At 33.3% G+C, this 72,089-nt stretch overlaps 2 protein-coding genes and 2 long non-coding RNA genes across 5 annotated transcripts; 1 reads left to right on the top strand and 3 right to left on the bottom strand.

The window, feature by feature from the left end:
• Window positions 1-3,233: 3,233 nt before the first annotated feature.
• Window positions 3,234-6,114, bottom strand: LOC147383733 (uncharacterized). The gene is made up of 3 exons (XR_015173130.1): window positions 5,943-6,114; window positions 5,768-5,820; window positions 3,234-3,494 (listed from the first exon to the last, which is right to left on the bottom strand). It is a non-coding gene; the product is annotated as an uncharacterized LOC147383733 (long non-coding RNA).
• An 8,694-nt stretch (window positions 6,115-14,808) lies between these two features.
• Window positions 14,809-17,728, bottom strand: LOC147383732 (uncharacterized). 2 transcript variants are annotated; one of them, XR_015172813.1, is made up of 3 exons: window positions 17,607-17,728; window positions 17,433-17,485; window positions 14,809-15,185 (listed from the first exon to the last, which is right to left on the bottom strand). It is a non-coding gene; the product is annotated as an uncharacterized LOC147383732 (long non-coding RNA). The 2 variants fall into 2 exon arrangements; XR_015172814.1 differs by having other exon boundaries at window positions 17,625-17,693.
• A 20,153-nt stretch (window positions 17,729-37,881) lies between these two features.
• LOC147383731 (WUSCHEL-related homeobox 11-like) lies at window positions 37,882-40,390 on the top strand. The gene is made up of 3 exons (XM_086426118.1): window positions 37,882-38,434; window positions 39,437-39,612; window positions 40,116-40,390. Exons 1-3 carry the CDS (start codon window positions 37,897-37,899, stop codon window positions 40,131-40,133), a joined length of 732 nt encoding a protein of 243 aa, XP_086282244.1. The 5' UTR covers window positions 37,882-37,896; the 3' UTR covers window positions 40,134-40,390.
• A 5,082-nt stretch (window positions 40,391-45,472) lies between these two features.
• ALA1 (aminophospholipid ATPase 1) lies at window positions 45,473-52,789 on the bottom strand. The gene is made up of 8 exons (XM_086425365.1): window positions 52,612-52,789; window positions 50,776-52,448; window positions 50,385-50,691; window positions 48,617-49,322; window positions 48,111-48,234; window positions 47,767-47,986; window positions 46,696-47,154; window positions 45,473-45,899 (listed from the first exon to the last, which is right to left on the bottom strand). Exons 2-8 carry the CDS (start codon window positions 52,409-52,411, stop codon window positions 45,674-45,676), a joined length of 3,678 nt encoding a protein of 1,225 aa, XP_086281491.1. The 5' UTR covers window positions 52,412-52,448; window positions 52,612-52,789; the 3' UTR covers window positions 45,473-45,673.
• Between the last annotated feature and the right edge of the window lie 19,300 nt (window positions 52,790-72,089).

Raw genomic sequence — 72,089 nt, 5'->3', positions numbered from 1 at the left:
TCGTTTGTGTTGTTTGCTTGAGTTGTCTTTCCCGATGAGTAATTTCAATTAGATAAATTAAAGTATAGTTTTTTTTTTATTCTTACTATCGATTGTTTTCAGTTACCAATATGATTATTGTTGTAGAGACCTTGAAATGGAATCCTAATTAGGAAAATTTCATACGTCCATTTTCTAGAGGAGATGCTGTCGAAAGTTCGATAGAAATATAAAATTTATAAACTTATTTAAATTAAAATAATTATATTTTATAATATAAATTTATTGTATTTATATATATTTAGTGTAATTATATATTTATTAAGGTATTCTGATAATTTTTTATACATTCTGGGTGCATTATTAATATTATGTGTATTCTGATCATTTTACCAAAATACAGTAGAATCTAATAATTGTATCAAACAATAATTATTAAATTCTGGTAAATAACACACTACTTTTACAAGATTCTATCAAACAAGTTTTCCAGTGTTTTAGCTTTTTACAGTTGTTTCTGATAGTTGCTTCTTACAGTAGAATTTGCAACAAATTTTTACAGTATTAACTTGTTTAAAATTAGGGGTGACTAGTTACACCCACTTTTTTTTGCTTATTTTCTTGTTTCACCCCACTTAAATGTTATTTCTAATAAATAGTGAAATTACTTGTCACAAGCACTCATATTTAAAGGACTAACGAAGGCCATCAGAGATAGAGCTAACCTCTTCCAAAAGATAAGACTTTGGTTTCTACCTTAAAGAGTGCAACCAAGTTGTTGATTTTGTAACATTCCTACCTCTCCTTTTGAGGCATATTAGTTTTGGATCCTATGGACCTTCCTAGTGATCTTAGGAACATTGTATGTAAAGATGCTAGAGGGAATATGTTTGTAATCGTTGCTTTTCTGGTTAGGGGTCTGCCTTCAATATATATATATATCGAAAATTATCATTTTGATTCGATAGGATCCTATTGAATCTACTTGAAAAGACTTAATAGGAACCCATTGAGTCATTTTAGGAAGGTGGACAAATGAAACTTCATTTGATTATTTTTCTCGTTATTGAGATTTTAGATTAGGGTTGAGATTTCCACAGGCATTGCTTACCTATTTTGAAAGCTTTAAGGGTATTGCTTCCTTTATCATGAAATCCTTGTTGAAACATTAGTTGAAACTTACGTAGATGTAAAGAAAAAGAATAATGAGGAAGAGTAGATTGAATGAGATTCGATTGAAATTACTCGTCATACCCACTTAAAACTAGAATTACTCCTTTCACCCACTTTTTGGGTGAATGAAAGCAATAAATGAGTGAGACAAGCAAAATAGTTGGGAGCAAATAGCGTGCCCCTCGAAATTATGGGGTCAATTATTTTTTATTATTATTATAGGGTGGATTAGCAAATGCTTTGCTACAAAACCTTGTTTTATATGGATAACAAAATTTTAGATGATTAAAAATTAGTTATTTTAGATCATAAAACATGTTTAGATGATTTTTAGAAACATGTTATATATATGCCTTGATGAAAGAAGCTCAAATAAATAGAAACTACTTTTAGTTGATTCGACCATGACATTGTAACCATGTCAAGTGTCTGATATGCGTCATGTGATCATGCAAATTGTCTCAATATAGTGGTTGTTGGCTCAAAGACACTGGTTTAGATGTGGGAAGCCCTTGTCATAGCTTGTATATATACATGCATACAATCAGTACTATTTGAAGAATCTCGAGGGGTTGGCTCAGTGGAAATTTTGGACCAATAAGCGGTTAATGCCCATAAGTTGTGAGTTCGATACCCAATATGAGCATTAATTCCTCATGGGCCACCTGGAAGGGCGCACCCTCACTTACCTAGTGCGTGTGATGTGCAAGGGTTGCACGTGCCTCGGGACTAGTCCTTGGACAAGACCATGGTCTATGGACTGGGCAAAGCTCATATGTGGGTCAGATCTGTTGTCTATTGGCATACCGGGTTATCAAAACAAAACAAAAAATCAATACTATTGTAGTATCATGTTGAATAGCAGGTGACCAGGCACATAAAGCGTGCTTTTAATTAGTCGAGCCATGACAAGAGCGCCACACAATCACTCCAAGTCTCAGACAATTGGTATTAAAGCCACCAAATAGTGATATATTCATATGATCCACAACCTAACAATTGGTTGATTGGCTCAAACAGGTTAAAATGTGCACATTTAGTGGCACACACACAGTACTTGCAATTGTCAGGTCCACGTGGTTGGAGAGGCGGTGTTAATAGATGGCATTTTCTAGTGATGGCATGACTATGCCTCTTCAAGCACATGGTTTACGTGCCACCATTATGAAACTTTTAAACTCATCAAAAGTGATTTACTAATTAACGGTCCACAATCCTTCAACTTGTAATTAAATCACTTTTGATGGGGTTAGAAGTTTCAGAATGGACTGACTTTTTTATAAGGATGATCTCCTCTCACTAAATCAGCCCAATCCAAAACTCTTAACCCATGTAGGACAAATTTTGACTCCCACGTTAGATCCCTAACGTTGGTTGCCGAACAGATACATATCACCATAAGCATTTGGTTAATAGGTGTATGTAAGCACACAAACCTTGTGTTAGTTGAGCCGCAATTAGTGCACTACACGTATGACTTATGGTCCCTTCACTATTGAAACTTATACGACCTTGACAATCCAATACCATTAATTCCACACTAATGATTTTCTAACTCGAAAATTTTACTCGGTTGACGTGGATGGAGCACAGAACCATAGATCTTTTTCTTCGGGATACACGAGGAAAAAGATTTACGATTCTGTGCATTTTCCATGTCAACCTAGTAAAAAATTTTGAGTTAGAAAATCACAACACTTAATTCTATTCTTCAAATTTGAGATGGCTCGATGTACAAACCATACTTTAGACTTTAGAGTAGCTTTTAGTATTTTTCCCATGTTTGAAGGGTTTTTTGTGCATCCCAACAAAAGGGGTTAAGGCCTATTATTTTCTTGACTTTATCAACTTTTATCAATTTTTTCCGAAGCTTTCTCTTGATGAATTATTCTCGAACCCTGACTTTGTCCCTTTAACTTGAACCACATATTGAAATCACCACACCAAAAATACTTCAAAAAGAATAATTGAAATCTACACTAGAGGAAATCACTCTTATCAACATTTGGATACAAAACAGCTTTTTTATCCATATTTAAGATGTCATCTTAAATATCAAAATTTTGAATTAATCCAAAATATATACATTAAAATAGAAACCACTATAACAAAATAGTAGATATTAAGATCGCAAACCCTCTTAATTTAGTTGTTAATTTGCGCCCATAGAAATAAATTACAAAGATAAAATTCTAACTTCTTCCAGGGGGGTTAGGGTCATGGTGGTGGTTTGCACCTGTTCCTGGATAGTCATGATCATCAGTTCTTTCAAGCTCAATCCTTCCATGTACAAATTTTTCTTCCTCTAATTGTTTTGCATAGTTTTCTTGTTCCATGAAACCCTGCAAGACTTAATCAAGTTTACTATACAAGTGTGCCAATGTAAATAAGCCAAAAAAAAAAAAGACAAAACAACATTCTAAGTGATTGTCAAAGCAACGTCGTGGTTATTTTGTTCTCATGATCCAAACTAAGCATCTGATATTATCACTCTCCAAAATCCACAGTCACGAAATTCTCCGTTTTTTTTCAAAAATTTGGTAAAATTCTCTAAATGAAGGACTAGATGATTAAATTGACAAATCAATGAAATAATTGACAAGTAATTGATTAATCAGGGAATATGGTCATATTTATATCCTTCATGCACCTTCGAAATTTTATATCAAGAATAAGATAGGGTTTTTTTTTTTTTTTTTTTTTTGAAAATGAGTGATTCTGGTAAGAAACCCAAAAACATAATTTGTATATTCTTTGAAATTTTCAGCAATTTTTTTATGAAATTTTCCTAGAATTTATCCAAATCAACTGAATTGAATCCCCACCGAATAATTACCAAATCCAAACTTTGTTAATATACCAAAATCATAAATTTTCTAAAAATACCCTCATAAAGTAACTCTAACACAGATAGGTATGCTCCTATTTCTTATTTTATTTTTATGACTATTGATCAATTTTTGTTATGATTTCAATCTTTTTTTTTTCCTCTTTAAAAACATTTTTTGTTTGATTTTTTTTTTCTTTTCAATTTGTTTTTGTAACATTCTTTTTTTTTTTTCTTCAAAATGTTTATTAAAAAAAATGTTGCTTGTTTGTGTGTTTTTATTGGAAACCACTAGTGTCAACCCATAGATGAGATTAGTAAAGGTCCAGCTCTATTTTATATATTTTTATTTATTAAATAAATGAATAATTTGTATGAAAAAAAAAAAAACATAATAATTTGCATATCCACATCTTTCATCTTTTTTAGACAGTTTGAAGGAAGGAAATACAACTTTCAAAGAAGAGAAAAGTTGGTTAGTTACATCTTAAAATGGCATAATTTTTATTTATTGATATTCTTAATTTTTTCTTTTTTAAATTCATTCAATAAATTTCAAACGGCAGATTACTAAGCAGTTCAACATCCAAACAACATACTTAAACAAGTTAATTTCTAAATCATATATTCAATCAAGCGAGTTAGTTCAACAACAACAACAACAACTTTCTCTCAACTTCAACAACTTTACACACATTTTCCAAACATACTCGCACAGCATCTCATGATGTCATGAGATGCCCTTTTCATTTTGTTTTTGTTTGGGATAATAATAAAAGTTGACTAAAATACTCACCTTCAACCTTCAGTCAAAAAAACTTAATTTTTCTTTGGGAATTGAATTCAAACTCTTCAAAGTTTAGGGTTATTAATTATTCTTTAACTTATATAACATCGTGTTCAATCTATCATCTTCAACTAGTTTCACTCGTTTTCCCCAAAATATCCTATGCTCTTACTGAGGTTGAAGGAGATAGAATCTTGACATTGAATACAAGGTTAAATATTTGTCTCATCACTGTAGTAAAAAAAAAAAAAAAAATCTCTTTTTGAAATTATTTAAGTGGTGGCTCAATAGCAAGTTCGGATCCAATAAGTGATGAGAGTTTGTAGGTTGTGTGTTCGATATCCAGTATGAGCAATATTTCCTCGGAGCCACCCGCGAGGGTGCTCCCTCACTTACCTGGTGCGTGTGATGTGCGGGTATTGCACGCACCCGGGGGAGGGACCCATATGTTTTGGCTATGGCCTTGGCTCATCCGGTCCTAGCCCGTAGTCGGACGTAAGTCCGAACACCCCGTTATGAAAAAAAAAAAAAGATTATATACTAAGTGCAATCAAATAACTATTTTATGAGAAACTTTATTGTATCTGGCCATTTCTTAGATAATTGATTTTCTTAGGAAAATATTTCTAGTATAATTATACACTCTTACAGCTACAACAACAACAAATTCTTTGAAATAAATGAGTCAGGAAAAATCAAATTTTGTTGCCATGTGGTCACCTTTTAGTCAATTTACCCACCAAGGAATCAGCATGATGGGCGATTTCTAACCGTCGGATTCAAGTATAAGTAAATCATAGAGTTCGTAAGCAGGAATATTTATGAATCGGTGGCCCGATCGGTTTGATTTTTAAAACATTGGTTGAACCTCAAAAGCCTTCTCACCAATCAACGGGCTAACTCGAATCGGACATTTAAAAGTGTGTCACATGGGAAAAAATGTTGTGGAGTTGAGTAATATATGAGAGAGAGAGAGAGAGAGAGAGAGAGAGAGAATTAACCTGATGCACCAACAGTTGGACTGATGGCTCTTCATCAGCTAATCTAAGGCTCCCTGAAACCATGTATCATTCCACACATCTTAGTATCTTTTTATGGAAAAATAACTAAAACATCAATAAAACCCACAAAAACTTCTAGAAAAAAAAAGTGAAACTTAAAGTAATAAAATCTTACTAGATAGAGGAACAGCATCCAAAGACATTAGAACATAAGAGAAACCCAGAAACAGTAGGAGCACTCGAAGCACAACTTTCTGTTCCATGTTAGATCAAATGGATCTCAAATCCCAAGAAAGATCAAAAAACACCTTGATTGGTTATAGTAAGAGAAGGCTGTTGTTGTTGGTGGTGGTGATGGTTATATATAGTGTACCATTATGTATTATTATATAAGTCAACTTTCAATTATTGTTAAATGCGGTGGGTGAGTGCACACTTGCCTAACTTTCTCTCCTTTTGCTGTAGTAACTTGTGAGTCATAAAATTTAAAGAGCTGTCCTCACAAGGATGATGACCACCCTTTGTTAAATCAATCTTTTCTAATATTACTTTTCATGCATGTTTCACGGTTGACATGAACTTTCCTTTTTTTTATTTTTTTTATTGGTACATTCGAGTGGGATCTGGACTTCTCTTGAGGAATTTGAGAATATAAATCAAAATATTTTAACTAGAATTAAAGTCAGTTAATAAATATTTTTCTATGTATACTGTTTGTTATTTTTCTAATAAGTTACATCTACTTTATATGGACGAATTATTGTGATTTGTATCTCGGACACTGTATAACAAGATATTTTCTTTAATAGTTAGTAGGAAAATGCTGAAGTGACATTGAAATTGACATAGATTCACGTATTAGTGACGTGGATGTATGTATGGATCCATAGATGTTTTTCATCGAGATACAAGTGAAAAACATCTTTGGTTCTATGCTCACCTCCATGTCAGCAATGTGTAAATCGATGTTGATTTTAATGTCACTCTAACAAGACTCTAATTTGTAATACCACTATGGATTGATTTATATGAGAAGAGTAACGATTAAATGACTCCCCCACGTGACATACTCAATCGACTCCCTTGACAGGACATGTGCTAGAACCGTAGATCATGTACATGTGAGGGAGTCATCTTATCACGATTCATGTGAGAATGTGCTCCATACGTGGTATGTCCAATTTAATTGTTGTATGGTTGGATTGTCTAACATGATATTCATGTGATCTTCGATGCAAGAATACAGATAAGGAGTACTAAGAATAAAATGACTCAGTTTGATATATAAGACAATAATGTTTACTCGCTTAAATGTATGTAGTTAGTTGTATAGGTCATTACTCTTGCATTATGGGAAAACCACAATCCAATTTTGAATTGGAAACCATTAGATTGCATGACAGTCCTTCATTGTAATCTTAATTAATAAGTTAAGCAATTAATCAACCCATTTAAAAATAACATTAAGTGTTGCACCAAAATAATTTTTAAAACACAGTAATGTTGTTAATTTAGAAATTATATATTTAAAATAAAATATTAATTAAAACTTATTAATTTTTAAAATGTTTCAACACAGATACCCAAATTCAAATCAAGCAACTTTCGAATAACTCGTAGTAATGGAGTCAACTGCCTAAATCATGAGATTTAGTGCTTGAGAAGCTTTATTAGGGATGTTTGCATCTAGACGGGCAGTGCGTGTTGAATTATTGATGATGTGTGAAACTAATGACAGTCCACCCAAATACATTAAAAAATGGTAATTGAAAAGCTTGGGCACATTCAATAGATTAGGGTTTGGATGCAATCCAATTCACAAAATAAGGTGGCTGGAGATGTATCTAATAGAATATAAAAAAGGAGTAATTAAGGTGTGGATGTCTTTATGCTTTTGAGGTGTATCTAATAGGGTTTGGTCTTTTCTTATTTTTTGATGTCGGGGGGTTATGTCTTCTTGGTCTTATTATTCTACTTTCATTTGAAATGATGACTCAAGAAACCATGAACATATAGTTTTAAATGTAGATTCTATACTTCATGTTTAAAAATATGGGTAGTGATACGAACCAAGACAATATAAATAAGTCTATCTTTCGGGATTGTAACCATGTTTCGTAGTTGGCCAACAACGACCTCGAGTCCATGGATGGTGATTTTCATCTTAAGATCCTTATTTTGGGCTCCAAGATAAGTTTTTCTCCGAGATTAATTTTGTGATGAATTTTAATTAATACTCTTCTTTTTGTTTCCCATGTAGTCCTTTCCCTAGGTCGTTCCATGTGAGGTTTGAATCTGAGATGCGGTATTGACTTTGATGTCAAATGATACAAACTCAACTGATACATAAGAGACAATTAGACACTCTTCGATTCCACTGAAATATGAATGTCTAACTTACTGTTTGTTCAATTCATACTCACTTTGAGTTGCTCTCCAGCAATCTTGTCTGAATTAGATTGTGAGTTTTTCTCTAACGACCTTGCCTTTATTATTTATCAGGATGCCTGTTGTATCCTGATTCTTCAGTTGTAACTGGTTTGAGTTTGTCTTAACCGTGTTAACCTTTAAAAAAAAAAATGGTAGGATGCATCTCACAATTAAAAATAATTTTTGGTCGTCAAACACACTTTTGACTTTTAAGATGAGTCGTGATAATCTAACGTTCTTTTTTATACGCTCCGTTCACAGAATCGTAGATCCTTTGCTTCGGGATACATAAGGACAAAGATGTATGATTTTGTAAATTACAGGTCAGAGAGCGTACAAAAAAGAATGCTAGATTATCACAATTCCTTTAATATTTAAGAAAAACTAATGGAATTTATTCAATTTTTTTCGAGGAAAACCAATACCTTTTCAATAAAAAATATTTGATGATTGATCTGATGGGTATTGGGATATTTCAATACAAGATAAGGTGGTGGAAAACATCGTTCATCTTTCTGTCTCAAGTTATCACCTTGTCCCCCACTTGTAACATTAATTAAGTTGGGAAAAAACAAAAGTCTTTTACATGTAAACCCTAGTTTCTTAAGATTAAAGGGTCCTATGATGTGATGGAGTTTGAGGGGTTTGTGCATGTAATACCACGTGTTCAATAACTTTTCAACGATTCATCTGGTTTAATATGTATTCAAAGTGTGAATATAATTGGGTGGGGTTGGTGAGGAATGCAACTATTACGTTTAATGGATGCTTAGTCAGCTAAAGATTCTCTTAACATATAAAAATTATCTTAAAAAGATTAAAAAAATCTTGAAGGGCTTCATCTACCCAATTTTTTTTTCTTATTATTTTTATTATTATCACAAGGTATCCCCTTACCCTTTGCGATGGGACTAGTCTCTATCGTCAACCAAGGCTAATGTTAACCCTAGGGAGTTGGGATAATGACAATTTCGAATCATTACTTGATTCATGTATGTAGGTAATGAGTTTTATACCTAATAGTCAGGGCCACCTCTGAGGGCGCACCCTCACTTGCATGGTGTGTGATGTGTGGGCGTTGCACTTGCCCCTGGACTAGTCCTTGGACAAGACCATGGTCTATGGATTGGGCAAAGCTCCGATACAAGCCATGTCAACTGTCTACAAGATACCCAATTATCAACAACAACAACAACAAAAAACAATAACAAGGGTAATGTTACACATTATATTTATAGGTGGTATTCCAACAATGACACATGGTGATCACAGTCGAACATATATACTACTCTTGACATCAAAATTGCATGCGAAAATTAAAATAACTACTATGACAAAGATTTGGGGTAGGCACAATGAAAATTGTTCTTCCAATCCATTATATCGAAAATTATATAAAGGTTGTATATCCTTACGAGTCATAAGCTAGGCCCTAGGAGTTATAAGTGGGTACCATACATTTAAATTAGGTTCGATGCCTTGAATGGGCCTTCTATGGTTCATACTTAGGTTTTCGAATAAAACCAAGGTCCAAACATGTTCAAGTGATCCATGCCAAACATTGGTCCATACTAAGGTCATCAAATCCATTTTAAAAAATAGATCAATGCAAGAATCAAAGTTTGTCTATAACCCATAAAAAAAATAAAAAATAAAAAAAATAAAAATAAAAATAAAAAATCGAGTGACCCCCACCAAAAATCCTTAAACAATCAAATTTGAATGAGACTGATTTGACATTTAGACCAATCTAAGGAAGGCCCATCAAATTAAAAGGATATTGGGAAAGTTAACCACCATAAGTTATAAATACCAAAGCCATGCAGATTAAGATAGATCTTGGATGATTTTTTTCTCATAAAATATACAAGTTCTCAAGCCCATCTCTAGATCTTGGGTCATTTTTTCTTAGATAAATTAAACTTTGGAATGTCTTAGAGAACTTAGTACCCAACTCTAAAGAAGATCACACTCCCTTTTCCAGATCGTAGATCATTTTTTTTTTTTTTCCTTTCAAGAAGACAGTACTCCAACTTCAAAGGAGATCATATTGCTCACAAGCCATTCTCCAAAGACAGAACATCATTTAGAGTAAATCAAACTTATAAGTCATTTTTAGATAGAAAACAGTAATCTTGACTGATGAACCACAAAATTTGAGTAGAAAAGAAGTTTTACCAAGCCTCCACATAAGATCAAGCACTACACATCCTTTTCCAAAGAAAACAAAGCCTTTCTCTCAATCAATAATGTGAGAAGCAAAAAGAGAAGTAAAATCAGGTACAACCTTGAGAAAAACGTGTAAGTGTTGTAAACTAAACCCTTTTCTAGAGGGCAAATTAACACTTTCCAATAAGTCCCACGAAGACCAAAGAAATTAAGTCACACAAATCCTCTAAAAAAGATCTAGCCTACAAGTCATCGTCTAGAAAGAAAGTCTCTAAGTAGATAAATTGCACAATCCATTCAAAATAAATCGTACACACAATATCTGAGATATGTGTCATCAAGATACACATAAATCTCAACTGTTGGATTTTGTATCTAAATAGTTGGGATCATGTGTTTTATCATGAGTCCCGTTAGGGAGCCAACACTTTGTCCTATATTATCCTCACAAAAAATCAAGCCAATCTAAAACTTCTAACCCCAACAAAAGTGATTTACAAATAGACAGTAAAAATCAATGGTCCACAATTCCTCAACTTGTAAACCACTTTTGATAGGGTTAGAAATGGGCTGATTTTTGTGAGGATGATCTCCTCGCCATAGATATCTTCCTCATAAAAAAAATTGCTCAATTTAAAACTTCTAACTCATATAGGACAAAACGTTGTCTCCCTAAGCATTGACAATTGAACATGGTGACAAAATTCTCAGTTACATTCGTAGAGTAAAACTTTCTTTCCCAATTAAAAATCAATTTATCAAAAAAATAATTATGTTATGTATTGTTTCAATATGGATGCAAGGTTATATGTGTGTGTGTGTGTGTGTGTGTTGCGATCCATTGACTCCTAAGAATGACTCATGAAAAAACACATTATCCCAACCCTTTAAATACAAAATCCAGTCGAGATTTATGAGTATCTTGATAAAACAAATCTCAAAGATACTTATCCTGATGATAAATCTCAATTATTGAATTTTGCATTTAAAGGATCGGGATCATGTGTTTCTTTCATGAGTCATTCTTAAGGGTCAAGGGATCCCGACCCTATATCTATCTATCTATATATATATATATATATATATATATATATATATATATATATATATATATATATATATATATATATATATATATATATATATAGAACAACGTTATTACGACCCCTATTACGACTCACATTGCGACACACCGTTTTGTCTTATATGGGCAAAAATATTTGGAATGGGCTGATTTTTTTGAGGATGATCTTTGTGATGAGGGGATCATCCTGGAAAAAAATCATACCATTCCAAAACTTCTAACCCCATCAAAATTGATTTACAAAAATTGGACGGTCTATAATTTTTCAACAAAAATTGGACGGTCTAGAAGTTTCATAATGAGCTGATTTTTGGCAAAGATGATCTCCTCACCATAGATATCATCCTCACAAAAAATCAGCTCATTCCAAACATTTTTTCCCATATAAGACAAAACGGTGTGTCGCAATGTGAGTCGTAATAGGGGTCGTAAGAATCCGACCCATATATATACCCAAGCTTTTTGTCCTATATGAGTTAGAAGTTATAGAATGGGCTGATTTTAATTTGGTGATGATGATCTCCTTACCATGGTTGTCATCTTTATCAAAAATCAGCCCATTCTGAAATTTTAACCACATCAAATGTGGTTTACAAAGAAATGGATTGTCCACGATTCTTCAACTTGTAAATTGGGGCTAGAAGTTTCTGAAACTTCTAACCACATCAAAAGTGATTTACAAAGAAATGAATTGTTCGCGATTTTTCAATTTGCACACCACCACGTCAAGATGTCCCCCATGTGTCCACTAAACTCACTCCAGCATTAATCCTACTGAAAAGGTATACATGGATGCAAGTTGAAACTAAATGCTACATTGCCTTGAAATAACACCCGAAGTGGTACTAAATGTTTTTTCTCTCGAGATACAAGGGTTATACACTCGAGGAAAATCGATAATTCTCTGCATATTTGACTGCTACTTCAAGCCGTTGTAGCTAGGCTCAAGTTGAAATGACACAAATGGCATGAAATCAAAATGCCTAATTTTTTTTTCTTCAATCAAATGAACCTTTAAATGCGCATTTAAAAAATGTTTAAAATCCATCTTGACATGTGCTCACAGAATACACCTTATGAATGCAAAAATCCACAATCTCCAATTCTAAATATCTAAATTTAAGGGGTCTTTTTCTTCCAATAGGTCCCCTTGCACCATAATCCATAGCCACTCTGATGCTTAGGTCAATTTAGATAGAAAAAAAATGTTAGAGTAAGAGTATGGGGGAAGAATGTTGTGTTCATTTTTTTGGGTGCGGAATGACCTTATTTATAGAGATTAGGGAACTTTGGGTTGAGCTAAGCTAAGACATATTGCAACCTTAAAGAGGCGGGTTGCATTGTAACCGACTTTAAACTCTTTGCGGGACTTAATTGGTCAAGCTCTTTCTATACCAACTAGTAATAGTCGTGTTTAGGTTGAATTTCAAGATTGATTAAGTTGATTATAAAGATGAATTTCAATAGTCTTTGCCACTCTCATGAAGAAGATATTGATCACCTTTTTAGTTAATGTAATTTCATTGTTGTGTAAATGTTATGTATTCTGTTGTGCTACGCAGAACTGCGAGGTTCCCGCTGCTCGGTTAGTGGGTAGGGGTGAAGGGGGCAGCATGCTTCTGCCCCCGTTCCGAATTTTTAAAGGAGTATGAAAATGATAATTGTATAATATTTTCTTAAGGGATTTTCTATTTTTGAGGGTTTCTATTTTGAAGAGTTTTACTTGTTTTGATAATTCTCGATCATATAAATAGAGATCTCTAGGATTGTAAAGTTTAAGAGAGAAAATAGTGATTGTTCTTATTCTGTTCTGTGGACGTAGGCACACTGCCGAGCCACGTAAATCCTTGTGTTTTGTGTAATTGTGTTATCTTTGCTATTACGATTTTTTCACAATTTGGAGTCAAAATCACAACACTTGATTCCATTCTTCAAATTTGAGATGACTCCATGTACAACCATACTTTAGACTTTAGTGTAACTTTTAATATTTTTCCCACGTTTGAAGGGTTATTTTGTGCATCCCTACAAAATCGGTTAAAGCCTATAGGATCATCATTTTTTTTTACTCATAAAAAATATATATATAAATTAATGAAGATTTTATATTTTGAATGAGAAAATCATTTAGGTTATGGCATGTGGTTTTTTAATCAAAATGTTTGCCAATATTTTTATGAATCGAGATAATCTGACTTACCCATGTGACATACTCAATCAACACCCTTGACGTGACAAGCTCGGGAACCATAGATATGCTCTCCTCGGGATATAGAACTACAATTCACCATAAAAGGTGCAGTTGTGTATCCCGAAGAGAGCATAGGAGAGAAAATCTATGGTTTCCAAGCTTGTCATGTCAAGGGTGTCGATTAAGTATGCCATGTGGGTAAGTCAGATTATCACAGCTCTATTTTTATTGCAAGGAAAAATTTCAGGTTTTGACCAAAAACTAATTAATCAGTAAACGTGAGAGAGTCTTCTCATATTTTACTGCCCCAAGGGAATACTCATTTTCCCAAGAGAGGGAAAGAAATTATGTTTATGTGATTGTAAGAATATATATATACAACATATTCGGACATTCTCTTTTTTGGGAAATTGATTTTTCCATATAAGGTTCTTTTGTTTACAAAGAAAATTCATAAAAATATATATATTTTCATGGCAAATGATTTTCACATCAAATCATTGGTCCGGTGTTCAATTGCAAATCAAATTTCGAATTTTACTAAAACGTGATTGGAATTAGAATTTGTGGATGTCACGTGAGACAGTCTATCTCATATTTTATCACCCTAGAGATCGAAAATTCATTTTCCCCAGGGAAGGAGTATATAAGGAATTTAAATAAATTTTTTTGATAAATCAATTCCTCTACAAATAGTTAGCACAACAATTTTGGAGAAATTCTTTTTTTCTTGGAAAAATAATTTTTCCTACTAAAATATTTTTTTTGCTTTACTTGAACCATAGTGACAAAAATCTGAGATTTTTTAAAAAAAAATCACGATTAAATTACAATTTTAATAGTTGTCTATTAAATCATGATTTTTTCAAAAAATCACAATTAATCGTGATTTAATCCTGATTAAAAAAAATAACAGATTATTTTGTTTTTAACATCTTTTCATTTAATATATAATATACATGTTTTTACATTGTTATACTTAAAATAATTATTTTTTACTTTTTAATTTATCTGTTATTTTCTCAACTTTATCAACTTTTTTCAATTTTTTCCAAAGCTTTCTCTTGAAGAATTATTCCCGAACCCGAACTTTGTCCCTTTAACTTGAACCACATATTGAAATCACCACACCAAAAATACTTCAAGAAGAATAATTGAAATCTACACTAGAGGAAACTGGCTATAAATCACTCTTTATCAACATTTAGATACAAAACAACTTTTTTTTTCCATATTTAAGATGTCATCTTAAATATCAAAATTGTAGAATTAATCCAATATATATATATATTTACATTAAAAGAGAAACCACTATAACAAAATAGTAGATATTAAGATCACAAACCCTCTTACTTTGATTGCTAATTTGCATCCATAGAAATAAAGAAGATAAAATTCTAACTTCTTCCAGGGGACTTAGGGTTATGGTGGTCGTTTGCACCTGTTCCTGGGTAGTCACGATCAGGACCTTCAAGATCAATCCTTCCATGTACAAATCTTTCTTCTTCTAATTGTTTTGCATAGTTTTCTTGTTCCATGAAACCCTGAAAGACTTAATCAAGTTTACTATACAAGTGTTCCAATGTAAATAAGCCAAAAAAAAAAAAAAAAAAAAGAAGACAAAACAACTTTCTATGTGATTGTTGAAGCAATGTCGTGGTTATTTTGTTCTCATGATCCAAACTAAGCATCTGATGTTATCACTCTCCAAAATCCATAGTCACGAAATTCTCCAATTTTTTAAAAAATTGGTAAAATTCTTTGAATGAATGACTAGCCGATTAAATTGATGAATCAATGAAATAATTGACAAGTAATTGATTAATCAGGGAATATGGTAATCTTTATATCCTTTATGCACTTTTGGAATTTTATGTCAAGAGTAGGATGGGCGGTTTTTGAAAATGAGTTATTCTGGTAATAAAACCAAAAACATAATTTTTGTATTCTCTGAAATTTTCACCAATTTTTTATGAAACTTTCCTAGAATTTATCCAAATCAACCGAATTGAATCCCCACTGAATAATTACCGAATCCGAACTTTGTTAATATACCAAAATCTTCTCATATAGTTACTCTCCTCCTTTAAAAAAAAAAAATAAAAATAAAAAAAGATAGGTATGCTCCTATTTCTTACTAGGGTTTTTATTTTTATTTTTATGTTTATAACTATTGATTAATTTTTGTTATGCTTTCAATCTTTTTTTTTTCCCCCTTTTAAAACATTTTTTGTTTGATTTTTTTTCTTTCTTTTCAAATTGATTTTTTAACATTTTTTTTTTTTTTCCTTCAAAATGTTTATTAAAAGAAATTTGCTTGTTTGTGTGGTTTTATTGGAAAACATATCAACCCATAGATGAGGTTAGTAAAGGTCCAGCTCTATTTTACATATTCTTTTATTAAATAAATGAATAATTTGCATAAAAAAACATAATGATTCGCATATCCACATCTTTCATCTTGTTTAGACAATTTGAAGGAAAGAAATACGACTTTCAAAGAAGACAAAAGTAGGTTAGATATATGTCAAAATGGTTTAATTTTTATTTATTGATATTCTTAATTTTTTTTTTCAAACTCATTCAATAAATTCCAGATGGCAAATTACCAAACAATTCAACATCCGGACAACATACTTAAATAAGTTAAATACTAAACAATACACTCAATCAAGCGAGTTGGTTCAATATCAACAACAACTTTCTCTCAACTTCAATAACTTTACACCCATTTTCCAAACATACTCGTGCAGTATCCCATGATGTCATGAGATACCCTTTTCATTTTGTTCTTGTTTGGGATAATAATAAAAGTTGACCAAAATACTCACCTTCAACCTTCAATAAAAAACCCTTGATTTTTCTTTGGGAATTGAATTCAAACTCTTCAAACTTTAGAATTATTCTTTAACTTATACAACGTCGTCTTCAATCTATCATCTTCAACTAGTTTCCCTCGTTTTCCCCAATATATTCTATGTTGTTATTGAGGTTGAAGGAGACAGAATCTTGACATTGAATATCAGGTTAAATATTTGTCTCATCACTGTATTCCAAAAAAAAAAACTCTCTTTTTAAGATTATTTAAACGGTGGCTCAATGAAAAGTTCGGAACCAATAAGTGGTGAGAGTCCGTAGGTTGTGTGTTCGATATCCAGTATGAGCAATATTTCCTTGGGGCCACCCACGAGGGCGCTCCCTCACTTACCTGGTGCATGTGATGTGCGGGTGTTGCACGCATCCAAGGGAGGGACCAATATGCCTTGGCTCATGTGGTCCCGGCCCCTAGTCGGACGTGAGTCTGAACACCCCGTTATAAAAAAAAAAGGAAAAAGATTATATACTAAGTGCAATCAAATAACTATTTTTTGAGAAACTTTACTTCGATAATTGATTTTCTTAGGAAAATATTTCTTCTATAATTATACACTCTTACAGTTACAACAACAACAACAACAACAAATTCTTTGAAATAAATGAGTCAGGAAAAATCAAATTTTGTTACCATGTGGTCACCTTTTAGTCAATTTACCCACCAAGGAGTCAGCATGATGGGCGATTTCTAACTGTTGGATTCAAGTATTACTAAATCATAGAGTTCATAAACAGGAATATTTATGAATCGGTGGCCCGATGGGTTTGATTTTTTAAAACATTGGTTGAACTTCAAAAGCCAGGTCACCTATCAACGGGCTAACTAGAATCGGACAGTTAAAAGTGTGCCACATGGCAAAAAAATGATGTGGAGTTGAGTAATATATGAGAGAGAGAGAGATAGAGAGAGAATTAACCTGATGCACCAACAGTTGGACTGATGGCTCTTCATCAGCTAATCTAAGGCTCCCTGAAACCATGTATCATTCTACACATCTTAGTATCTTTATATAGAAAAATAACTAAAACATCAATAAAACCCACAAAAACTTCTACAAAAAAAGTGAAACTTAAAAGTAATAAAATATTACTAGATAGAGGAACAGCACCCAAAGACATTAGAACATAAGAGAAACCCAGAAACAGTAGGAGCACTCGAGTTAATAAAATGGATCTCGAAGCACAACTTTCTGTTCCATGTTAGATCAAATGGATCTCAAATGCCAATAAAGATCAAGAAACACCTTGATTGGTTGTAGTAAGAGAAGGCTGTTGTTGGTGGTCGTGGTGGTTTTGGTTATATATAGTGTACCATTATGTATTATTATGTAAGTCAACTTTCAATTATTATTAAATGTGTGGGGTGAGTGCACACTTGCCTAACTTTCTCTCCTTTTGCTGTAGTAACTTGTGAGTCATAAATTTTAAAGAGCTGTCTCACAAGGATGATTATCACCCTTTGTTAAATCAATCTTTTCTAATATTACTTTTCATGCATGTTTCACAGTTGACATGAACTTTCTTTTTTTTAATTTTTTTTATTGGTACATTTGAGTGGATCTGGACTTCTCTTGAGGAATTTGAGAATATAATTTAAAATATTTTAACTAGAATTAAAGTCAGTTAATAAATATTTTTCTAATGTATACTGTTTGTTATTTTCTCATAGGTTACATCTACTTTATATGGCCCTTAATATGGACGATTATTGTGATTGTTTTGAATCTTGAACACTATACAACAACATATTTTCTCTAATAGTTAGTAGGAAAATGCTCAAGTGACATTGAAATTGACATAGATTCACGTATTACTGACGTGGATGTATCTATGGATCCATAGATGTTTTTCATCGATACAAGTGAAAAACATATTTGGTTCTGTGCTCACCTCCATGTCAGCAATGTGTGAATTGATGTCGATTTTAATGTCACTCTAACAAGATTCTAGTTTGTAATAGCGCTATGGATTGATTTATGCGAGAAGAGTAATGATTAATTGACTCCCTCACGTGGCATACTTAATCGACTGCCTTGACGTAACATGTGCTAGAACCGTAGATCATGTATATGTGGGGGAGTCACCTTATCACAATGCATGTGCGAATGTGCTCCATACATGGTATGTCCAATTTAATTGTTGTATGGTTGGATTGTTTAACATGATATTCATGTGATCTCAGAAGCGGGAATACAGTTGAGGAGTAGTAAGAATAACATGACTCAGTTTGATATATAAGACAATAATGTTCACTCTTTTAAATGTATGTAGTTAGTTTTATAGGTTATTACTCTTGTGCTATGGGAAAACTACAACCCAATTTTGAATTGAAACCATTAGATTGCATGACAGTTCTTTATTATTATCTTAATTAATAAGTTAAACAATTAATCAACTCATTTAAAAATAACATTATGTGTCACACCAAAATAATTTTTAAAACACAGTAATGTTGTTAATTTAGAAATTGCATATTTAAAATAAAACATTAATTAAAACTTATTAATTTTCAAAACATTCTAACACAGATACCCAAATTCAAATCAAGCAACTTTCGAATAACTTGTAGTAATGGAATCAACTGCCTACATCATGAGATTTAGTGCTTGAGAAACTTTAGTAGGGATGTCTGCATCTGGACGGGCAGTGTGTGTTGTATTATTGATGATGTGTGAAACTAATGACAGTCCACCCACCCAAATACATTAAAAAATGGTAATTGAAAAGCTTGGGTACAGTCAATAGATTAGGGTTTGGATCCAATCCAATTCACAAAATAAGGTGGCTGGAGATGTATCTAATAGAATATAAAAAAGGAATAATTAAGGTGTGGATGTCTTTATGCTTTTGAGGTGTATCTAATAGGGTTTGGTCTTTTCTTATTTTTTGATGTCGGGGGTTTATGTCTTCTTGGTCTTATTATTCTACTTTCATTTGAAATGATGACTCAAGAAATCATGAATTTATAGTTTTAAGCATAGATTCCATACTTCAAGATAAAAAATATGGGTAGTGATACGAACCCAAACAATACAAATAAGTCTATCTTTCGGGGTTGTAACCATGTTTCTGTTATCTTGTAGATACTAAGAATCGAACAAAATAAAGTTTTACCAAGATTTGTGTTGAACACAATTTCCTTAAGATAATTTTGTTCTCACAACTTGATGCCCACGGATTTATCTTACACGTGTAGAGGTAGCATTATAATCTATACGTCTAACGAATTAAATGGTAAGTTTGTACTTTTAAATGACTCGTCGCGTGTGCCCACGTGAAGTCAAATTGTCGAAATTTACACTCTCCTTGAGTGCACATCGTGTATCCGCACACGCATTAAGAATTTTTTAGACTAATGGATTAAATCCTTTTTGAGCCCATGGACCCTTGTGCACGTGTGTGGACTTATCCAAGTCTCTCTCTCACATTCATTTAAGTGATATGAGAACTTCTATAAAAGAATTAAACAATTTTCTTATTCCTTTCTGATGTGGGAATAAAGAATTTCACTAATATACTCAATAATTCTACAATCCACATACAACAAACCATGGCTAGTAAAGGTTGTTTGGAGTCGATTTCTTATTCACCAAAAAGTGATTTTTGATAACGAAATACATGATATTATTCTCTTCAATGAGAAGAATAACTTTCCAAATGATCCCGCCTCAAATAAATTGTGGGACCCACTTAAATCGTAGCTCCAATAAATCACTGGGTCACAAAAATAAAAAATAAAAATAGATTTTTTCCAACAATTTTGTAGTTGGACAACGACACCCCCGAGTCCATGTATGGTGATTTTCATCTTAAAATCCTCATTTTGGGCTCTAAGATAAGTCTTTCTCCGAAATTAATTTTGTGATGAATTTTAATTAATACCCTTCTTTTTGTTTCCCATGTAGTCCTTTCCCTAGGTCGTTCCATGTGAGGTTTGAATCTGAGATGTGGTATTGACTTCGATGTCAAATGATACCAATTCAACTGATACATAAAAAATAATAAGGCGTACTCTTCGATTCCACCAAAATATAGATGTCTAGCTTACTATTTGTTCAATTCATACTCATTTTGAGTTGCTCTCTAGCGACCTTGTTTGAATTAGATTGTGAGTTTTTCTCTAACGACCTTGTCTTTGTTGTTTATCAGGATGCCTATGGTGTCCTAATTTTTCGGTTGTAACTGATCTGGGTTTGTCTTAATCCTGTTGACCTTTTAAAAAAAAAAAATTGTTAGGACGTATCTCACAATTAAAAATAATTTTTGGTTGTCAAACACACTTTTGACTTTTAATATGAGAAGTGATAATCTGACGTTCTTTTTTATACGCTCCATTCACAAAATCGTAGATCCTTTGCTTCAGGATACATAAGGACAAAGATGTATGATTCTGTGAATTATAGTTCGGAGAGTGTACAAAAAAGAGTGCTAGATTATCACAATTCCTTTAATATTTAAGAAAAACTAATGGAATTTATTCAAATTTTTTCAAAGAACACCAACACCTTTTCAATAAAACATCTTAGAATATTTGATGATTGATCTGATGGGTATTGGGATATTTCAATACAAGATAAGGTGGAGGAAAACATCATTCATCTTTCTGTCTCAAGTTATCACCTTGTCCCCCACTTGTAACATTAATTAAGTTGGGAAAAAACAAAATTCTTTTACATGAAAGTAAACCCTATTTTCTTAAGATTTAAAGGGTCCTGATGATGTGATGGTGTTTTGGGGGGGTTGTGCATGTAATGCCACGTGTTCAATTCAATAACTTTGTAATGATTCATCTGGTTTAATACGTATTCGAAGTGTGATTATTAGTCGGTCGGTGAGGAATGCAACTATTACTTTAAATGAATGCTTAGTCAGCTGAAGATTATCTTAAAGGGCTTCATCTACCCTATTTTTTTCTTATTATTTTCATTAATATCACAAGGTATCCCCTTACCCTTTGGATGGGATTAGTCACTATCATCAACCAAAGCTAATGTTACCCAAGTGGGTTGGGGTTGGCTCAAAGATAATTTCGGACAGATAAACGATTAATGTCCATAAGTAGCAAGTTTTATACCTAATATGAGCATTAATTCCTCGGGCCCACCCGCAAGGGCACACCCTCACTTACCTGGTGTGTGTGATGTGCGGGCGTTGCACATACCCCTGGATTAGTCCTTGGGCAAGACCATGGTCTATAGATTAAGCAAAGCCCAGATACAAGCCACATAAAAACAAAAAAAAACAAAGGTAATGTTACACATTATATTTATAGGCAGTCTTCCAACAATGACACATGGTCATTGCAGTTGAACTTATATACTACTCTTGACATCAAAATTGCATGCAAAAATTAAAATAACTACTATCACAAAGATTTTGGGGTAGGCACAATGAATATTGTTCCTCCAAGCCATTATATTGAAAATTACATAAAGGTTGTATATCCTTACGAGTCATAAGCAAGGCCCTAGGAGTTGTAAGTGGGTACCATACATTCAAATTGGGTTCGATGCCTTGAATGGGCCTTCTATGGTCCAGACTTAGGTTTTCGAATAAAATCAAGGTCCAAACATGTTCAAGTGATCCATATCATATCAAACATTGGTCCATACTAAGGTCATCAAATCCATTTTTAAAAATGGATCAATGCAAGAATCAAAGTTTGTCTATAACCAAAAAAAATTGAGTGAGCCCCATCAAAAATCCCTAAACAATCAAATTTGAATGAGACTGATTCGACATTTAGACCGATCTAAGAAAGGCCCATCAAATTAGTAGGATATTGGGAAAGTAAACTCCACCATAAGTTATAAATACCAAAGCCAAGCAGATTAAGATAGATCTTGGATGATCTTTTTCTCATAAAATATACAAGTTCTCAAGCCCATCTCTAGATCTTGGATCATTTTTCTTAGATAAATTAAACTTAGGAATCTCTTAGAGAACTTAGTCTCCAACTCCGAAGATGATCACACTACCTTTTCCACATTGTAGATCATTTTTTTTCTTTCAAGAAGGTAGTACTCATATTTCAAAGGAGATCATATTGCTCACACGCCATTCTCCAAAGACAAAACATCATTTAGAGTAAATCAAACTTATAAGCCATTTTTAGATAGAAAACAATAATCTTGATTGATGAACCACAAAATTTGAGTAGAAAAGAAGTTTTACCAAGCCTCCACATAAGATCAAGCACTACTCGTCCTTTTCCAAAGAAAGCTAAGCCTTTCTCTCAATTGATAATGTGAGAAGCAAAAAGATTAGTAAAATCATGTACAACCTTGAGAAAAACATCTAAGTGATGTAAACTAAATCCTTTTCTAGAAGGCAAATTAACACTTTCCAATAAGTCACTTGAAGCCCAGAGAAATTAAGTCACACAAAGCCTCTAGAGAAGATCTAGCCTACAAGTCATTGTCTAGAAAGAAAGCCTCTAAGTAGATAAATTGCAAAATCCATTTAAAATAAATCATACACACAATATTTGAGATATGTGTCATCAAGATGCACATGTCTCAACTGTTAGATTTTGTATTTAACTGGTTGGGATCATGTGTTTTATCACTAGTCCCGTTAGGGAGCCAACACTTTGTCCTATATCGTCCTCACAAAAAATTGATAGTCCACAATTCCTCAACTTATAAACAACTTTTGATGGGGTTAGAAATGGGCTGATTTTTGTGAGGATGATCTCCTCGCAATAGATATCTTCCTCACAAAAAATTTGTTCAATTTAAAACTTCTAACCCATATAGGACAAAACATTGTCTCCCTAAGCATTGACAACCGAACTTGGTGACACTATTCTTAGTTATATTTGCTTAGTAAAACTTTCTTCTCCAATTTAAAATCAATTTATCAAAAAACATAATTATGTTATGTGTTGTTTCAATATGGATGCAAGGGGGTGTGTGTGTGTTGCGATCCATTGACTCCTAAGAATGACTCGTGAAAAAACACATGATCCCAACCCTTTAAAAACAAAATCCAGTCGAGATTTAAGAGTCTCTTGATAACACAAATCTCGAATATACTTATCCCGAGGATAAATCTCAACCATTGGATTTTGCATTTAAAGGGTTGGGATCATGTGTTTTTTTCTTAAGTCATTCTTAGGAGTCAAGGGATCCCAGCCCTATATATATACCCAAGCTTTTTGTCCTATATAGGTTAGAAGTTATAGAATGGGCTGATTGAGGAGATCATCCTCACAAAAAATCAGCCCATTCTGAAATCTTAACTACGTCAAAAGTGGTTTACAAAGAAATGGATTGTCCACGATTCTTCAACTTGTAAATTGGGGTTAGAAGTTTCAGAAACTTCTAACCACATCAAAAGTGGTTTACAAATAAAGGAACTGTCCACGATTTTTCAACTTGTAAATTGGGCTTAGAAGCTTTGGAGTAGGTTGATTTTTTGTGTGAATGATCTCCTCACTGTAGAGATCATCCTCACCAAAAGTCAGTACATTCCTAAACTTTTAACCCATATAGAACAAAAACGCGGATTTTAGTGGTTTGGTGATCTGCCCTCTATATACATCGACCCTTGCTTCCATATTGAAACAACACATAACACACACACACACACACACACACACACACACACACACACATATGTATATATGGGTCCCGTTCACCACCCTATGCTTTACCCTACACTTTACCAAACGTGTTTTGTCCTACATGGGTTAAAAGTTTTGGAATTGGCTGATTTTTGGTGAGGATGATCTCTATGGTGAGGAGATCATCCTCACCAAAAATCAGCCCATTTCAAAACTTCTAACCCATTTAGGACCAAACACATTTGGTAAAGCGTAGGGTAAAGTGTAGGGTGTTGAACATTTCTCTATATATATCTATATATATATATATATATATATATATATATATATATATATATATATATATATATTTGATAAATTGATTTTTAATTGGAGAAAAAAGTTTTACTAAGCAAATGTTAGTGAGATTTGTATCACCATCTCCATCGATACATCAAACTAGAAGATGGACTTCTCACTTTAAACACCGTTTCCAAAGAATACGAAGAAATGAAACATTAGAGGAAAGAGATGATGGCTTTGCTAATATTATTATTATTATTATTTATTAATTAATTAATAAAATTTTAGTTTGAATAAGGATCTGTTGACTCATGAAAATCACAAAATTCAATAGTCAGGATTTATCTTAGGGATATGTTTTATCTGGACCATTAGATTTCATATTTTAAACATAAGGTTTTCATCTTTTTTCACAAGACACTAGATCCTAATAGGATCCATAATCCATTAACAAACATATTTTGGGTTTTTCTTTCTGTACAAAAATAAATAAATAAATTGAGCCTAAAATAATTAATATATGGTTTAAACTTATGGCCAACCATCCAAGAAATTTTAGCCTAGTCCAAGCATAAATTCGAACCAAAATTAATCCGATGAACTCATTATATCTCATGATAGCACTATTGAAAGAGTAGTGTTGTAGTGACCTCAACGGGGGACACACGAGGGACACCTTGATGTGGTGACGCGCACATGTCCGTAGATTCATTTCACTCCAGTTGAAAATGTATACATGGATGCAAGTTGAAACTAAATGCTACATTGCCTTGAAATAACACTCGAAGTGGTACTAGATGCTTTTTTTCTCTCAAGATACAAGGGTTATACACTTGAGGAAAATGGATAATTCTCTGCATATTTGAGTGCTATTTCAAGCTGTTGTAGCTAGGCTCAAATAGAAATGACACAAATGGTGTGAATCAAAATGCCTAATTTTTTTTCAATCAAATGAACCTTTAAATGCGCATTTAAAAAATGTTTAAAATCCATCTTGACATGTGCTCACAGGATACACCTTATGAATGCAAAAATCCAAAATCTCCAATTCTAAATATCTAAATTGAGTGGGTCTTTTTCTTCCAATAGGTCCCCTTGCACCATAATCCATAACCACTCTAATGCTAAGGTCAATTTAGATAGAAAAAATGTCAGAGTAAGAGTATGGGGGAAGAATGTTGCATACATTTTTTTTTTTTTTTGAGTGTGGAATGATCCTATTTATAGAGATTAGCGACGACAGCTTTCACTTAGTTTCCTTTAGGGCTGTCAATCGGCAACTTTGGGTTGACCCAAGCTAAGACATATTGCAACCTTAGAGGGGCGGGTTGCATTGTATCCAACTCTAAACTCTTTGCGGGTTCTAGACCAACTAGCAATAGTCTTTAGGTTGAATTGCGAGATTGATAAAGTTGATAATAAAGAAGAATTTCAATAGGCTTTGCCACTCTCATAAAGAAGACATTGATCACCTTTTTAGTCAATGTAATTTCATTATTTTGTAAATGTTTTGTATTCTGTTGCGCTACGCAGAATTGTGGGGGTCTTGCTACCCAGTTAGCAAGTGGGGGTGAAGGGGGCAACGTTCTTTTGCCCTCGTTCTGAATTTTTTAAGGAATATAAAAAGGGCAATTGTGTAATATTTTCTTAAGAGATTTTCTATTTTGGGGAGTTTTACTTATTTTGATAATTCTCGGTTATATAAATAGAGATCTCTAAAGTTGTAAAGTTTAATTGAGAAAATAGTGATTTTTCTTATTCTATTCCATAGACGTAGGCACACTGCCAAACCATGTAGATCATTGTGATTTATGCAATTGTGTTATTTTTACTATTGCAATTTTTTCACAATTTCGTGAGTCCTATTTGGATCAAGATCTTGAGGAGATGTCTTGTTAGTAGATCCATGGGTAGGTGCATGGGAGGAAGAGGTCGAGTAGGCAACTACCAACTTCAAAAGGAGCTCTATCATTTATCAGTTGAAACTTGACACAAGCCACGTTTCGCGCTTTCATTTACCATATTTGGAGGGAAATGTGCAATATAATCTTTCAAAACAAATTAAAAAACTCTTCCACGATTTTTCACAACATCCTGGAGGAGATTTGGTTCAAGTTTGAAGACCTTATGGAGGATTTAGAGGACTCGGATTATAATAGACCCTTCATGCATGCACGGAGTTGCTAGCTAATTTCACTCTTAGGAAGCGTATCTATGGCTCATGGATCAAACCAAACTACAGAGCATGATTTCCCAACACCGATGGTACCTTCTCAGCTTCTAGAAGACGTTATGGAGCCATTTAAGAGACCACGAAGGAGGTGTGTTGATAGCCATAGTTGTTTGCGATAATTCAAAATCGATGCTTCATCATGAACTTCAAGGCATTCTCGAGGAGCTCAAGTTCAATCTGATTCGCTTATGGCAATCAACATGACATCTAGATGGACCCTTCAATTGGGAATTCCAATAGAGAGTAAAAATGGATTTTTTTACATTTATAATTTATTCTTACCAGAGTAGATCGGGACTGGTTGGGCTCTAACACTGTGAAGTCCCGACTTGAACCAAAATTCAGGGTGGGCTTGTAAAGAATCAGCCCATCCCATACTTTTCTTGATCAAGATCCTAACTCTCGCCAGGCCAATCACTGATTGACATCTATTGCATCATTTTTGGGCCCACCAAAATTTGATTGCTTGACAAAGTTATGAACTAGGTTTTATAAGAAAGCTAATTAAACAGAAAAGTTAATGAGATCAAACTCATTGATAGAGTTAAGGCTTATTTTAGTATGATGGAAAGGTGGTCCATACTATCAATTCCCTCCTAGGAACTGAAAATAAGTCAGTTCTGCCAGCACGTGTCAGCCAGCTTTCTTTTTCTCTAAGTTTGCTATTTTTTTTTATTACTATTTATGGTTAGAGTCCAAATCTTAGAAAACCTTGTAAAGATGACAGATATGGAAAACTTCCAACCCTATAAACATAAGATAAAGGATATAAAACTCTTTAACTTAATTATTTGGGTTCATTGTATCTTAGTGACCCCAATATGATGATACACTCTTGGGCCCACTAAGGGACAACTGCAATGTTGGACTGTAGGGGTTCAAGCCCATATTGAAAAGCTAATCTTTGATGAGCCCATTTTTTTTATTTTATATATATTAACTAAAGCTGAAAAGACACCCACGTGGTAGGTGTTTCTATAATGGAACATTGAGATTCAGTGAACCTTGAAACCATTGAATCATTCCTTTGGAAGTTTTGTTGGTAAGCAGCATAAAATATTTGAAAGCGACACCGACCAACATTTGGTCTTGCTTTTGGGGCACATGTCTTGAACGGTTTAAGGACTGAAGAGTTCGATCTTTACCGCTTTAGACACATTTTACCAAATTATTGCTTTCTTCCAAATGACAATAATGCCCTTTTGTTAAATTACCAAAGAACCATTTTGTTTTATTTTATTTTTAAATAAAATAAGAAATTAAGAATAAACTTAGATTTTTTAAATTAAAAATAAGGGAGATTCTATTGGCACACCAAAATGTTCTTACAACACATCAATACTTTTGTTTTAAGTAAAAACAAAAAAGATTGGTGTGTTATAAGTAAAAAATTGATGTTTTAATAGAAGCTCTCAAAAACAAATAGAAGCAATTATTAAACCAACAACTTTTTTAAGCATTAAAATACTTCACAAAGAGAAAAAAAAAAAACAATAATATATGACAATAATTAAAGAAGAAACATAAAGAAAATGAAATAATGGCAACCTGTTCCAAAGGGTAGGTGTGAGATTCTATGGAGATTAAGAACTCTTACAAAGAAGATAAATCTCCTACTATCCAAGTTCCAAAGGGTAGACATTGCTTTTTGTTATAGAAAGACCACTAAGATTGCTGACTTCTTGGCCTCCTTGCTTCTGTCATTTGACTATGTCATTATTGAGCATTCTTATGATCAATTATAACTTTTCTAGTAGTAGATCTGCCTAACTCCCATTTAATATTTTAAAAAAGAAGTTAAAATAACATAAATATAAACATTACTCATTTGATTGAAAATATTACCAAGGTGTGTGATTTTCAAGAAAAATTATCTTAGAAAAATTGATTTATCAAGAAAATTGAGTTTTAGCAAAATGTATGCTAGTGCTTAGTGGTAATGTGGAAATGAAAAAGAAAGTTTTTGTTGTTGTTGTTGTTGTTGTTGTTGTGAATGTAGATTGCCATGAGAAAATTATGAGATAAAATTTCCATTCAACGAGAAAATAGATTATCTAAGAAGATGATTTACTTTTGGATAACATTCGATAATCAAAATTGGGAGCCAAAGTTTTGTCTTATATAACTAAAAGTTTTAAAATGAGCTGATTTTTTGTGAGAATGATCTCTCTAATGAGGAGATCATCCTCACAAAATATCAGCATATTCTAAAACTTTCAAACTTCATCAAAAGTGATTTGCAGGTTAAAGATAAAAATGGACAATTTATGATTCTACAACTTGTAAATTGGGATTAGGAGTTTTAGAATGGACTTATTTTTTATGAGGATGATCTCCTCACCTTAGAAATCATCCTAGGTGAGGAGATCATCCTAAAAAAAAATCAGCCCATTATGAAACTTTTAACCAATATAGTACAAAAAACTTTGACTATAACAATGACTACAATATTAACTGTTGAACATAATATACATAATAGAATACAATTGAGTTGCTATAGTTTTGTGTTTTTAAATTGGGGTTAAATGTCATCTCAACTACAATTTTGTAGGTGGACAAATGTCCCATCAATATACACCATACTTTTTTTGTCTTTCTTCTTTATTCTATCTAATTTTACTATATCTTATCTTTAACCCATTTTATTATTTTTATTTTTTACTTTTTAACGTCAAAAAAATTTAATAACAACGATAGGGCTCACTTTGTTTTTTTTACTCTTCATTATTTCTAATCTTACTATATTTTCTCTTTACCATTTTTAACCTTACTCACTTTAATCTACCTTATTGTTTTTTATCTTTTACCCATTTAACTTCAATTTTTTTTAATAATACCCTTCTAACTTTATCTTTTTCACTTTTATCCTCTTAAACCTCCCATCAAGTTATAGTTTTGAGAGACCCACTTTATTTCCTTAACATTTCACCCCCAATAACTTTATATATATATATATATATATATATATATATATATATATATATATATATACACATCCTATTTTATTTCTCTAACTTTATTTTTACGCTTTTACCCCCTTAACCCAAGAGAGGATGTCTATGTCGTAGACATAGGCGAATTCTAGTATATATATATATTAAAACCCTTCCTTACTAACATGTAAGATTTTGAATCTTACTAAGGGTCGTTTTGCTCAAATGGATTACCACATTAGAAATCCAACACTACAACCCTTTAGATTTCATCGAAAAAGCTTAGATAAAAAAAATTCAAAAAAATAATTTCTTTCGAACTAGATCTAAGATTTTGAAAATGCAAGGCTATCGAACTTCCACATAACTCCCAAACTTAAAAAGGGAATTCAACGATGAAAAATAGCTTTTTTGAATTTTTTTTTTCTCCCATAATTCATAGAATTTCATCCTTTACAACCCTGAAACATCTTATCATGTTTTTGGATGCCAAGAGATGAGCCCAAGGACCCTTAGTAAGTGTAAAATCCTTGCTAACTTAGTAAGACTAGGATTGGTCTGGTGCAACCTACCTCGTTAGAACTAGATTAAGGCCCATCCGATATTGGCCTGAACTTGCCTATTGATGTATCTATTTATGATAGATGATGATAAATTAGGTTACATTGTGTATTAGGTCCTATTGATGTCATCTTAAGGATCATACAAATGTTAAGGATAAATCATTTGATGGATTGTGAGGACGTTGGACGTGGTTGATTGTATGGCTGTCAAGGAATTAAATCATATCTGAAATCCTATCCGTTTCATTCCGATAACTTGGGATTTAGTTTCTAATAAGGACCCGATGCAATAAAGATTAGATTTGATCCAATAAAATGTGATAAAGTGTATAAATTACATTACATGATTTGTTTAAAATATGTATCAAATTACATTTGATCTTATACAAACCCAACCCAATTCCTATTAAATTGGATTTCGATCAACAATATTAAAATCTGATAAAAACCCAATTTGAAAAGGTTCCAACCCAATAATGAATCAATTCTAGGTCTTATAGGGATAAGTACTAAGCTAAAGAGAAAATTATAAAAGTGTTAATGACTTTGAAAAATTATAAAATATTAACTGAAGAGAGGGAAAAAAATAAAAATAAAAATAAAGCAAAACTTAACACGTTTTGACTTGATTGAATAGATGTTTGACTGATAACAAGTTGGCCAAGTGTATTTATAATTAATATATAATACATGTACTCTGCTTCCTAAGACGTACTTAGACATGAGGATTGCACTTTATATTATATAATACTTTCCTTAATATTCTCTTTAAACATGGGTTAGGACAACCTTTTGACTCTCTTATTGTACGGCCATCCGACCTAAAAAGATTCCAAACAATCCAGGTTTTCATCAACTCATGCTCCTCTTTCAATGGTTTTTTTTTTAATTTTTTAATTTTTTAATTTTTTTAAATTTTTTAGAATATTGAAGGAAAAGAAAATTACTCACAGAAAAATCTGTTAAAAATTTAACAGAATCTCAAATTGATCAAGTACAGGAATATGTATGTATTGAGACGTTTTTTTTTTTATATAATGGGATGTTTGGACTTATGTCTGACTAGGGGGGTCGGATGAGTCACTGCCGGAGCCAAGGCATATGGGTCCCTCCCTAAGCACGTATAACGCTTGCACATCACACACATCAGGTAAGTGAGGGAGTGCTCTCACGATTGACCCGAAGAAATATTACTCATATTGGGTATCGAAGACACAAACTATAGACTCTCACCACTTAATGGATCCAAAATTGCAATTGAGCCATCCCCTTGGGCTTCGTATGTATTGAGACTTAACAGCATCCCCAAACTAGAAAATTACCTTTGTTAGGTTTTATGCGATTTGTCATCTGGGATTATGTGAAATTCTTGATTTTTTTATGTGAGCAATAAATCTCTCCCAAAAGCTGCATAATTTGAAATACTTGGGGCACATTTTAGGTATAAAATCACTTATTCTTGATTTGTCCCCACGAAAACAGATTTTTATTAACACTTGGTACTTTTTTTTGTTAAGTAATCGTCAATCAAAAGTACATGATCTAAAAAACTTAGGACTCATTTGAGATCACATCCTTGACTCGTTCTTTATGTTGAAATATTAATTAAAAATTCGATCGAATCTACTAGATTATGTAATTTATATAAATATTTTTTAATTTATAACTAGTTAAATATTTATTATTTACATAAGATAAGGTTTTATGCCACCAACCCACCTTGTAGTAAAAGAAAATATACGTACAAGTATTTATACTAATAAATACGAAGGTGAGTTACCAATGGGATGAAATCATCCTCCAAATCTATGTTACCTGGTTCGTTGGTTCGCTCAATTTGAATTCAAGTTTGTGGTTCGCCACTCTTAAACGAACCTGATGCGTAGAGGTAGTTCATGGTGGATATTTAAATCATATATCTTAATCTCATAGAAGAAGTCTGGGATATATTATCAATTTAAAAATATAGTAACTTTAATATTGATCAAATCTTAGGATTTATAAAATAAGGGTTATCTCTAATATTGACCAAACCATGGGGCATGTCCAAAGTTCCCCAAAATAAGGGGATTCGTAAGGTTCGCTTTTTTTGATGAACTCGCTATGAACCAAATCTCAACATGGTTCAATTTAAACCAGTTTGAGGTTCGGTACTATATTAGTGAACCCGATAACATGGTCCAAATTATTTACAAAGTTTTGTCTACAACACTTAAATCTATTAATAAATATCATAGATGCCCTTGAAATTAATTTGGTAACATACCAATTTTTCTCCTATAATCTTATCATTTTGAAAAATTAAATAATTATTATGACAACAAATTATTATTTGATAAATATTTGGAATGTATCCCATCTCTTAATTTTGAGAACTCTCATCCACAAATCGATAAATTTCTCTAATTACAATTGATTTAACTACAATCCATTTACCAAATCGTGCGGAGAAATGATCTTCTTTGTTGGAAAAACAAACATCCTAAACTATTTATAAAATTGGTAAAAATATGATTTTGGTAAGTAAGTTGTTATTTGAACAGTCGTGATAATATGACTCGCCATGTGGCATAGTCAATCGACTCCTTGATGTGGATAAGTTCAGGAACAATAGATATGTACGTCTCAGGATATATGATTGCACTTCCCCCTAAAATAGTGTATCTCGAGGGGACTGTGTATCCTGAGGAGCACTAATCTACAATTCCCTAACTTGTCCACGTCAGGGAGTTGATTGAGTATGCCACCTGGTGAGTCGTATTATCAGGTCTCTTTTCTAAATGATCAAAAGACTAAGACAAAATCTTGATTTTTCTCTATCAATAAAAGAAGATAATAATGTTATTTAGGGTATTTTAGTGTTAAAACATGGATAATTTAAACTTAGGCCTTAAATTTGGTGAACATTCGAGGTATGTTCCTGTATTTTCAAATTTATGATAAAATTTCCGTGCCCTTAATCTCAATGATCTTTTCTAATTGACATAAAAATGACAAAAATACCCTCATCATCAACCACTAATGAAAAAATCCCTTTTTTTTTCTTTCCCCAAACCAATTATCTTCATCTTCAAATAATACATCATTTTCAACATATATTAGCTAAGACCTTCAATTGCTTCTTTCCCAAATCAATCATATTTAATATCTTTTAGTTCATCATTTTCAACTTTGACAAAAATCTTGATTTTTCTTTCCAAATTAATTATGTTCAAGTTCTTCATCTTCAATCCATTATCTAATTGGTAATCGACTAACAAAAATCTCTTATTTTTTTATTCTTGAAATCATGTATCTTCAAGCATCGTTGAAAACAAAATGTATTAATTTTTCCAAACCAAAATCCATTAAAATGTGAGAATGTATGTTTAAATAATGTGGAGATTTTTATTTAAATATTTACTAAATCAACACAAAAGCTAACTTAGTGGGGTGTTTGGTAACACTTCTGAAGTCTGAATGGAATATGGTCCACTTTTAAACTTCAGAAGTTAGAAGTTTTATTTTCATTTGTTTTGATTTAAATTTCAAACTTCAGAACCAAAATTCAGATGTTTTAAACTAACGATGGAGGGATGTTGGATGAAACCTCTAAAGTCTGATATCTAATTTCAGACTTTAGATATTTCCTAGACTCTGGACTTTAATCTTTAGAAGTGTTACCAAACATAGTCTCAATAAATATTTTGAAATGTATGATTTTCGGTAAGTTTCACAAAATGTGGCAAGTGCACAAAATATTTTTCTTCGAGATATCCAACAAAAAAGATCTATGATAATGCACATGCCACGTCAACCACGTAGGAATCGTTTGTGTTTTAAAATGTCATTCTATCATTAGTCAAGTCAACTTAAAATTAACTCTACAATTAATGAAAAAATTACATGTCAAAATGTAAGCGATCCGTATTTTTCTCGCGTATCCCGAAGAAAAAAATCTATTATTCTATGTATTTGCCACGTCAGCTACTTACCGACCACGTACGGTTTACCACGTCCAGTTAAAAAGAGGCGAAGCCGCGTATGACGTGGTCGGTACGTGTGGACACAAAAGTGTTCGAAGTTTAAGCCAACCTTCTGCTCTTTTTCTATCCGTTCGTTTATAAATATAATATAAAAAGAGTTACAAAGCTCTGAACGTCACTCCGTAATAAATTAGGTTTTGGTGTTTTTCTATTTTTGACCAGCCACCCCTTGGGATCTTTCTTCTTCGCTTCCTACCCACAGACCCAGCTCCCCATGCATCCAAAGGTCCAACCAATACCTAAATTACCAAAGTGCCCTTATTTTTATTTCATTTCATTTATACCCCCTCACAATACCTGGATTTATAATTTCGATAGGGTACCGGGTTGACTTGTATGATCCAAACTCATGACTGATTGAGTAGTAAGGTCGAATCAAATGTTTTAAAAACCGAACCAAATAATCGACCTGAAGATCTTGATCGGAACCTGGAGTTAATTGGTTGAACTAATGCATGTTTATTAAAAACTTAAAAATATCTATGTATTTTTCATGAAAGAGCCACGATCCTGAACGGTGTCCAGTTTCTAGGAGTGTTCAATTGGGTAATGCAAAATGAATTGAAACCGATTTATCAAGTTGAGGATAAATCGAAATTGGGGCCGATCCTGATCAATTGTGTAGAGGTGAACTTGAACCCTACTTATAACCCGTGAAATCGGGTTAAAACCAATTGAGGTTTCTGGATAATTATTGGTTTGATCCAATTTCAAGCACCTTAACTCAAGATTGGACCAATACTCATCGGTTTGGTTTCAGTTCGGGTAAGTTATTTGTTCTAATCCAATTTTTTAACCATCAGTACCTATTTTTATAGCAATAAAAGATGTCTATGTGGCACATTTTGGTTGAAGATTAAACACATTGGGGCGTGTATTATGTAGAAAACGGTTTTCTTAGGAGCTCAATGTATTTTCAGTTGAATGATCTAAAACCCATGACGGTTGAGTTGTTTTAAAAACTAAGCCAAACGACCAACCAAAATATTTGCCAAATTAGTTGCATTTTTGTGAGGTTCTAGCTTTATTTGATTGGACTATTGCATGCCTATATAATAAAACACAATGCTCCTTATCTCAATATTTATTCCCCACATGAGTAGATGTTTGCATTTAATCTTTCCATGAATCTCAAGGATAAATTTGTCATTCTATTCTCACCTTCTAAGATACTCTCCAACTTTATTATCTTTTTTTTTTTTTTTCTCATTTCTAATAATACTCATTTTACAATAATGCCCCTCTAATTTTATATTCTTTCCTCTCCTACCCTTTTTCCACAAAATACCCCCACCAACATCTTAAAGAATAATTTTAACTTTGTTCTCTTTTTTCTCATCATTTTTAAGAATACTCCTACTTTATTATTTTTTCTATTCAATCCCTTTTTAATAAGAGTCGTGATGAATGCACATGGTTTGGTATATGACTGACGTGACAAAGGCATAAAACCATAGATCGTTTTCATCAGGATACATAGGAAAAAGACGTACAGTTTTGTGCCCTTGCCACATCAGTCTTGTATCCAACGACATACCAAGATCACGTGCATTCATCATTATTCTTTTAATTATACTCCCCTCTCCCCCTTTTTTCAATAATTCCCTCCAAGTTTATTGTATTTACCCGTCTTCCCCTTTTCAATAGTATTAATACAACTTTATTGTCTATCCTCTTTTACCCCCCTTAACCTCAGAGACGATGATTGTGTTGTAGGCATGGGCAAACTCTAGATTATTAAAAAACTTTATCTACACAACTCTAGATATATATATATTCTTAAAATGCCTCTAGTTATATTAACAAAATTATAGTACTCACAAAAACTGATGGTTCATTAAGAGAATTGATTTAGTAACAAAATTCAGTTGAACCTGATTAGACCATCAGTTCGATACAATTTTAAATTATGTGCTGATGCCGTTGAAGCATAGGAAAAAAGAATGAGAAGATCAATGTCTTTCTTCTTATGATAAAAAATTTGAATCCACAAGATATAATAAATGATGAATTTCTTTAAAAAGAGTTGATTTTTTTAATTTAATACTTCGAGGAAAAAGTCTATGAACAAAATATTTCTTGAGTATAAGTGACGGTGGAAAACCCATATATAAATTGTTTTTGATGAATTTGCGTACAATCATTAGGCAAGGAAACAACCAAAATTAGACATAAACAACATTAGAAATATAACTAATTAAATTTCTTTTACATATTAAAACAAGTATATATGATAATTTTCTACCTTATTTTTTAGAGTTGTGATCTTCTTACTCGAGTATTTTCACTCGGTCTGACGTGGCAAGGGCATAGAACCGTTGATCGTTTTCATCGAAATTCTTCGAAACATACAAGAACAAAATCAATGGTTCTATGCCCTTGCCATGTCAGACGGAGTGAAAATTCTCGAGTGAGAAAATCATTAGAGTATTTTTTATTTAAATTAGTCAAATTTATTTATATGGTAAAATCCTATTTGTCTTATTTGAAAATAGAAGATAAAACTAAACTTATAAATAAATCAAATTAAGAAAAAAAGTGAAGACAAAAGTCATAAGTCATGATAGCTCCCTATGCCTTTTCCGCTAATTTGTGGTCTGAATGTACTATTTTCGTAAGCAATGATAAAGGTTTGAACTTAAGCAAAGGGATTATGGAGATTTCTATAAACCTTCATTTGCTATTGAAAGTGGGGACTAAAGGAGGATAATTTATTTATTTTTTTTTTGGAAATAAAAGTCAAGAGTAGCTTTTGACCAAAATTCTCAATTAGGTGATTTGAATTATAATAAAAATAAAAATGATAATAATAGCTTATTGTAAGATCTAAAAATTTATCAAAATCAATGTCAAATATCTCAACTGAAATCAAATCATTGAAGCTCTCAACTATTGTTGCTCAACCATGATAATCAAGAGACAATGTTGCCAAATGCAGTCTCAGTTCAATATATCTTTCATTGAGATTCTATTCACCGTCCAACTTTTACTAATAATAAGTCAATCCTTTTGAAATTGTAAGATTGTTTATAGAAAAATTATTTTCTCAAAACGTGATACCTTTTGAAGAAATTTTCATTCTGATTCATTGTTCATTTTAATTCCTAAAACATGAAGAGCGGGATTGTAGGTTTCTTAAAGTGACAATCTCATTGATATAAAATAACGAGATCACTGATATTTATTTAAAAAGTAACAATCTCATTGATTATGTAAATGATTAATGATAATCTGACACCTTTTTTTCAAACGCCCCCTTACGCAATCTAACATGGTAGCTACAAAATCATAAATATTTTTCTTAGGAATCCCAAAGTAAAGGATCTATAGTTCTATGATGGGGGCGTACGGGGGTGTCTGAAAAAAAAGAATGTCAAATTATCATGACTCTATGTAAATTGGTGTGATATAAGTAAAGTTGGTGTGACAATAGAAATTCTTTTTATTTTTATTTTTATATAGGAGTTTTTTTTCTCCCTATTTTTCTTTTATCTATTTTTTTTCTTTTTTTCTTTTTTGCATCTTGAGTATTCTTATAGAACTAACATGTAACATAACATATCCCCAATTACCACTCCTAACCGATTGGTTTGGCTTGTTGGAATATGGGTATCCAAAAAAGATCCGACCCATTAGAATGGTATTTTAGTAATTCCACATCACTCTGAAACATTCCCTCCATTCCTTTAAATACCAATGCATCGTACCTTTCTTTTTGATAACGAGAGTAATGTTCTTAGATTTCTTCTGATATATTTTTTTTCTCTTCTCATGAGCAATGGAAGATAGAGTCCCAGAATCAAATAGTCCGAGTTATGGCTCGGAGAGAACTGAGCCAGTGAGATCAAGGTGGACTCCAAAGCCTGAACAGATTCTCATACTTGAATCTATCTTCAACAGTGGAATGGTGAATCCACCCAAAGATGAAACTGTGAGAATAAGAAAAATGCTTGAGAAATATGGGTCAGTAGGTGATGCAAATGTCTTCTATTGGTTTCAAAATCGAAGATCTCGGTCTCGTCGTCGACAACGTCAGATTCAAGCTGGCTTAACTAATGATCCAAGAAATCCAATTCAAGGTGGTGGTAGTGGTGTAATTCGATATGAACCAACTTCTTCTGTTGGATGTTTTGCTTCTTCTCCATCTTTCTCTCCATCTCTATCTTCTTCTACTTCATTTGTTGGATCTTCTTCAACATGTGGAGGTGTAAGTGATGGTGTTGATGATCTCTTCTCCATCTCTCATCAAATGGGTCTCCCAGAGATTGATCAAAACTTGTGTTCTTCAGATACTTCAAATTTGCACTACGAATCTGGTACTTGCATGGTTAAACTTCTTCTTCTTCTTCTAGATTGTAGGTAAAATTGATCTATAAAGTAGAAATTTTCTTAAAAATTGGTTTTAATTTTTTGTAGTCATTTTAAATATTGGTTTTGGTAGAAAATAAATGAATTTCTTTGATACCCATATCTTCTTTTACTTCATTATTTTTAAAATATAAATCATGTAACACATATCTTCATTTGCCTTTTTAAATAAATAAATCATGGAGAGAATTGTTTTCATTCTTGTAGAGAGTGTAAACTCTCCTTCAACGAACAAAAAATGTTCCTCTTGGTGTTTGTGCTGGATTAATTGAGGAGAAAATTTCATTTTTCTTTTTCTTCATTTCTTTGTAATTTTTAATTTTTATTGACTATTTGAAGCAATCACCAGTTTTCATATGGTTTAATTGTTTTGTTCCTCCAACACCCACTTGTCTTCATTTGCTCTTGAGCAAACTTTAAGACTCCCAATTTTCTCCATCAAAGTCTATTAATCGTAATGTTTGTTATATTTTAGAAAAAAATGACTAGATCTTAAAGTGTTATTTCATGCTTTAAAGAATTATTCTTATGCTTTTACGCTTTCTAGACTCCCCTTCAGCTTCAATATGAAAGTTCAATAAAAATATGTCCCTTTTGGTGCATATCTAATGGGTTAAGGCTAATATTCCATTTCTTTGTAATTTTTATTGACTATTTGAAGCAATCACTGGTTTTGAAATGGTTTGTTGTGTTCCTCCAACCCCAACTGTCTTCATTTGCTCTTGAACAAACTTTGAGACTCCCCCATTTTCTCCATCAAACTCTATTAAGATCTTAACTTATTATTTCATGATTTGGGCAATGGGTTTTGCTATCTAGATTAATTCTCAGATGCAATTACATGATATTAATAATTTTGACTTTTTTTTTTTGTTTTTTTTTTTGGTAAGTTTAGATATCCAGATACAAAGCTAAATTGTTTTTAATACTATTACTTAAAATGGTTGCAGGGTTGCTAACTGTGTTCATCAATGGAGTTCCTACTGAGGTTCCAAGGGGACCATTTGACATGAAAGCTATGTTTGGTCAAGATGTAATGTTGGTGCATTCCTCTGGAGTGCCAGTACCTGTCAATGAGTATGGAATTTCATTACAGAGCTTGCTGTTGGGTGAAAGCTATTTCTTGGTAAGCTTAGATTGTCAACATTCCCCCTATTTTATTAGACTTTTTTTTTTCACCTTCATTGCTAGACTTCCTACTCATAAATCTCTCTCTCTCCAACAGTAATAAGTAATAGCATTTGGTTAAGAACCAACTTTAGACATTTTAGGACTCCTCTTTCACACTTTAAGAGGGTATTTAAAGAGATTTCCTAAAATGAACTATGTTTTAGGCTTTTAGCTCTAGTTGTAATCATTTGACCTTCCTTTTCACATGTTTTTATACTCTCTCTCTCTCTCTCTCTCTCTCTCTCTCTCTCTCTCTCTCTCTCTATGTATATATATTAATTTATATGTCTGTATGCATATTTATTAATTTATACTAAACACTTCTCTTAGGCTAAAGTGGATAGGTAATCTTTGTTGAACTTGACAGAGAATTTTTTTTTTTCCTGGAAAGTTAACACTTCTTTTGAAGTTTTCAGAGAGACTTTGAAAATAAATGTAGTAATCCATCTTTAGTTACAGGTTTCAGGACGGACTTAAGTTGCAGTCCAAGTTGCACCAACCAATGGGACCTTCCTTTACATGGATTCGAGAGCTACTTGTTTGTGTATTCGGTTCCTTTTGTTTTGTTTTGTTCTATTTTATTTTTCTTTATGGGATACTATTTCATCTTACTATCATATAATCAGGGGGCGGAGTCAGGATTTTGCCCATGTGGGGGACAATCAAGAGAAATTTTTTTGTGAGGGACAACTAAGAGTGAAAAAAAATAGTTGTATGAGCAATTAAGATTGGAAAAAAAATTTGTGGGGATAATAGTGGTAGATTTTTTTATCCGTCGTTAAAATCTGTTGCAATATTTCACTAGCTAATTCATAGACTTTGAAAATTCTAGTGGGGGCAAGTGTCCCCACAGCCTCCACTCTAAATCCGCCCTTGAATATAATCTGAGCAGTTCACGAACAAGCTAAATGATGTATCTTCTCTGCTATTTTCAACTAATGAGAGAGAGATAGATAAAGTTCTATGATAATAGGGTAAATTACTATTTCGTGAGCTGAAAATGAGTTATCTATGAATCCAGCTCATATTCATTTTAATTACCAAAACGTGAATAATCATGTCTTCATTAAAAAAAATTCAGAACGAAATGACTATTTCACAAGTTTAAAATGAAATTGTCACTTTAAAATCCTCCGAATTCGTTATCGTTTCATGTTTTGATAATTAAAATGAACAGTAAGCTGGAATCGTAAATTCATCAAAAAATTTGATCACATTTTCATAAATATCTCATGATAATAAACCCTACCAACTTCTTATTTGGAGTGTTTTTAGAGGATTTTTTTTAATTTTATCTTAAAAAAACTTGTTTGGGCACTTTGATCATCATCTTAAATTATGGAGGGCATTTTGATATTTTCCTTTATGAGTCATGCTGGAATAACATTAAAATTGACATCAATTCTCACATTTGCTGATGTGGAAGTGCACACATAGTCATAGATGCTTTCACTGTTATCTCCATATAAAAACATCTATGGTTCTATACATACATCGATGTCAACATGTGAGAATCAATATCAATTTTAATGTTAATTCAACGTTTTCCTCTACAAAAAAAAGTCTTATCATTTGAAATATTAATGGCTTTAAGTTTCCTGCAAATGCCAAATCTTTCGACTTCTACTTACAAAATATTAAAGATAAAATAAGAAGTGGAGTCATTATCAAACTATAAATTCAATTCTAAACATGCTTTCTAGTGTAAAAAAACACGGAAAATGTACTAAAAACACGTACCCAAACACTACCTTACAAGACTAACTTATGAACTTATTATGGATGGTTCTTGGGAATGAAAGAATTCTAGTCCATTCCATCACATTTGTTTAAAGCTCTACTTCGAGTGCAATTCATGGAAAATCCATTAAAGTTTTGAAGTTGATGAAACCTCATGAGATCAATATCTTGAGATCTTTAGTGGGTTTAACTTGCTTCGAATAAAGTCTCACAAATCGATGCAAGGAAGGGCAACTTGGCTTCTTCATGGAAAATTGTTTAAAGCTCTTCTTTGAGTACAATTCATGGAAAATCCATTAAAGTTTTGAAGTTGATGAAACCTCATGAGATCAATATCTTGAGATCTTTAGTGGGTTTAACTTGCTTCGAATAAAGTCTCACAAATCGATGCAAGGAAGGGCAACTTGGCTTCTTCACCGCTCATGTATCCAATCCAAAGGAGACGGATGTTTGTTACAGAGAATAGTTAAATATAATGGTGCACAATTCTTGAGAAGGTTCATGTGAAAATGGAGTTTTATTGGTTGGCATGCAAATAAACAAATCGTCCTGCATGTTATCTGCCATTTTCTACCAACCCAACCCATAGTATTCTTATTATTATTATTTTTTAACACTTCTATAGATTCCATTTACTGTTGTACCACATGATATGGCTGTCAATATGGATCAGGTCGACCCAATCTAATCTTACTTAGATAGAAATTTTGTGTCCCATGAATTTGATTCTAGTGTATCTTGATTTGTATAGAAGAATAGGGCTTATTGGAAGTCTTGGTTTGATTACTATGAACCTAGTTATAAATTGTTATACCATCTAATCTAATCTAATCCAATTAGTGGTGTCAATAGGTACCCATTTATTTATAACTAAAAAAAAACCAAAACCGATTGATTTTACTCTATGGTTACCTAAAGGCATGATTTAAAATTTCGTTCCGTTTCGTAATGTTTTGTACAAAATATTTTGTGATTTTAGTTGACCGAGACAAAACAACATACAAATCAAAACAATAGGGTTTGATAATTTTTTTCTTCTTCTGGTTCTTCTTAATCTACAGATCTACAAGGCAGATCTAGGGAGAAAAATAGAGAGAGAGAGAGAGTGAAATAGAGGAACATAGTTGGCGTCATCATCGTTGGATGTGTGTCGCCGTCGGAGATTCCCTTCTCATTTTTTTCCTGAAAACTTTGAAGGCTTGGGCTTTGGTTTTAGTCGAACTCTTGACCTTGGTCTTCTCTGGAAGACTACTTTATTTAGGAAAAGTCCTCATATTTTTATAAATATTTAAGATACTCCTGTGTTTCAAATTGATGATATACCCCTTGACCACTGTCTCATTTGGAAGATTTTTTAAAAAAAAAAAACATTAATTTTATGTATCGAATGTTTCGGGATTGTTTCAATTTTTGAAAAAATACCAAACAATGGATCTAAATGAGATTTTAAACCATGCCTGCAGGTACTCAGAATCGATTTATTTTACTATTTTTTTTTCTTATTATAAAATGGTTGAATAGGTTTTTGTACCTCTTAATAAAAGTTAATAGATATGTTACAAAATTTTTTCTTCTTGTTGTTTTGTTTTCTTATATATTATAATTTAAAATGTTCATCATTCCTATAAGTTTATTACTTGTAAAGAGGATGGATTTTAATTTATGAAAAAAGTAAATTGGTATATTTATTAGAGCAATTCGTAATTATGTTATTGATTCTTTAATAGATGTTGTGTTGTGTTCTTGAAGGAAATTATTTTTGCAATAATTTGTAAATGATACTTTTTCGTGTTTTATGATGAAAAAAAAAAAAAAAGAACTTGCATATGAAGAAACTAGAATACTATCATCACTCAAGATTTATTTTTGTCTTATCCATTTATTAAAAATCGAAATCAATGGGTCCTTGCAATTTTTTGACCGTTCGTGTTCTGTTTCCACTAATTTTAGAATCATAACCAAAAAAAATATGATGGCTCCGATTTTAGAAACCATAGGAACCGAATTGGAACCAACCCATTGACACCCCTAAATCCAATCATATCTTTAGGAGAATGATTTTGTTGTCAAAGAATGGACAATGTGAAGTCTAGCATTACCAAATATGTTGTCAATAACTGCTTCCTAATGATTTTATGGTTTGAAGCAAATCAAATCAACTCAAATATGAAGGGACAACTTCGGAAAGGAACACGTTAGCATGGTCTCTTTTGGACCTTAAAAATGATCGATCTCAATGTATGCTCCAATTGTGGTCTTGAGTCTTGACCATCGCCCCGTTTGAGTCTAAATAATCTTAATCCAACTATACATTGGCTCAATCATTCACTATATGAAAAAAATGGGTAAATTCAACATCAAGATTTGTCGAATTTAGTCAAATTCGAAGGACCTTAGTTTCAAATTTACCCCTTCTTTTCATGTAGTGATTGACCTTATGTTGGATTTTATGCCACACAAAAAGATTTCTTTACATTTTTACTATTGTTGTTTGTGGAGCCTGATGGTACTGGTCAATAAGGAAGTACTATAAATTAAACCACACGTTCACACCAGTCGAACTACTCAAGGTTTTTTTTTTATAATTTTACTAATATTATCTAAAACCCTAATTAGGTTTGTTAGGATATTTATATTTCTCGTTTTTTATGAAAGTACGTAATCTGTAACTACGAGTTTTCTCTTCATAGTGTGATCTGTGAATGTATCTCAAGCTTGAGGGAACCACATAAAATATATATGTTTTTTGTGTGATTGCATCTTGTTTTGTGTTTATTTTGATTCTTTTTCTTGATTTGAGTGCACCTGTTTTCTTAACACTTACAAGTTAGGCAACTTTGGTGTCATAACTTGCAAGAATGGGTAGTAATGACACTTCAAAAACTGTTTAATAGGAGTGATTTTATCTTGAGATCAACATGGACTGAATCACACCATTATTAAAAAATGAATATATATATATATATATGCTAGATTGCCAAGATCTTTTTGGGGAGAGGTTTTCTGCACTCAATCATGTTCATGATCACTTTTGCCAAAAGTTTGAATCCACAACCTTCAACTGAAATTTTAAGTACAAAATTTCATTTGCTATGAAAAGTTTAATCCCACATTTCATGGTACATAACCATGTGTATGTTTTAAAACTTGTTCTAAACTTAATTTACCAATCGAACTCGACTTGACTAAACTTTTATTTGATGCGTGACTAAAAATTGTTCGAACAACCATGTAAGGTGACAAAACTGATTTAAACATCTTGGTAACAAAGTACAAGTTGTGGCAATCTGTTGTGGTTTGTGGAGCTTCATAGTAATGGTCAACAAGGAGGTACTATACATCAAGTCACGGGTTCATACCAGTCAAAAGAAAATTTTCAAAGGTATTTTCATAATTTCGCCAATATTATATAAAATCAATCGGGATCTTGGCCCTACCCTAACTTCTTGAGTATTTTCATAATTTCACTACTATTATGTAAAACCCTAGTTAAGTTTTCTAGGGTATTTATATTTCTTGTTTTTAGTGAAAAGTTACAATCTGCAACTACGAGTTTTCTTTTCATAGTGGAATCGGTGTAATCCACGGACGTACTTCAATCTTGAGGGAACCAAATAAAAATGTGCTTCTGTGTGTGATTTGTGTTTTGTTTCGATTTGATTCTTGGTTCGACTGTTCTTGTTCTCTCAACACAATCATCCATGTAATTGGAATTAGTTGTATCCTGAAGTTGAATTTACTAAGTAACCTTTGAATAATCAAGAGAAAATATCATCTTAAAGACGATGGTGTTCATCGTGTGTCAAAACTTTGCTCTAATCACCATTTTCGGGTTTCTATTTGTTACCCATTTGTTCTTTTCTCATTTTGAACCAATACCCACTAATTAAAGGTTCTCTAACCTCTGATCTACCACAATAGAAACTAAAACCATAAGTATATGCCATGTGAACACCCATTGAAAGATTGTCAATGAGGTTGAGGTTGTCAAGAAATATTTAGTATCCGTGAAACAATTGATTTTCTTTGCAAAACGAAAAATCATAAGATGCTCATATTCCTCGTCTAAAATCAAGTGGAATAAACAATGTTGTATAACATCTAATCTAATTTAGGGAAAAAAATTTAAGTAAAACACTTATTCTAAAACTATTACAAGCCTATCCTTTGGATAGCACACAAGCCTACAAACTGGCGAGCGCTAGACACACCTGAGGCAAGCCTAAAGAATATATTTTACACACAAAGAAGGGAGATGCATATATGGGAATACAAGATCACCTTATAATCTCCCGTGGAGGGTTCGAGATGAGGTTCATTTCTACTTCTCCTCCCAATTCTCTCGAACTCCCAAACTTTTCAGCTTCTCTTGCAATCTGAACATCAAAAGGACTCAAATATTGACCAAAAACCTTTACAACCAAACGAGGAACTAATGCCATAATTAGTATGGCAAGAATGCACAACCAAAACAATCTAGTATTCGCAATTTCGAAGATGGCCCTGCCAAACAATAAAAAAGACGTAAATCAGCACTTATTACAAATTATATCACTGAAGGATGTGTATATGCACATGTATGCATATAGTTTTTTTTATGCATGTGTGTGCATGTTATGTGCCTAAGTGATGCATTCCAACACGTATAAGCCGGTGTATTGGCAAAGGTTCTTACCCTTTTGGTATCAAAGCCAACCCCACGTCTCGAGTTTGAGTCATGGAAAAGGCTACTTGGGAGGGCTATGAGCTACCAAAAAAACCCTAAGAAGTGCCCCAAGGGCTATGGGAAAAAACCCTGAGAAAAAGCCCCGAGAAGTGCCTGAGGGCTACGGGAAGAAAAGCCCCGAGAAGTGCCTGAGGGCTATGGGAAGAAAAGCCCCAAGAAGTGCCCTGCTCAGAGGGAAAGTAACCGCGGACATCAGCTGTGGAACGTGGTGGTTTGTTATGTGCCCAAGCGGATGAGAGATTAAATTTGATGCATTCCAACAGGTCTAGGCCTTTTGTTGTATTGGCTTAGGTTCTTAACAACACATATTTATGTATGCATGTGTTTCATGGCATACTAGGACGTGAACACTAACTTGCACTCGCCACACATGCAAGGAACTTTAAATCCTGCATGTTTGTCCAGGGCATGCTAGGAGCTACCCCCAAATCGAATGTCCTGTATTATGCCATCATTCTAAGTCATGTGCTTAGGCATAAAAAGAACATAGATGACTAGGAAACCTAAGATATAACATAGATGATGATGATGATATAAAAGCACGTCACAACAATAGAGGGAGAGAGGGAGTACCAATAGCCGGGTAATGAAGGTATAGCATCGATAACAAGAATACAAATGCCTGTAGCAAGTATAGATCCCCATATGGATAAGTGCGTAATCCACGACCACCGTAATACGTCCATAGCCAAGTGAATATTAACCAGGGTCACCACAGCGAAGGTCCATAGATCTCCTATACTAGATACATCCACGGTACTCCGCCTATATGCAAAGAAAGGGACAAAGAAGACAACCATGCTTTGCCACAAAGTATCCATCATTGTCAACCAGAACAATTTCAGGTTGTAGCACTCTTCTCTGTGTCCAGATCCATAAAGCTGAGGACAATTCAGCAGAGTTCTCCTACTCAAGTCTTTGTCGAGAATTCCAACAACAATAGTTGGCACGGCAGTATAGATTATAGAATAGAGCATACTACTCCATTCTGTGATTGCAGTCGTCAATGTGAAAGATGTGTAAAGCACATACCTGACAGATTATACAAAATCAGATGCCATATTACAACACATACAATAAAAATAAAAAAAAATTGACTCAGTCAGGACCTGCGGTTGGTGTTAGACACAGGTACTGTGGAATTGGACATACCAATATATCTGTATCTTAAAACATTAATAGATACATTATTTTGGATTTCCTCGTTACAATCCCCACTCCCCATGAAATAACCCTTGATAGAAGATAGTAAGACGTATAGGATTTCAAAATGAGGAGGATTATGAAAGAGAGCTGCTATTGGCACCCTAACTTTAACTTATTACACCCCAATTAAAATTAAAGAAAATAAGTGAATGGTTGAGAACAAGTAAAATTTGGAGTGCCAATAGAAACTCTTTTTTTTTTTTAAATATGTTTTGGTATATGAGACCAATCATAATTGTAAATAAATACTAAATTGTTTGATCAAGTGTTATAATGTCGAGATTATAATTTAAGCCAAAACCATTGTAATGTCCAAAGAGTTTGGGGGGCTGATAAATAATTTAAGGAATTGGGGTGTAGTAAGTAAAAGTTGGGGTGCCAATAGAAGCTCTATAATATTTAGATAAGGGAAAATATATCTCACAAGAGAATACTCACCAGAATAGCATGACGACAAACACAGCATTCCTATAAAAGTTGTACAGTATCATGTATCCCATACGTTGGTAATTCCAATGGCCATGGACCAATAACAGGGGAACCAAGAATCTGAACTGCCCCATCGCAAAATCTGATGCCATCACAGCTTGCCTTCCTTCTTGACCACTGATGCCAATTCCCACATCAGCCATTTGGATCATTGATACATCATTGGCACCTGAGTAGCATACAATAGAATGTTTTACCACAACATGAGATCAAGTATAAGTTTACTTTCTCATGAGCATCAAAAATTGTTCTAAGACCCAACAAAAAAACATCCGAAGAAAAACAGAACTTACCATCCCCGATGGCGAGGGTCATGTCATCCGTCCTGTTCTTAATGAGGGCAACGATTCCTGCTTTTTGCAATGGAGCCACTCGACAACATAGAACCACACTACATTTCGTGGCTAATTGAAACAGCTGCAACATCAAAGCAAAGAAGCTTCAGATTAGCAAATAACTTGGTGGAAAACTGTTACCCAACCAACTACCCCAAAAGACCGATTTTTTGGAGAGGGGGAGACTATGAATATAAAAGGGTCATGGAGCTTAACTGGGGTATTGCACACCCGAGAGTGGAGGAAAATATACACTCAACACTCCCCCACACACATAAGGATGGAAAGAATTGAACCTGTGACCTTTATGAACTTAGCGCTCTGATACCATGTTAACCAACCAACTACTCCAAAAGACCGATCTATTGGAGAGGGGGAGAACTATAAATATAAGATGGTCATGGGGCTTAAATGGGGTATGACACATCCAAGAGTGGAGGAAAATAAACTTAACACATGCTTACCTGTTCTTCTAATTCAGTCTCAAGGATATAAACAAGGCTGGTACCATCAATGATCAAAGCAAGAGTATTTCTACTGGATCCCGCACCTCCATTGTTTTGTGTAGTTGCCGACAATGCTACGAGCTTCGTACACATGGACATTGCATCTTCAAGGCTCCTTCGACATGATTCCTTCGAAGTGCGGTTTATAATGATTTGGGTCATCTCACTTGTTAGTAGCTTACAAGAGTAGCCTATCGAGATGGCAGTATCTTGCTTGTCACCCGTCAAGACCCACACTTTAATCCCGGCTTGCCTTAGAGACTCTATTGCTTGAGGCACGCCTTGTTGAAGTTTATCTTCAATGGCCGAGGCACCCAATAATTGAAGGTTGCTTTCCACATTAACAGCAACCGCACGGAGTAACCCTGCCCTTCCCATCAATGCAGTGCTTGCTTTCTCGTAGGCAGACTGCCATTGCTTGAACTCTGGATCACTAAATTCTCGCATACCAATGACCAATGTTCTTAGACCCAATGAGGAGTAGAATTGGAGATGTCTTTCGGTCGCATCTATTACGTGAAAGTTTAGGGATTTATCGATTATGATAGACATCGAGGAGTCAGCGCCTTTCACAAAGATTTTGAGAGTCTTGTCTGGACAGCTAACTATAACTGACATTCTCTTTCGATCACTATCAAACTCATGCAAGCCCAAAACATCGAACCTGTACTGCCCAAGAAATGGGGATGCACAAAAATATAAAGGCTTCATTAGTTACAGATCATATCTTGGAATTAAATACCAGGATAAATTACAATTATAAATCACCAAACCCCATATTAAATTACATGTAACCATAGATCCACAACACAATTAGGGTCTATATTGTTCAAAATATAAAAAGATTACAATCATGAGTGCAAGTTAAGATTCATTAACGACCAAAATCAATGTTATCTTCATTTGCATCCTCATCATCTAACACTTCATCGGTAAAATGATCACCACCATCTTTATCAAGGTCATCTTCTCTTACTAGTGCATCAAGGTCATCTTTTATTTTTTCCATTAATCACAAAGTTCGTGATTTGATTGTGATGTTCGCAATTTAAACGTGAAGTTCGCTAAGGTTGAGACTTAATGAAAAAACCACAATTAAATCAATGAAGGAAAATGCCATGATTTAACAGCAACTTTTTCAATAAGTAACCAATTTTGGTGACTATGACTACACCTACTATTATTAAAAGAGTCGTGCTGGAGTGACCTCAGTGGGTGACACCTTGACATGGTGGCACGCGTATGTCTGTAGATGCGTTTTACTCGTATCTCGGAGAAAATGCATCTACAAGCATGCACACACCACCACGTCAAGATGTCCCCCGTGTGTCCCCCACTGAGGTCACTCTAGCATTAATCTTACTAAAAATACAATAACATGCCATTACAGTGTCAATAGCAGCACCCCCACTTCCACTACAACACTAAAACCACTACCACCACACCACCATTACAACCACTGATGATTAGTACTTAATATTACCACCAGCATATCAACCAATCTTTCTACTAGTAGATTACTCAATTCCACCAGAAACACTTTCAACTAATGTAGCTGCTACTCGTATGCTACAAAAATACAAAACATCACCATCACAGATTATGACTTCTACTACAGCTAGCCCCTTACCACCTCACACGTTGCAACCAACAACAAAAAACAACTAAAACTAGTGCCCTAACAACAACAACAACAAAATGTGGAAGCAAGCAAAGATCAAATTACCTTTGTCTTTCTCCTTGAACATCAACTACTATGTACCCAGAGGTTCGTTCTATAAGCATGAACCCATAGGTGGCAGCAGCATAAACCAATGCCTGTTCATCAGGAGACTCGCCTTGGTAATCTACCAACTTCAGAGAGGGGTCCGATGTCTCCACAACCAAAGGCACGACTGTATTACAAGTAGCGAGAGCAAGGAAGAAATTATGAGCATGTTTTCTATCCTCTGTTCCCTTTCCACTTCTTAGCAACCGTTGGAGCTCTGGGTCGGCTTTAACCTTCATTTTTGGCCTCCAAACCTGCCCACCCACTGATCCAAAAGAAGAAAATGAACAATATTTTCCCCTAACTGCCTAAACAAGACCAAAAAGGAAAAAAAAACATATTATAGTACCTTGGACTGAGTATCCGTCTTGCTCTTCTCGGACTAGAGCTTTCCCACCACTGTAATCCACTCCTTGTATGCTTGCACATTGAAATTCCATCTTGTTCTCAGTAAGCGTCCCAGTTTTGTCTGAAAAGATATATTTTATCTGTCCAAGATCTTCATTTATATTCAAAGCCCTGCATTGGAATCTCGAATTGGATGCTTCATCATATAACCTTGAATCATGGATCATGAAGTAGGCCTGTCCAAGGCGAACCAACTCCATCGAAATGTAGAGCGAGATAGGGATCATGATTTGGAACACAATGATCGACATGAGGAACGTGAAGAATATCTCCAACACCACTCCATAATAATTGTAATTCTTTTCCTCTCCTTCAGAAATATCTTTCTTCCTGTAATATGGCAAGTAGTCCAACTCATCTCGGTGGCGTAACAGCCAAACCCCAGCACAGGTAGAGACCACAGTACACAAGGCAATGAGAAACAATGAGAGTAGTATAATCTCGCGGTTCATATTCGTCTCCAATCTACTCCTCTTAGATGGGGCTCCAGAGTTGTTTAACATCACCTTGGTCTCACGTCCTGCATAAACCGCGACCCCAACCGCCCACTCTGTGTTCTTGATCTCACAACCACGGAGGATAATATTTGAGGGTCCAAGTGAGACCCATTTCCTGTCAATCTCCATATTTGCTTGGAACCCATATATGTTACGATTTGGTCGCTCGCATTTGATCAACCCTTGAATCCCATTTTTCTCAGGCATCTTCAAAAGGGTCTCCTGTTTTGCGTAACGGGTCTTCAAGTTCGATTCTCCATCCAAATTAATTGTCTGGACATAAGCCACACCAGTGGGATCACTAGTGGAAAGCAATACAATGTCACAAGGGAGAGTCTCATTTGAAGAAACTTTGAGGATCTCTCCAACTTGAATCTCTTTCCATCTCTTAGGCTGAAACTGACCATTTACAAGCACCGATGCTAACCGATTGTTCTCAATTTTATCCGACTTATGACGTCTCCAATCCTCATAAGCATCCTTAACCGCCGTAATAAGCAAGACGAATGCCAATGGAAGGACCGAAGCTGCCCTCCCGAACACAGCGAGCTGAGGGAGCTGATTTAAGACAGCAATTACTAAGAAATATATGTATGCGACCCGATGAAATTGCTCAAAAAGGTTACGTGGCAAGAAAGTGAGGATCGAATACTTGCCCGTTTGAATCAAATTGCCCGCAAATTCAAATCTCTCGTTCGTCTTCTCTGCATCATTCACATAGATCAACCTCGCATCCTCATCACTGATCTCCTTCTGAGATGCACCAAATCCCTCGGAATTGTTGCCTCTGGATCCATGCCGCACTGGTGGTGGCTTCGATCCTGAATAATTTGCCTCATCCTCTAAATTTATCGCAGACCCTTTGGATTGGATCGATGAAATACTTCGGAAAGATGAGGAATTTGGGTAATTTTCAAATGGGTTTGACTGACTTCGATCTTGATCCATCTTAGATGGAAAACTCTTCAAATTGGGATTGTTTTGAGATATGGGTCGATTCCACGATAGATCAGAAAAGATAGGTATGGTAGCTGGGGGCGTACGAGGAGAAGGAATCAATAAAGGTCGCTCAGAAACCATGATCCGAAGATCAGGAATCTCTTAAGCAACCTAGATTCTACAGAACCCAATGACATATAAAACTAAATTCTAAGCTCAAAAATCGCAAAACCCAATTCAATTAACAGTACGAATAACAACAACAAAAGTAGAAAAAAGTAATTTAAAAAAATAAATAGAGATGCTTTGCTCTAAATTCTAATGGGATTACTGAAACTTACTTCATTTGTTAGAGATTTTAGAGAGAGAGAGAGAGAGAGAGAGAGAGATGGCGGTCTTGTTGGGGTTGCTTTTCTCTTCTTCTGTTAAAGATTTTGTGTGAGAAATTATAGGTATTTTGAAGAAAGACAGGAAGAGATAGAGTCAAAGAGGGAGACGGCAAACCCGAGATGTGAGGAATAGTGTCCTAAAGGTACGAGTCAACTCACAACAGATCACAAATGGAGGAGAAATTTATTTATTTGAATTTAACGTTCCTCATTTAATTTGCTAATTTAACTGGCCACCTCTAAGTTATGAAAATTATATTTCTCTCCTTTTACTCTTATATATATTCTTTGGATTAGGGTTGGCAATCTTAACACTACCCTCGAATACTATACGAAATTAGTGGATTTGGGTCAAGCCTAATTAGGTTTGGGTTTGTGGATCTGTCTAACACGATTATTAAATGGGTTAGAATTCGATTAGGGACGTCAATCTACTTAACACGTTCTGTTACTATGTTTAAATCATGAAACATTTATAATCAAATAATTTTTATTTTTTTCTAATTCTTTTAATTGGATGTGTTATATTTTTGGGGATGAAACTTAATTAATGTTTTATGATACTTAATTTACGTGGGAGCTATTGTTTTATGACTGTGTGACTTTATTTTTATTTATTTTATTTTATTTTTTGTGATGGATATGGATCTTATTTTTTCCAATTAAAAATAGAATTTTATTAAATAAGTTACATATTTAATAAATGTGTTGTTTTTGGTTTTAAGTCTTTGTCGTAATTATTAAATGGCTTGGGTTTGGATTTGGTAAATTTTCACAACACGACCCAACTCGACTCATTGTCACCCTTACTTTGGGTGCCACTAGATTTCTCCATTTCTCCATGATTTTCTGACCCACCCTCTACACATGCCTCCCTACTTTACGGTTCTGTGATGAGGGCGTAGAAGGGTGAATGTCAGAGGGGGTTGCCATTTAATCAAGACTCTTGGACAAATTTTCCCAATGTTAAGATTTATATGTTTTAATTTTGGATATAAAATCCTTAATAAATAAGATCATTTGTATTTTATATAGCTTTGGATGGAAGAAAATACTAGTAACAACACAATCATATGTTTAGTTTTTAAAGAAAAGATAAATTAAGGGATCAACTAATTGCACACCACCCATTATCAATTGCACTCCATTACTTAAAAATTCCCATTTGCATTCCATTTGGATTATTACACTCCAAAATTAATTGAGTAATGTTGGGGTAACATTAAGATTTACTACGATTATCATATTTCTGAAGTGGAGATGCGCACATAATCATAACATCAAGATTTACTACGATTTGAGATTTCGATCGATTCTTCTATCATTTGTTAAAGTCTTGATTCATTAATGAAATCAAGCACAATTTGTGGTCAATTATATTATTGAAACATCTACTTATTATGGGAGTTCAACCAAGTTGAAGACTAGATTTACAAAAAATAAAGTCAGAAGATCAATAACCTTACTAGTTCAAAAATAAGGGATGACGCTTACTTAAGTCGAAAATATTTTTCAAAGGCGGATCTTAATATATTAATCTCCATTTTCGAAAAAGGATTATTGTAGAGAAATAAAATCATATATTATCTGGATCATTCATTCGTACTATCAACACATATCTCAAGGTAGGCATGTGACAGAGTTTGAATGAGATTCTATATAATTAGGGAAGAATATTAATTTGCAAGGATTCTTCCCTAATATATAATTATCTTATTTGATAAGTGTAATTGAATCAATTATAGTTTAATTAGGATTAAAATTATTTTTAAGAATTTTTAATTTAAAGAGGACTAAAGTCATTGTAAAGAAAAAATAAGAGGAGGGAAAGGGAGAGAGGAGGAAGGAGGAGAAGGACTGAAGTCATGTAAATCAGATTTACAGTGGAACGACTCAATAAGCCAATGGACATAGGCACGTTTGCAAAAATACGTAAAAAACTTTTTTACGTTCTTTTTTCATTATTCTACGATTTTTTGGTGAATGATCTTGCTAAAAATTAGATCTCGAGGTCAATCACAAATTTGACCACTAGAAACACCATTAGTTTGGGAAAAATGGATCTCGGTGTTATTATTTTTCAAAACCATTCTTTTTTTATTTTATTTTTCTAAAACCCTAAATGAAATAATATAAAAAGAAAAGAAAAAAAGACAATATTATCAATTCAAGTTAGTCTTGATGAAAGTCAATACTTAAGAGCGGAGTGTCTAAATATTTTAAATTCAGGGAGACATTTCAAATTTTATTAATTTATAAAGGAGGCAAATCCAAAGAAACGTTTTCTCCCTCCAAATCTTTGACGTGTAGAGAGGAGAAATTTAGACTTTCTAGAAGGGTTTACCAGAGATTTCTTATTATTAGTCATTCATTCCCCATCTTTGACAAAGGCAAAAACTAAGAACCTTCCACCTATCAAAAAAGGTCAACCTTTTAAGCGCTGTCTCTACAGATATATTTGTAGAGAAATTATTTTGTCACACCAACTTTTACTTACCTCACACCTATCCTTTTAAAATTAGGAATTTTCCTCAAAACATGCCTTTTGTCCAAATTTCGGTTTCAATACACCAATCATTTTAATTCCCAAAACATGCATTTTGAGTGACGAATGCATGTTTTGAGAATTAAAATGAATAGTGTACAAAACTCAGAATTTTCATATTTAGCCCACGAAATGGAGAAATTAAGTAATTGTTTGCATATGGATTGGTGTGTTATAAGTAAAACTTGGTGTGTATCTCCTATATGTTAATAATTTTGATGCCCCATATTTTCAAATTTGTTACACAATCTTTGACCTAGATTCACAATGAAATATTAATTACAATGACCTAAATGCCCTTGTCTTTATAAATCTATAATTAAAAACTTTTGATTTTTCAAAAAAAAAAACCTTTGGCATGTTCAACTTCTAAAGAAATTTCTTTTGTACGTATTCAACCTTAAGATTCTTTCTCCTTCAACCTTTAAATCACAAAAATAAGATATAGACTTTGGATAGATAAATCAAGGGTTTTCTACACAATAAGGATTGATGAATTTGATTGAATAAATTAAAGAATTATTTACCCTTTAAGTCAAGAGTTTGAAGATAACAATGTTTTGTAAGAAAAATCAAGAAATTATAGGATAGAGATTGAAGATGAGGGTACTTAAGTAATTTGATAATAAATTGAGGATTTTTTTGTTAAAGGTTAAAAATGGGAGTATTTTAGTCATTTTATTAATCCATGAGAGAAGAAATTGGTCAAAGGGCATGTGTTCAGTTGGAAAACACTTGAGGGGTATCTCAAATATTAATCAAAAAGTTGAGAGGGGTATCTACAAATAAACCATTATATGGAAAATGCTAGAATGACACAAACGAAGACATCAAAGATGACAAAAATGATGTGGTGGTGCGCACATAATCGTAGATGTTTTTTACTCGTATCTCACAAATAAGCATTTATGGTAATGTCACCACGAGTTTTATCACCCCTTGTGTCACCCCAGCACGACTCACGAAATATTTGTCTTTTATAAACATTTAATATTTGGCAATCTAGATTTAAAAGCTGTATTTTGTTGAATTTCTTAAAAATTAATAGGGACTGATAATTGTACAAGCTTGGTTTTATTCCCACACACGTTTCATCCTATATTCCTTTCTCACGCCGTGCACGTCAAGTTTGAAATTGTCAACTTCATATTATTATTATTATTATTTTTATTTATTATAGTAATAGTTATATTTATAACTTCAATCATAATCACTCGGACGGGGCTGGGTTGGGGATCAACTCACATCCAACCCTAACTTGAACAACATCAACCCGCTCCTTTGCTAGATCCGACCTTGGGCATAAAATGCTCAACTCGAGGCAAGTGCAACGCCCGCACATCACACGCACCAGGTAAGTGAGGGTGCATCCTCGTGAGTGGCCCTTGAGGAATTAATGCTCATATTGGGTATCGAACTCATGACTTACGGGCATTAATCGCTTATTGATCTAAAATTTTCCATTGAGACAACCCCTTGGGGTTAGGGTGGTGGTGTTTTATTAGTTACCAATCATATTGGAGTTGATTCGGGCAAGTTAGATGATTTTGAGGCCATTGAGCAAGTTTGCCAATGAGAATCTAGACCTATGCACTACATGGTTTATTAGTTCACTTGGTTCGATTCACGATTTGTCATTCTAAAACGATCCCAATTTACAAAGATAAGTGTAGAAGGAATAAATAGTGGATAAGATCTTAGATGATGTTAACGATGATGATCATCATAGGAGGGTAGATAGCGGCTCATCAGATCAAAAAGGAAATCCTCGAGTAAAAGGAAGGATTCCCTCCAAGAGAAAAGAAATGAAAGAGCCCAAATTAGGATTCCGATTCCTTTCTTTATTGTCCTAAATTATTATTTATAGATAAATCCTTTTAACCTTAGTCTTTTGTTATAGATCACTTAAGATGACTTAAATGCCCTTGTGATTCATTTTGCACTATCTACAATAATAAGAGAGAATTTGCTTCTTACTCCCCTTAGGTTGTTAATTTGATTTGTTTATGTGTAATTAAAATATTTAACAAGTTATAAATATGGGAAATGTTCAGCACCAAACATTTTGGCAAAACATTTTTCAAAACATGGGTTAAAAGTTTTGGAATTAGCTGATTTTTGGTGAAGATGATCTCTACGGTGAGGAGATCATCATCACCAAAAATCAGCTCATTCCAAAACTTCTAACCCCATCAAAAATGGTTTACAAAAAATGGACGGTCCACGATTTTTCAACTAGTAAACATGGGGTTAGAAGTTTTGGAATGGGCTGATTTTTGGTGAGGATGATCTCTACGGTGAGGAGATTTCTAACCCATGTAGGACAAAAATTGGTTGGCTAAAATGTTGGCCAAAATGTTTGGTGCTGAACGGGACCCTATAAATATAAGTTCTCTCTCCGAAAAAAGGGAGTAATCTTGAGTTCAACCCTTATTGTTGAAAACTTATATATATTTATCCCGACTTACCTGGTGTGTCTGATTTGTGGGATATTGTGTATATCCGAGGTACTTGGGGGAGATATGGTGCTCTACTCTCACCCTGCTAATCTAGCCTACAATTTTAGACACCCTCGTCATCCAAAGAAAAAGAAGAAGTTATAAGTACAATTATAATGATAACAAACACGTTAAAGAGAAATACGTAAAATAACATAATGAAACATAATCATTCTAATTGTGATGTTATTTTGACATTATTTCCTAGAAAAGTATTTTGGAAAATTAAAAAAAAAAAAATTAGTTTTTGGTTGATCCATTCTGAAAAATGATGATTGTTAGTTTTTGGCAAAGTTCAGATTTTAAATTTAATCTTTTTGAAATAAATCATTTTCAAAATATTTTTAAGGTTATCTATCACTCATTATTTAATGTTGTTACACTTCCAATTAAGAGTGCAACTTAGTTAGGTTTGGGTCCAAATTAGAACTAAACTAATGTAAGTCGGTTACACTAAATAAGAATCAGAACCGAACCAAATTACCCATAAAACTAAACCAAACCAAATTAAACTAAGGTCGGCTTGGTTCCATGGATTGCCAATATCCTATAAACTTGCATGGAAGCAACATATTTAAAAAAAAAAAAAAAAAAACAAATAAAACAAATAAATAATGAATACAAAATTTCATATAATAAGTCATTAATTAGTCCATACAAAAGTCATTAATCTATGCTCTTACTCCTAAAAAGTACTAAATCATTTGATTTTGGTTCTCGGTTTGGTTTGGTTTGGTTCTATACAAGCCTTGAACCGAGAACCAAACTGAATGCATTAATTCTCCATTTTCTTTACCAAGAACCGAACTACCATGCATACTTTTTCCAAACCAAACTAAACCAAGCCAAACCTATCTAAACCAATCCAAAGTCATCGGTTTGGTTTTCGGTTTCAACCAAACCAAGTTGCACTCCTACAAACAATGTCATTGTAAGAATCAAACCTCATTTCTGAACGAAATTACCACACAAACAAAAAATGTTTCCCAGTTTCTATTTTTTTCCTAAAATTTTATTTCGATAACAATCTCTGATGGTAATACATTCTTTGTGCACCCTTCACAAATTATTACTATACCCTTAGGCAATCGTCAATAATAATCAATCAACTCTGTCAAAGATTATCGACCAAAAGATCTATTTCTCTTTTTTTTTTTCTTTTCTTTTTTTAAATACTTAAAGGATCGTGGCGGAGGAATTTATTTTCTAAATAATCCTTAAGTTTTGGGCAGTCTCTTAATAGTCTATTTATTAAACTTTTCTTTTCTTAATAGTTCATGGACCTCATCTCCCACATTTCTCATGATTGAATGCCCTAATCGTTAGAACTCATCGTTTTCATTCCGAAAAATTAGATTTTTGACATCTCAATCGAGTTTTGGAGACTGCATTCTGTCAGAAAGGATTTAAGAAGGAAGAATAAGTCATTTTCAAGTGTTTTTTTTTTTCAAATATTTTGAAGATTTATGTAAAAAATTAAGATTTTTTTTCTTAATTTTTGGATGAAAATCGATCATGAATGATTCTTTTGGTTCGAAATCATTTAAACTAGCAATTATCTCAAGTTTTTAGTTGATTTTTCCATGTATTTTAGTAAAAAAAAACCTCGAAAAATGAAAAAGGTGAATTTTACCATGGTCAAATTCATTATTTTATTTATTGTTGAGTTCGACAATAAAAAAAAAAGTAGTGAGTTCGACAATAAATAAAGGATTTTGTTAACGTGTGCCCTTTGGGGACAGGTTAAAGTGCAATAAGTACAGTTTGAAAATTGGATTTTATATAAAAAATGTCCTTAAAAAATTATTCTTTACCAAAATACCCTCAGATTCCAATTTTCAATGTGTATTTAGTGCACTTTAACATGTGCTCATAAGACCAATAAATAAAAAGTGGTGAACTGGACAATAAATAGTGGAGGGTTTAACAATAAAAGTGGTGAACTCGACAATAAATAAAAAGTGAAGAGTTCAACAATAAATTAAAAGTGGTGAACTCAACAATAAATAAAAAAACGGTGAGTTCACCAATAATGAGGGACCGTTAAGAAATAAAAAGTTTACTAGAATATTGCTTAACCACTAAGAGAAACTTTTCATGCATTTATGAAACTTTCCCTTAACAGTATGATTAGCTCTTTCTCCTTTATGTTATTCTTAATTTTAAATTTATTTTCTATTACTTTGACACAAAAGTATTAAGTTGTTTGAAAATAAAAAATAAGCATTGGATTTATAACTACCCAATTAAATAGTAATAATGCAACAAACATGTTTGCAAAATTAACACAAACACATGTTAAAATATTCTAGTGTTCTTGGTCAATAATAAATATTGTCGAAAAATATAATAGGTCATTGGGCTTAAAATGGATCAAATTTTATCTGAATGATCCGAATCTGAATTTAACAGATTTGATTTCTTCAAGTATATCCAAATTAAAAAATGGGTCGGACATGGGCTGATGTCTCTTGACCTGAGTTAGATACAAATCCATCCTTATATCCGTCTAGATCTGAATGATATATTATTTTGTAAGTTATATTTTATTTTTTTCAAGGTATTTTTTAAAAGTTAATAAATATTGAGCATAGTGACTAAAGTCTTCCCCTAAAAAAGAAGAGATCTTGACTTCAAATCACACCTTTATTGATTTTTATTTAAATTATCAACCTAAATCAATTAATTCAGTCAGATTTGAATCTGGATATGGGTATGCTCATATCCGGCCCGAATCCCACCCGTTTTAAGCCCCTATCAGATCACCCTTTATAATTACTGGGAAAGAAGAAGAAGATAATGTGGAAATAGGGGGATAGGCAGTATGGGTGAGTAAACCAAATTTCCCAACCCAAGACAAATCCGGATGTCAATTGGATCGGATCAGATACAAAATCTGATCTATATTTATAAAAAATCTTAGGGTCCATATAAAGGATTTGAGTTCTCCTAAAGACCCTAACAAGGATCCAATTTGGATAGGTTTGGATAAACCATACCCCAATGAGAAAATAAATAACTACATATTTTATTTAGATAAATGATTTATATATATTTTTTCTGTATATTTTATCAAATCAGGTGTGAATTAATTGCGTTTGATCTGATATTTCTGGGTCTGAACTTGTTATAGAACACCAAATATAATATAGATCCGATTGGATCTGGACCAGGTCCAGATGTAAGAGAGTTCTTCTTGGGTTACTAATCGGACTCAAACCTGATCCATTAGTAAACAAAAGTCATACACTTCCTTCCATAGTGACAAAAATCTGCGATTTTTTTAAAAAGTTGCGATTAAATCACGATTTTAAAATTTGTCAATTAAATCACAATTTTTTCAAAAAAAAAAAAAAGAAAGAAAAAAAAAATCATGATTTTTTGAAAAAATAAATTATTATTATTTTTAGTAATAACTGGTTGTCCTTGTAGACAACGGACCAGGCCCATATCTGGGCTTCGCACAATCCACAGACCATGGTCTTGTCCAAGGACTAGTCCTGGGACACGTGAAACGCCCGCACATCACACACACCAGATAAGTGAGGGTGTGCCGTTACGGGTTCACCCTGAGGAATTAATGCTCATACTGGGTATCGAACTCACGACCTATTGCCATTAACCTTATTTGAACATTTAGTATATATATTTTACATATTTTATAATTTAATAAATTACTTTTTTTTAACAATTTATCCGGTGTTTTTACGACTTTATCAATTTTTTTTTATTTTTTCCAAAATTTTCTATTGCCGATTTATTCCCAAACCCCGACTTTGTCACTATACTTCCCTCCCATACTATTAACTTCAAAGTTCTAAGGAAAACATGTTAAAGCCCAGTCCATGAACGTTTACGGGTGCAAGGTCAATACAATTGAGTTGGGCCTACATTTTTCATTAAATCGATGTTGTCCGGGCCTTACTAATTTCGGACTGGGCCTTAAACAGCCTGGTCCTTAATGAGAATCAAATTCTTAGCACAAACCAAACCCATCAAGTAGCCGGCCTGGCCTGCCAATTTTCATGTACATTTTTTAAATTATAATATAATTTAAATTGGGCCCAGATGGTTTTCCTATGGGCTAGCTCGAAGCCCGACCCAGCCTAAATTGGACAAAGAACAGGCTAATACCCAACCATCGTGGCCCAACCATCCTGTCCTCTCAAGTATCTAAGCCATGAAATATGCTTGAAGAGGCAAACATTCATATGGGACTCTTGTTTTTTGGTTTGTGGGGGTAGACATGGATCGGATCAGGGTCGATCTAAGACCAATACAATAATAACAGGACAGGATCCATAACCAATGTGGTACTTCTTGGATCAGGTTTTATTGGACAAAAATTCTGGATCCATATTAGAGTTGATGACTATACGGATATCGAGCAGATTCGTACTTGTTTGGTTTAAAACCGATCTGTTAGATTATCAAATCGGGTCCTGATCCAAATCCAAATCCTTGATCCAGAATTATGGCAGACCTGCATTAATGGGTAAGGGGTATTTTTTTAGGTGCAATATATCGCATTTCTTGACGTGAAAGTGTACGAGAACCATAGATGCTTTTAATTGAGATATGAGTGAAAAAACATCTATGGTTCCTATCCACTTTCACGTCTGAGGTCACTCCAACATGACTCTATAATTATTCTATCATTTTGATCCTCAATTGAATTCAACCATTTTATCACCCCATTCTAAAACTTCTAATCCTACAAAAATTGACTTACAAATTAACGGTCCACAATTCTTCAACTTGTAAATCACTTTTAATGGGAAACTTTTAAACCATTTAGGACAAATTTTGACTCCCAACTTTGGTTGGCAAACAGGACCCATGTAAGAATGAACTTCTCAAAATACATAGGGAGAACATCCACACAAAAGTTCGAGTCTAGAACTTCTAACATTTCGAATAAATGGAGTCTTTTTTTTTTTTTCTAATTTTTTTTTTTTTGCTGAAATGGACATAGTCAAATGGTCTAACTCATTGCCCAATTTCGATAGGGTTAGAAGTTTGATAATAGAATAATATTCAACGTAAATGAACTTTCTAATCATCGATATCATTTTCACATTCAACAAATATATTACATGCTTAAGGGTTTGTTTGGATAGACCAAACGATAGATTAACCAAAACGAAAAATCAATAAAGTAAACACCACTCAGAAATCAAAATGGTAGAGAGTTATAGGAATCATCCAAACTGTCCCTAAGCATAAATTAATAATTATCATAACATCTTCAATTAAAAAATATATATATCTTAAGCAATTCTTTTTGTCAAATTTTTTATTCATAGATACGAAAAAAGTCGGTATCCATCCATCAATATATTCTTTTTAATTTCTAGTGATCTCGGTCACGATCTTGATCTCGAAAGCCATCAACTTCCACGATAATGACCTTCATTAAAAATAAAAAAATGACGGGGAACCCATATAATTAAAACGGATAATTAACTGACACTATAGAGATTGGAGATTATAAAAATTATGTTGGAAGACATAACATGATTAATATATAACCCTAAACATCTCTATCAAAGAAATATATGAGAAAAGTTATAGGTATTTAGAGTGACCTCGTGCTAAGAGTTGTATAGTTTTGTTTTGGATTATATTATAGGGAATGTGCATGGGATAACATTTCTTGCCATGACCTCATCACATTTTTTTAGTATTTGTTTGGTAACTTTGTCTATTAATTATTAGTGAGTTAGGATTCTTGGAAATGTAAATGGGAATAAACAAAAGATAATGGGTTGTTAGCTCTTTCACCTTTAACCTAAGAATTATAAAATGGACAAAAGGGTCTTGATTCCCTTTGGTCCTTGAGTGGGCCACTTTATTAAAATTTGGAGGGAATATAGGAGGGTCACGGGGCTTAATTGGGATATGAACTATGACATACTTGAGAGTAGAGGAAAATATACACTAAACACTATCCCTCACTTATAAGGGTGGAAAGATTTAAACTCTTGACCTATATAAATCTAGTGCTCTGATACCATATTAACCAACCAACTACTCCAAAAGATCAATCTATTTTATTATTATTATTTTATCTTTTTTATTTTTTGATAACGAAGGGTATGCGGGCCAGTTTGTGTGAATCTTGACTAGTCCCTACACCTTGCACCCAGACTATGGTTGGTGCCTGCTTGGTCCAAACCAGTGTATGGCCACCACGGGAATATAATTGGTGGGATTCGAACTTGAGACCAACTAGGGAGCAAACCTAATGATACCCAAGTCTACCACTCAACCATCCTTGCGATGGTTTAAAAGATCGATCTATTGGAGAAAGGGGGATAACTACGAATATAGGACACAAGACTTAACTGGGGTGTGCTCACCCGAGAATGGAGGAAATTTATACACTCACCAACAAAGTCAAATAAATATATACTAAATTTTATTTCCTCATCCTTTTTTTATATTTTTAGTTTTTTATTTATTTTTATCCATCTGTGTGTGTTGAGGCTTAGATTTATGGGATTGGCAACATGAATCTTTTTTTTTTTTTCCTCCAATTTTATCTTGAAACATGGGAAGGGGTATGTGGTATGAATATGCTCCTATGATAAAGACTCTTTGAAATCATCTACTCGTCTTAATCAAAAGAATTTTAAAAGATAAAAGTATAATTATGTGTAATATTAGAAATATATAGATATTTCTAATGCATTAAAGGAGATGATTAAAGATACTTTTTATATAATAGTAAAAGTATGATTATATTAATATTAGAAATATCAATACATGAAAACGTGGTAGATACGATGCCAAGGTCTATCGAATATGCTTGGATTTAGCCAAATTCGACAAAACTTAGTGTCGAATTCAGCCCTTTTCACATAGTGTGTGTATTTAGATATTCCTAATCCATTAAAGGTACTTTCATAATTTAGAAAAAAATTATTTAATTTGTCTAGGGGGAGAAAATATGCTTTCTCGTTTTGAATTGGATGAATCACATGGCATTGAAAATATTTTCATTTACCCGAATAAGAAGCTCATAAAACATGAAATCCAATGATTAGGAATCTTTACTTATCGACAACGTTCTCACACAACTACCAGATCAGAGTCAGATCCGCCCTCCATCATATGCAATTCCCCAAGTCTCACGTCCTACTGTCATTCATTGGGTACATGGATTTTGGAGCAGCGTTTATGACCTTGAACTCGTATCACATCCTGTTAGGAAGACCATGGATCCACCTGCTCTAGTTACCACCTCGAGATATTCATTTGAAGATACATGTTAGTGGGATATGCATAAATCGCAACAGTTGAATATCCTATTTACAATATTGGATTCATTTTCTTGTATGAGTTATTTTCCATAAGTCACTTGAGCCTAACTCATTATAAATAGATTATTTCTAATGCGTCGATTGATGAAGTTATAGCTACTTTTATAATTTAAAAGAATAATTAATTTGATTGGGGCCAACAATATGTACCCTTGTCTCATTATAACATACTAGACCGTGGCATGTGTAAAAAAAATATTTCTTTTTGTAATTTAAAAAAATAATTATTAACATGATTATAGAGTCGTGGGTTGCAATTTTCTTGGTTTTTTAATTTATCAAAATGACTCTGATTATATTAAGTTTAAATGCAAGATTAATGATAAAATGACATACTGACACATAAGTGGTCTGTACGTAGTTGACGTGGCAAGTGCATAGAACCGTAGATCTATTTTCGTGTGTATCCCGAAGAAAAAGATCTATCTTGAAAAAGAGCTTATTTGTAATTTAAATTATTAATTAAAGGGTTTCTGTAGATTACATAGTAAAAAATATATATATTTTTGTAATTTAAAAAAATAATTATCAACATGATTATAGAGTCATGGATTGCAATTTTCTTAGTTTCTTATTAAAATGACTATGATTATATTAAGTTTAAATGCAAGACTACTGATAAAATGATGTACTGACACTTAAATGATTTGTACGCGGTTGATGTGACAAGTGCATAGAATCGTAAATCTTTTTTCTTGTGTATCCCAAAGACAAAGATTTATGATTTGTAGGTGTTCGTGCGACATTTTATCACGACTCTAATTATTGGATAAGGAAGGCGTACATGTGAGATTCAAATTTTGGTATCAAACCACTTCTACAACGTATCTCTTTATAATAGTAGAGAAAAGATGCATTGATCTTTTATTCAACATATGTTTTTGGGTACCTATTGCTTATTGACATTGGCCAAACCTAGTACGTATAGAGTTAAAGAAATATTGGTCCAAACATGGCATCATTATCAAACATCTAAAACACGTTCTTCGAAGAAGAAGAAAAAAGAAAAAGAAAAAAGAAGACCACAAACAATCAGGGAAGTACCTACTCATAACTGTGAAAGTGAAAGTGAGCTGTATCATTCTGAATCAAGGAAGACAAAATGAATCAAATCTTCGCATAGAGGGGTGGTTTTATTCTAACCCTAAAATGACTTTATAGAGCACAGCTGGTTAGCTATCCATTAGGCTTATCTAGAAGGAGCATAAAGAGCGTGTATTTTAGGGTTGAGAAACCCTTTCTTTATCAAGATAGTGAGGAAAAAGGGCCTTTTTTTTTATAATTATTATTATCGTGGGTATCCCCCACTCTTTTGGTGAAACTAATCTGCACGGTCAAGCACACTGCCCGCTCAGAGAGTTTTACGTGCAAATGATTGAATCAAGGGTCAATCGGATCCTGAAAGGTGGTCCCAAGGAGTTCATTTTCTTTTTTTTTGATTGGTAAAGCTGGACTTGAGCTCATGACATGTTGTTTTTCAATATGTCAAACCAATTGAAGTATAGGTCTAAGCCCACCTCAAGGAATACATTGCTTTGTGAGGTTTCGAACACTTGACCTACTCTTCCTAAGGAGCTTATCAAGGCTCGGCTAGGCCAACTCTAGGGGATTGGAAAAAGGCCTTACTAAGCCTCATCCACCATCAAAAATACCTTGAGATGGGTAGATCTTGACATTTGTCACGAATCTTGAGAACTTCTTTTATAAATCTCGAGGTCTTTTTGATGGTAGATGAGGCTTAGTAAGGTCTGTTTTCCTCACTATGTTAGTAAGACTAGTCGGTCTCTTTGGGATTTTGAGCATCACATTCATTAGCATGACATTCAATTTTGGGTTTGGTGTAAAATCATTAAAGAGTTTAAGGGAGTGTCTTTTGAGGATATCTTGCTTAGGTGGGAGTGGGTATGTGTGAGTTTGTTCTAGTTTGGTGTATGATTTGTTGTTCCCCCTATTTTGTATGAGCTGTCAGCTCAACACTTTTTCTTGTATTGAAATTTTACTTACCAAAAAACAAAAATTAAATCTCCCCAAGTCGGACTTGAACTTATGATCAATAAACTAATAATAGAGTGCATGTGGTGAGATGGTCAAGACCAAGCAGAAGTCTTGAGATTGAATTCCTTCTTAAAGATTTATCCCAAAAATTACTTGGTGTGTGTGTGGGGAGAGGAGATCGTGGTTTTTAAACTTGTCTGAGACCGAGATGTATCGTCCGAGTTAACTTGGTATTGGAGCTGAACGAGACCAACTCACAAAGTTATTTTTTGACCGAGATTTATGACTCGTGTTCATTTTTTTAATTTGACTCACAAGATGTCTCAAACGTATCGAAAAACTCGTTCGAGACGACTCGGTATTGGGCCTGAACGAGATGAGATAAAATACCGAGTTTAAAAATCATGGAGGGGATTGCATGCATCCTGAGGATTAGTTGAGTGCTCTAAGAGATCCAGATACTTCAATTAAAAAAACAGAGAGTTAATAACATAAAAAGACAACAATATGTGTTACAACTTTATGATACCACCCGCCCCATTTGAGAGATCACATTTATGGACCATGGGGACAAAAATGCCTTTGTGAGCCCAAACCCAAAATACCACGTGGCATACAATTTTTTTTTTTTTTTTGATCCATTGAATAAGTGAACTTTCTAACCACCTTACCAAACATAAATAAATAAAGACATTTAAAAAAAAATACACTTTCTTGACTAACTTAGTAAGGAAGAGTGGCCTTACTAACATGGTTTTAAAACACGGGTTCGCGTCTCGTTCAAAAATATAAAAAATGAATGTGGGGTTTAATATCTCATCCGAAAAATTAATTTGTCCGTCCATCTTGTCCATACCTGATACTGAGATGACTCGAGCGATACGTCTTGATCTTGGACGAGTTTTGAAACCATGCTTAGTAAGGCTCATCCGCGCATGTTGAAACAAATCCTCTTGATTTGTTATGGATCTTGATGTTTTGTTTGATGGTGGATGAGTCTTAGTAAGTGATTTTTTTCCTTAATAAAGTAGTTAGGCGAGTCCTACTCTATAAATTATATTAGACATTTCTTTAAATATTTAATAGGAGCGGTTCAGTAGTCCTAAAGTTTGCCAAACATTTTTCAAAACATGGGTTAAAAGTTTTGGAATGAGCTGATTTTTTGTGAGGATGATCTCTATGATGAGGAGATCATCATCTCCAAAAATCAGCTCATTTGGAAATTTCTAACCCTAGTTTACAAATTGAAGAATCGTGGACCGTCCAATTTTTGTAAATCACTTTTAATGGGATTATAAGTTTTGGAATAGGCTGATTTTTGGTGAGGATGATCTCCTCATCATAGAGATCATCCTCACTAAAAATCAGCTCATTCCAAAACTTTTAACCCATGTTTTGAAAAATATTTAGCACAATGTTTGACAAACTTTAGGGCTGCTGAACCACTCCCATATTTAATATATATTTATATTTTGTATATCAAGTTGGACCGATCCAATCTAGATCCGATCCATTGACTTCCCTGCTGTCTAGATGGGGATGTTTGATCAAATAAAAGAGTCTTTATGGATGCAATCAAGGGTTAATTTTTTCAACAAAAGCTGCCTTTTATGTCTTTTTAGTAAGAATGGGGACAGCCCATGTAACCCTACCCAAAAAAAAAAAAAAAAAAAATCCAAAAGAGGATTTTGTATGTCTCCCGCCCTAACTCACCAATACCATGTTTTGTAATGAAGGAATATCGGATGTTGGCCGATGATACTCCTTGCGGGCCCTACATTGATAGTAATGTGGCAAGTTTACTTACCATCAATATTTGAGGGGCCTATAAGAATAGGATGGTTTCGATTTCAACACTCTTCCTCGAAATTTGCATAAGTATGATTGTGCATTTCATGGAAATAATATTTTCCTCTAGACCCATGATTTATCAATTCAAAAGTCTAAGATTGGAAAAACCTAATGTTATTCTCTCTTTTCTTGTTTATCGTGGGTATCCCCACCACCCTTCAGGTGAAACTAATCACATGATCATACGCATTGTCCCCTTGGAAAGTCCTACGTGCAATTGGTTAAATCGAGGGTCACCCAAACCCTAAAGGGTGCCCTCAAGGAATACATTGCTTTTTGGGATTTCAAAAACTAGACTTATCCTTCCTGAAGAGCTTATCAAGGTTCGGCTTACCACTAGGCCAACCCCTTGGGGTTAACCTAATATTATTTGTTGTTAGTTAGTTTTTTTTTTAAACCTCATATTATTCCCTCACAATTACTCTTTGCTCCAAAACTAAAAACCAACTCTCTTTCCTTGCGTTTTCTTAGGTGCAATGTAACATGTTTTTGAGAAAATCCAATTTCACATAAATGTTAACAGTGGAGGGATAAAAATTGATTCCATCCGAACCATTCATTTGCACCATCAACACATATCTCAAGGTAAACATGTGAAATTATTTGGGTCGGAAGCTAAAGAATCAGAAGGATAAAAAGGTCAAGGACAAAGGAAGGTCGGCATAGAACTAAGGGTAAAGGTCAGGAGAATTCAAGGTCAGAACCAGAATACCTAAGATCAGGATCGAGGGGAGGTGATCATATAACATATGTTCATTATAGTGGAACGGCTCACCAGACTTGTGGACGATCATGTAAAAAACCCTCATGTTTTTTTTTTTCTATGTTTTTTGATTATTTTGTGAATTTAATGATGTGATCGTAACCTAGGTCAATTTATCACAAAATCAATCTTTACATTAAGTAAGAAAATAATTTTTTAATAAAAATATTTTCTCTACAATACATTTTAATGAAAAAGTAAAAGTAGTTAGAAGAATATTGTTGAATCTTAATTGAACTTGGTGAGAATTGGAGATAAAACAATTCATGGTGTCCATTAATACAACTCAGAGAATGACCAAAACATCACAAATAGAGAGATTTATTGGCCAAACCTATCTGTTGCAATTTTATTTAAAAAACTCCCTAACTTTATCAAGTTTGTCATATGAACAAACCTTACTTTATGAATTAGGCTAGCATGAATAACTTAGTAAGATTATAAATCTTACTAAGATTTGTTGGGCCTACATGGATTATCAAATTGGTAATTCAACAACATATTCTTCTAGATTTCATGAAAAAACTCAGATCCAAAAGAGCAAAATTCAAAAAATAATCATTTTTTAAGTTGATCGAAGGTGTTGAAAAATGATGGTTACCGAATTCTCAAATTTAAAATTAAAATTAAAATTCAACGGTTAAAATTAAACCTTTTTTTTTTTTTTTCAAATTTCTTAGAATTTTATCTAAAATAATCTTGTGGTTCCAGATCATGATTTTGGATGTCACATATTGATGTGGTTAGGATACACTCCATGTAAATCTCTCTCACAAATATATTGGTTTTTCAAAACTCCCATCGACTAAGCAAATTTAAATGAGGTCGGACCATGGTTCAATCGATTTGACAAGTTAGTTTTCGGTTCAATAATCGATTGAGTGTTTAAAATCTTTACAATTTTACCCTTTTAATAAAATTTTAGTATTTTTATTTGGAAATAATTACTATTACTATTAAAATAAAATAAAAAGAAGTTATTAAGATTACTATTACTTAAGTGACACTAGTATGCATCACAGGTGCATTCCCCCTGATAATTTTACCAAAGTGTTCATTTTTTCTCTTAAGAAATAAAGTTTTGTTCTAGTGTTGACGCAAAGATAGGCGAAATTCAAGAAAAGTTAAAGAAAAAAATCAAGGTAAAGTAAAAAAGAAAAAAAAGGAGAGAGAGAATGAGAGGGAGGGGTGACAATGGGTTGGGTTCGGTCGTGTTTGAGATAAGGTTATTTTGAAAATTTATCATACCCAAACCTGACTCATTTAATAATCGTGTCAAAAACTTAAATTTAAACACAATCCATTTATAAATAGGTATACCTGATCCAATTCATATATAACTCGTTTAATAAAATTATAATCTTTATTGAAATTTTTTTGCTCCATTTCCACCATCAAAAATACAATACCATTACTAAAATAATGTCACACAAAGTTCAACGATGAAAAATAAATTATTTATTTACCTCCTTACAGAAAAAAAATCTTTTAATTATTTTTTCAAAGTTCATATAATTTTGTCCTTTACAACCATATGGCACTAGATCATGTTTTTGGATGCCATAAGATGATGTGGTCGGAAAGTAGAGGAAATGAAGTCGAAAATAGGAGAAATTTTTGGATGCCATAAGGTGATGTCGATAGTTGTGTAAATTGGGGATACCTCAATATATGCGACTTTGTGTGATTGGTCGATCCCAAATTATGTGAAATTTCAAATTGACTTTCTTTTGTGAACAAAAAGAATTTCTCTAAAGTATGATTCAATTTGCATTTCAAGATGACATATGTCCTACTATGAGTATAATTTTTCTTTCCAGTGGAATTCAGCAAATACAAAATAAACTAGCTTGTTGTATGATTCTCTAGATTTGTGGAATTCAGCCAATCAAGCACGAATAGATCGGATCCGTTCATCCTATGCCAAACTTTAAGCCGGTAAAAAATGAACTACTTGTGGTTTGTCGAATTTTTATTTAGGTTCGATTAATTCAATATAATATTTGAGCAAACCAAAATGTGAAAATACAATGTATTTGTTATGCATGGGGATGAGGTGAATTATGAAATTAAGAACACATGATCTTGACCATGTAAACACTGAATCCAACGGTTGGGATTTATACTTCTCTTGATACGTTTAATGACATGTCTCCTTTTCCTGATCCTACTTCTTCCATTCTAATACGAAGTATTATACCCCTAAGACCAAAAATGCTACTTTGGAATTTCTTAAAAAAGAAAAGAAAAAGAGAAAGAAAGCAAGATATAGGTTTTGCATCATTTCTTATTTATAATTTCAGATTATATGGAAAAAATCACATTCATAAGAATGCACATTTGTGTGAATAATATCCAATATTTGTTTTATAATTTCATTAGAATGCATAATTAACTAATTTTAAAATTAATTGTTTAAATAAAGTAAATGGAAAAAGAAAAGAAGAGAGGGC

This window comes from Akebia trifoliata, chromosome 15 (genome assembly GCF_017979445.1).
Source record: "Akebia trifoliata isolate Shusen 1 chromosome 15, ASM1797944v1, whole genome shotgun sequence".
NCBI classification, from domain to species: domain Eukaryota; kingdom Viridiplantae; phylum Streptophyta; class Magnoliopsida; order Ranunculales; family Lardizabalaceae; genus Akebia; species Akebia trifoliata.
Note: the sequence above shows the minus strand (reverse complement) of the source record. Positions and strands in the feature narration are given on the sequence as shown.

Bases quoted from the DNA above. Each gene is read 5' to 3' on its own strand.
- LOC147383731 (XM_086426118.1), top strand. From the start codon at position 37,897: ATGGAAGATAGAGTCCCAGAATCAAATAGTCCGAGTTATGGCTCGGAG. The intron at 38,435-39,436 runs GTACTTGCATGG...AAATGGTTGCAG, and splicing joins AAATTTGCACTACGAATCTG to GGTTGCTAACTGTGTTCATC.
- ALA1 (XM_086425365.1), bottom strand. From the start codon at position 52,411: ATGGTTTCTGAGCGACCTTTATTGATTCCTTCTCCTCGTACGCCCCCA. The intron at 49,323-50,384 runs GTAATTTGATCT...TGGGCAGTACAG, and splicing joins GTTCAAGGAGAAAGACAAAG to GTTCGATGTTTTGGGCTTGC. The intron at 45,900-46,695 runs GTACTCCCTCTC...ATTGTTTGGCAG, and splicing joins CCTTCATTACCCGGCTATTG to GGCCATCTTCGAAATTGCGA.